The sequence below is a fragment of the Benincasa hispida genome, chromosome 7 (assembly GCF_027475165.1).
Source record: "Benincasa hispida cultivar pf3 chromosome 7, pf3_genome.v1.1, whole genome shotgun sequence".
Classification (NCBI taxonomy): Eukaryota; Viridiplantae; Streptophyta; class Magnoliopsida; order Cucurbitales; family Cucurbitaceae; genus Benincasa; species Benincasa hispida.
This window is the reverse complement of record NC_143484.1, coordinates 16,154,855-16,226,943: the sequence shown is the minus strand read 5'-3', so window position 1 is coordinate 16,226,943 and position 72,089 is coordinate 16,154,855.

Sequence of the window (72,089 nt, the reverse complement as noted above, 5' to 3'; positions counted from 1 at the left end):
TTTATCCTTTTTTGCATGATTTTCTTTTTCTCTCTACAAACAAATTTATCGTTGTTGCTCTATAGAAGAGGTTGAAATCAAATTTAAAGTTTAACCAAAAACATTTTACCTTCAACATTATTTTGAAAGGACCTATGAATGACATAGCTAGGTTGAGAGAGCTTGTGGTGTATTTTCACGGGTGCGGGTTGGGTGTAGGAAGAAAACAATATATACTTTTGAGGTAATAAAGCCACTCAAAATTCACATGTCACTATAACAATCTCTCTCTTTTATATATATATATACACTCACATTTAGGCAAAATAGCAAATTATACTCTAAATTTTTAGTTGTAATAACTAAAGTTTAGACTAATAATTGTATCAATTTAAATTTTAAATTTTTATAAATATATCAATTTACACTATTCATTACGTTCTATTGGAAAAACCTTTTGTGGGGCTTATAATCGTTTATTCATCAATTCTAGTCGTTCATGTTGCACATTATCTATATGAAAACATCTATGTGTGAGAATTTAGATGATTTTCAAAGGTAATAATAATGAAAGGTCTTATGGTTTTCTTATGATAATTTGAGAGTTTAATCAATACAAACTACAAGTTTTAGAATGATGTTTTGGAATGAAAATATGAATAAATGTGTAAATTGGTACACTTGAAACGTTTTGAAGTTTAGTGTTATTTCAATTATTAGTTAAGGGTTTTAATTGACAACCTCAAAATCCAACTGTATAAATTAATATTTTTCTTACCTATTTTATTTATATAGCTCATACCAATCTACTCTCTTTTTTTTATTGTTTTATTTTTTTTTATAATTTTATAAATTAAAAATCGAATCTTTGACTACAAAATCGCCTTAGGTCAGTTTTGCTATATATACTCAGTTTGGCACAATGATCTCCTTCTTAAACATAAAAGTTAAGTTTAGGTCATAAATATTCTAAAAAACCAAAACACATCAAAATTGAAAAGAAAAATTCCCTTTCAATTGTTTATTAAAAAATGGCATGCCAAGTTTCCAACATCCCCACATTCTCTTCAATATATGACAGCTTGTTATTATTTTTTTCAGATATATTGGTTTGAAGTTTGACAAGGAATCTTCTCTACTTTTGATGCAATGGATCATTGATTCATTTTATATTTCATGTTTTGTTAAGTTTCATGGTTTTGTATATGCATTGTATATATTAATAAGAAAAATATTAGGTAACAAAAGAGGGTCACATGAGATTCTTAATTTTGATTCTTTAATTTTCAACTGAAAAAAATAAACGTACAAAGTAACATAAAAAAAAAAGTATTTTTCTAAAGAAAAAGAAAACGAGCCAACTTACTTATACATATAGTAAAATTTCACTATCTATTTGTGATAGATTGTGATAGATTCTATTATTAAAATCTATTATAGTTTATCACTAATAGGCAATATCATTTGTTATACTTGAAAATATTTTCAATAGTTTTACTATTTAAAACAATTATCCTTAAAAAAAAAAAATACTATCATATTTTTAGCTTTTATGCAATAAATCTTTATTGTAGTTATTTTTTGGGTTGTTTTTAAATATAGAAAAAATTTTTAGAACTCTGAATAATAAATGCTGATAGACACTGATAGAAGTCTATTAGTGTCTATTAACGTCTATCATTGATAGTTCTAAAATTCTGCTGTATCTTGTAAATATTTTCAATAGTTTTATCATTTGAAATAATTTCTCTATTTTTTTTACATAAATAAATGATAATAATACACATGAATTCAAAAAAGCATCCAACTCCTTGATTTTTTCCCTCACCAACTTGAAGATATCTTAAATTGATTATAGGGTAATTGCAATTGATAGCATTTTTAGGAATAATAACCAAGTGTATAACATCATTTAAAAAAAATTGCAAATATAGACAAGTCTATCAACTATAGGCTTCTATCGTTGATAGATTCCCAAGTCTATCAGCGATAGACTTCTATCATAAATAGACTCTTACAAGTGATATGGTCTATCATAGATGGATTCCTATCAATAATATAGTCTATCACTGATAAACTATTTAAATTTGGTCATATTTGTAATATTTTTTTTACATTATGTTATATGTACTAATACTTTCATTCTAATGTCTATATTTGTAACAGTCCCTAAATTGATTATAAAACAATATATATCTATTTCAAAATTGGACAGATGTTTTGAATCCTTACATTTAAACCATTTAACTAAAACAGATATCCTAAAACTTCCATGGTCGAAGCTTTCTTGAAATGAGAGAAAAGAAAATAACATTGGAGACGAAGAAAAGGAAAGTCAGTAAAGCTTTATTGGCAAAAAGTATATTGAGGAATAAAATGAATAAACATGAATGGAACAAAATAATTATTGTAAAAATTAGAAAATATAAAAATATTTTCAATTATAAGCTTGGTCCCTTTATTTTTTGAATGATGTCCATGTGAAGAAAAAATTTAAAAAAATAAAAATAAAGAATTGTTTTAGGTTTAATAATTGAAAAATTAGAAAGAACATTTTTAAATAGAAAATAGGTGTCACATTAGTTTTTCATCAGTAATTAATGAAAAATTTGGTGGAATCACCTAGAATATTATCAATTACAAACCTTAGTTGTATAATTATGCTGTTTGAAATTGGAAGCACCCAAATACTATCTAAATCGAACCTCAAGGTCCAAAAGTGTAATTTTTTTAATCTCATTTTGTTAACCTGACCAACTTAAAACTTTTTCCAGAAATTGTCTAATTAGATGACATGAAATTAAAGATAAGATTAAATAGTACAGAGTTATGTTATTTATTTTTTTTTTTGAGGGATTGTAGTAAATCACAAAATCGGTGAAATTATTTCCAACTATAGAAAATAATTTAAACATTGGGAAAAAATGGCAAATTAATTATTTTTTTTTAGTTTTTTTTGATGTGTTGAAACTTCCAAAAGTGCGATTGTGACAGTTGGTATCAGAGCCAAGTCGGCCCACAAAGGGAAAAATCAATAATCATGTCCATGACAAAGAACTTGAACAAATCCCAAGCGAACATGTTGGTAGATATGGAAGAGCAAATGCTCTGCCTAAAAGAAGTCCCTAATAGTATTAGTTTCATGGGAACTCGATTGCAAGAACTTGCCAATAAACCGACAAAATTGATGTGGTAGTTGGCCACCTAGACGGGTTACCCGTTAGAGAATTGATGATGAGGGTTGAGACCCTAGAGGAGCGCATCCAATGTGGTAGTTTTGAGTTTAGGGATAGCTCAACGGGCTCTGTTTCCCATACAGAGGAGCGCATTCAAGAATTGGGCAGCTCATAGAAAGCAATAATTCAGATGGTAACTGATCTGTCCGAACATTTTCGATCGGCCCTCGACATTATCAGAGCCAAGATTACAACTGTGAGTGCAAGGGTGGATTTCACTATCCAAGCGGTAGGGAACCAAACCCCACATGGAGGAGCAATCTAAGTTAACAGGATAAATATCCCGAAACCAAAACCCTTCTGTGGGGAGCGAGATGTAAAGGCCTTGGAGAATTTTATCTTCGACCTTGAGCAATATTTCAAGGCGACGAACATCGTGATAGAGGAGTTAAGAGTCGCTAACAACAATACATCTAGCTGAAGATGCAAAATTGTGGTGGAGATAACGATTTATGGATATGCAAGAAGGGCATTGCATGATAGATATCTGGGATTAATTGAAATAAGAACTTCATTCACAGTTCTTTCCTCAGAATGTCAAGATTTTGGCCCGGTGGAAACTCTGAGAATTGAAACATACAGGCAACTTCCAAGATATGTAGAGGACCGCAAAAAGTAAGTGAATGCCTGAATCGAACGACCTTTAATTCCTTCCAAACCACCCTAGCCTCGGGCTTAGAAGAAAAGGCCAAAAAGGTCGAGCTTGTATACGAGCAGGCCGAAGAGAATTACAATCTCAGGATGGAAGCATTGAAGTTCTTGTCCTCTCTCCATAAGAAGATGGGAGAGACAAAGGAACCGCTGGAAAGAGGGCTCATATATGTGGATGTATTGGTCAACCAGAGATTGACAAAGATATTATGGTCGACTCTGGGGTAACCCACAACTTCATGACTAAAATAGAGGATCATCGTGTGAACCTACCCTGGGAAAAAGACATTGGAAAAATGAAAATCCTGAACTCTGCAGCCCTACCTATTATGGGGATAGCAAAGAGAATGTAAGTAAAATTAGGAGATTGTAAAGGCCATGTCGACTTCGTAATTGTTAAGGTGGATGATTTCGACATAGTGTTGGGGATGGAATTCTTACTTGAACACAAAGTTATATTGATGCCCCTCGCCAAGTACCTAGTAATTACTAGGTTTACGCCCACGTAGTTCAAGCGAACATCAAATAGTCGAATGGGATAAGAGTGATTCTAGCCCTTCAACTGAAAATAGGCCTTGCCCATGACAAACCCATGTTCATGGTCATTCCGATTGAATCAATAAAAAATATGGAAGAGAAGGTCTGATGCTTGAATTTTATGAAGTGGAAATTATGGATGATAAGTGTTGGTGGATTGCGTTATGCACTCAAGTTTCCCCAGAGGAATCTAAGTGTAAATTCCTCTGAGTTTCCTGGTAAGTCCAGGATCAAACACAGGGACTTGTGAAAATAGTTGCGTTGGAGATTTTTATGAAAACTTCAAGTAACCAGTTGAATAAATAAGTGTTGGGTTGTTGTTGCATTAATGAAAATAATAACGAATGCGGCAGGGTTCGAAAAGAGTTGGTAGACGGGAAATACGATGAGTATGCAGTGAACGGGTTGAGAAGGGTTTGGCTAACACTCCCTAGGATGCGTTCATGCCTTGCAATCATGCAACATGTACACAATAGTAAACCACCTCTCAGCATGAATGCCACGACTTCTAAGGCTAGAACGCATGCGATAAATATGCGATGAGTCTACAGGGCTTACACATAAACCTTTATCTCTATTTATGCGATGACAACATGACATTCATACAAATATACGACCACATAATTTCACTCTTATTCCTAGGATGCATGCGATGCAAGTTGACAAACAGAGCTTATCTCAGTCCCTATCTCTTGTTTATGCAAGCCTAATCTTGCCTTTTTGAATCCAGATTCTAACCTAGCTCTCTCGAGACATTAGGTTCCTTCTTTAGATTCTCTCTCGAGTAACACTAAAGGGGTATTTTGCACGACATTAAACAAGACAATCGCAAACAATGAACTTCCTAGATCATGTTAGCTTAGTTCCTCTCAACCCATTCAACTAGTTTAGCTACTCGTGCGTATTAAGAGAATGAGCAGATGTAGAAATAGAACTTCCATTGAATAGATATAAGATGAAGTACATAATAACAATGCAAGTATAGTAAAGAGCCAAGAGCAATTTTTTGCGGCCAGACACTGTTTCTGCTCGTGCTCTAAAGATATTCTCGCTTTCGCGAGAGTCAGCTTGCTCTCTGCTCTTACACCCCAAGGATCCCTCTCGAGCTACCTTGGACAATCTTTGGCGTCACCACTCTTCTCTAGCTCCGCCGTAAAAACGGAAAAGAAAACTATGAACAGAGATATGAACTTGTAATGGTGGTGAGGTAATCGACTGCTTAACCCCTTCTCTGAAGAATGCATTTGGTATTTATAGGGCATCAAAGGTGAAAGGCGCTTCTCTCTCTTGGTTGTGCGGATGGGACAGCTTTAATTCCTGATTGATGTGCCGGATAATTGTCACCGATAAAGCTGGATGTACTTTGTGACTGTTATCGACTGTCAACTTAATTTGGATCTGACTGCTGTCAGTTTTCTGTCCCATCGATCTTAATTGTCCGTTCGTCTAGATGTGTCCACCATGTTGTGGTGATTCTTCTTGGGTGAATGTTTGTGAGCACGATCAACGCAAAGTCTTGTGATGAAGTTGCACTCGACCAATGTATTCCTATGATCGCATTCTTTGCATTGTGTTAATGCATTATTTTGCTAAAAAATATAAAGATCAACTACTCTAATGCATTGAACGCATGCGACCGCAATATTATAGAATTTATGCTTAATGATTGCAATTTAACATATTTCATCAACGCAATCCGATATTATTTTAGGATTCAGCACTATGATAATGTTCATTTCTGCTCGTTATCACACCTCCAAATAACAATGCATAAGGGGACATATACAGGTGTTTTAAATGTGGTCTGGTATGCCTATAACGCATCATCAAGCTTCATTGCCCAATCCTTCTGCGAAAGTTTGACTACCTTTTCAAGTATCAATTTAATTTCCCGATTGGACACTTTAGTTGGCCGTTTGTTTGTGGATGTTATGAGGTGGCCACTTTGTGGAGGATATTGTACTTGCGCAGCAGCTCTTTTATATTATGGTTGACAAAGTGTGATTCTTCATCACTTATGATGGCATGGGGAGTGCCAAAACGCGAGAAAAAATGTTTCTTCAGGAACTGGGAGGCTACAGTCGTGTCACTTGCGGCACATGCAATTGCCTCTACCCACTTGGAGATATAGTCAATGGCTAATAGAATATAGTGCTTACCGTTTGAAGGAAGGAATGGTCCCATGAAATTAATCCCCCATATGTCAAATAGTTCCAGCTCCAAGATAGTATTCATTGGCATTGCGTTCTTCCATGAAATATTGTCGGTGCGTTGACACCGATCACATTTCATTGTGTAGTCAGCAGCATCCTGAAATAATGAAGGTCAGAAGAATCCACTTTGTAAAACTTTGGCTGCAATACATTGTCCTCCAAGGTGCCCTCCATATGGCGAATCATGGCACTGCAATAATATGCGTTGTTGAGCAGCATCTGTCATGCATAATTGAATGATTTGGTCTGCACCTCTTTTATACAGATTCGGCTCATCCCAATAATAGTATCTGCATTCATGCTTGAGCTTCTTCTGTTGATGGTAGGTGTAATCTTCAGGAAACTTTTCACAAACCAAATAATTAACGATGTCCGCATACTAAGAAAGTTCTTCTAGGCGAAACAGCTGCTCATCCGGGAACACGACACTCACTTTAGATTCATTGTAGTCAACCTCAGGATTTTCTAATCTGACAAGTGATCCACAACTTGATTCTCAATCCCCTTCCGATCAATTATTTCGATATCAAATTTGTGAAGGAGGAGACCATCTGATCAACCTCGAGTTTATGTCCTTTTTTGTCATCAAATATTTGATTGCCGAGTGATCAGTGTGAATGAGTACCTTGGTTCCCAATAGATATGCCCGAAATTTTTCCAACGCAAAAATCACAGCTAGGAGCTCTTGTTCAGTGGTGGTATAATTAAGTTGAGCAGGGTTCAGAGTTTTACTCCCATATGCGATAGGGTGCAAAATAGTTTTCTTCTTTTGCACTAATGAAACTCCCATTGTATACCCGTTTGCGTCGCACATGAGTTCGAATGGGAGTGTTCAATCCAACGCAATCAAGACGGGTGTGGTAATCAGCACATCTTTTAAAATTTTGAATGCGTTGAGGAAATTGTTGTCAAATTCAAACTTCATGTCTACCTCTAACAACGCACTCAGTGGTCTTGCTATTTTAGAAAAGTCCTTGACGAATCATCTATAGTATCCAGCATGTCCCAAGAAGCTTCGCACAACCTTCATGTTGGTTGGAGGTGGAAGCTTTTCAATTGCATCAATCTTTGCTTTGTCCACATTCAACCCTTCTCGAGAGACCCTGTGTCCCAACACTATTCGATTCTTCACCATGAAATGACATTTTTCCCAATTAAACACCAAGTTCGTCTCTTCACATCTTTTCAGAATTTTCTCCAAATTGGCTAGGCAGACTTCATAAGCGTTCCCATAAACGGAGAAGTCATCCACAAATATTTCTACTGAGTCCTCGAGATAATCTGAAAAGATCGCCATCATGCACCGCTGGAACGTCCTTGGCGCATTGTAGAGGCAGAACGGCATGCGGCAAAAAGCATATGTCCCATATGGGCAGGTGAATGTGGTCTTGTCTTGGTTTTCAGGCGCTATCATGATCTGATTATACCTGGCATATCCATCCAAGAAGCAATAAAAATTATTCCCTACTAATCTGTCTAGCATTTGACCGATGAATGGCAAAGGGAAGTGATATTTCTTTGTGGTCGCATTCAATTTGCGGTAGTCCATGTAGATATGCCATCCAGTGATGATCCTTTGCAGTATTAATTCATTGTTCTCATTTGGGACTACCGTCATTCCTCTCTTCTTCGACACACATTGCACGGGGCTGACCCACGTGCTATCTGCAATGGGTAGATAATGCCCGCATCCAGCCACTTGATAATCTCCTTTTTGACGACCTCCTTCATTGTGGGGTTAAGTCTGTGTTGATTTTTAATAGTTTCTTTGTGGTCGTCCTCAAGACGAATGTGGTGCATACAGTACGCGGGGCTAATTCCTCTGATGTCAGCGAGCGTCCAGCCAATTGCTCGCACATGTTTCTTGAGAATGCTCATCAACGCATTCTCTTGATTTGCGTTAACTGTGGTTTAAATTATCACTGGCAGCTTCTCATTCTGCCCTAGGAATGCGTACTTCAAATATGTTGGTTGGGTTTTCAATTCAAGTGTTGGTGGTTCCACGAGAGAAAGTTGCGTTATTTTTTTTTCTTTCTTCGGCTCTACTTCTTGCGTTGCGATTGATCCTTCTTTGTTTGTTCTTGCAACGATCGCATTGCAGGCAGCTATGAATGCGTTGGCATCCTCTTCTTTACACTCTTCATCAGACTTTTCTTCTTCAATCAAATTCAGGTCATCTTCAGAATCTGGCAGGTCTTCCTCATCAGGAAATTTCATGGCACGAATTATGTTAAATTTGAACTTCTGTCCGTTTATGCTTAAAGTGATTTCTCCCTTGTGTACATCAATTTGGGCACGACCCGTTGATAGGAAAAGTCGTACCAAAATGATGGGTACATATTTATCGACCTCATAATCCAGGATGATGAAGTCAGCTGGCAAAATAAATTTATCAATCGTGATCAGCACGTCATTCACCTTACCTTCTGGATGAACCATAGATCTGTCGGCCAGTTGGAGAGTCATGGATGTGAGCACAAGTTGCCCCACATTTAATTGTCGAAAGATTGACAGTGGCATCAAATTTATGTTGGCCCCTAAGTCACACAGGGCTTGCCCAATATAGTTTCCTCCTATGGAGCAAGGAATAGTGAAGCTCCTAGGATCGCTCATCTTCGGTGGGATAATAGATTTAGAACTTTGCGTTAGTGCCACCGTGAAAAATTTTCCAGCTTCTCTCTTCTTAGTTACCATGTTCTTCAAAAACTTGGCATAGGCAGGCATTTCCTCAATCATTTCACTGAAAGGAATATTAACATGTAATTGTTTTAGCGTAGACAGGAAGCGTTGATATTGTACCTCTTCATTTTTCTTCTTCCTTAGCCTCTGAGGGAAGGGTGGTAACTGAATTTTCACGGTTCCCATTTCATTTGACTTTCCTTTTCTTCTTTTACCGCTTCATTTTCCTTTTCTTCTTCTTGCATTGCCGTAGTCTCAGGCTCAGCTATGATGGAAGTTGTTCTACTCTGGTCCTTTCTTCCTCCCTCCATGGTCTTTCCAATACTTGATCCCCTTGGGTTGCATGGAAGCTCGGTTGAACTTGGCAACGCCCCTTGCGGTCTACTTTTGAGCTCATTCACAATTTGGCACATTTGCAATTCAAGGTTGCGGATGGATGTAACCTGACTTTGAAGCACTGTTTCGTTTTTCTCTATGTATTGCTTCAATAGGCTTTCTAGAGAAGAAGATTGCAGTGGTTGTTGTGAGCTACTTACTTGGTTGCTGATCATAATCGTTACTGCATTGAAAGAATCCTGGTTACCCTTCTTTTTGTGCCATAGATTGAAAATTTTGTTGTTGATTCTTCCAAGCAAAATTGGGGTGATTTTTCCACCCGGGATTGTAGATGTTTGAAAAGGGGTTGTTCTTTACAAAATATACAGACTATGGATTTTGCGGGCAATCTTCCATTGCATGCCCATCACCGCAAGTTGCACACCTTGCGGTGTTTTGACTTATTGCGTTAATCTGCCCACCTTGCGATGTTGGGCTACTGATCGTCATTCCTTGAATCAAATTCATCATTGCGGTCATTTGATTTTTCAATGAGACAATAGCACCGTTATTTGCGTCAGAATCCTTGAGTCTTAACCTCTGGTCACTCTCCGTCCAATCTTCATGATTCTTGGAGATGCGATCCAGGATATTCTTCCCTTCATCATAAGTCTTGTCAAGCAGACCACCAACTGCTGCCGCATTGGCATCGATCTGTGAAGTAGGATTCAAATCGTGATAGAAAATTTCCATTTGAAGGCAATTTGGTAGCCCAATATGTGGAAAACCTCGAACCAACCTTTTAAACCTCGCCCAAGCATCACTGAGCGATTCGTCCATATCTTGTTCAAAATTAGTAATAAGCTTTCTTCGTCTTGCGTTCTCGGTAGGTGGAAAATACTTTTTCATAAACTTCTCCACCACTTGCTCCCAAGAAGTAATCTCTCCTGGTTCAAGTGAATAAGCCCATTTCCTAGCCTGATCACAGAGAGAAAATGGGAACAACGTTAGTCGAACTTCTTTAGCAGAGATGTTTGGGAACACAAAAGTATTGTAGATTTCAATAAAACTTCGGAGATGGATGTGCGGATCCTCGCCATGCCTTCCTCCGAATTGACCTGCAGCTTGGATCATTTGCAGCATCACCGGTTTCATTTCAAATCTACTTCCGTCTAAAGTAGGCCTCATGATTCCCGAAGAGAAATCATAGAGGTTTGGCGATGCACAGTCCCTAATGGGTCTATTGCGATTGTTTGCCAACATAATTGGATTTTCCATGACATTGTTGTTTGGTGCTTCGTTCCTAGGCTTCTTCGCCATCTCTTCTTTATCGGATTGTGGTTGCTGTTGGCGGTCTCTTAGTCTCCTTCGAAATGTTCTCTCAATCTCCGGGTCATAGTTCGCCAAAGATTGAGAGTTCTGCAAAGATATCACAAAAATTACTGTTAACAACTATTTTGCTGAAGTCCTCGGCAACAGTGCCAAAAACTTGATGCTTGAATTTTATGAAATGGAAATTATGGATGATAAGTGTTGGTGGATTGCGTTGTGCACTCAAGTTTCCCCAGAGGAATCTAAGTGTAAATTCCTTTGAGTTTCCTGGTAAGTCCAAGATCGAGCACAGGGACTTGTGAAAATAGTTAGGTTGGAGATTTTTATGAAAACTTGTGTAACCAGTTGAATAAATAAGTGTTGGGTTGTTGTTGTGTTAATGAAAATAATAACGAATGCGGCAGAGTTCGAAAAAAGTTGGTAGACGGGAAATACGATGAGTATGAAGTGAACAGGTTGAGAAGGGTTCGGCTAACACTCCCTAGGATGCGTTCATACCTTGCGATCATGCAACATGCATACAATATTAAACCACCTCTCGACATGAATGCCACGGCTTCTAAGGCTAGAATGCATGCGATAAATATGTGATGAGTCTACAGGGTTTACACATAAACCTTTATCTCTATTTATGCGATGATAACATGACATTCATACAAATATGCGACCACATAATATTAATCCTATTCCTAGGATGCATACGATGCAAGTTGACAAACAAAGCGTATCTCTAAGTCCCTATCTCTTGTTTATGCAAGCCTAATCTTGCTCTTTCGAGTCCAGATTCTAACCTAACTCTCTCGAGACGTTAGGTTATTTCTTTAGATTCTGTCTCGAGTAACTCTAAAGGGCTATTTTGCACGACATTAAACAAGACAATCGCAAGCAATTAACTTCCTAGATCATGTTAGCTTAGTTCTTCTCAACCCATTCAACTAGTTTAGCTACTCATGCATATTAAGAGAGTGAGCAGATGTAGAAATAGAACTTCCATTGAATATATATAAGATGAAGTACAGAATAACGATGCAAGTATGTAAAGAGCCTGGAGCAATTTCTTGCTGCCAGGCGTTGCACTGTTTCTACTCGTGCTCTAAAGATATTCTTGCTTTCGCGAGAGTCAGCCCGCTATCTACTCTTATGCCCCAAGGATCCCTCTCGAGCTACCTTGGACAATCTTTGGCGTCACCACTCTTCTCTAGCTCCGCCATAAAAACGGAAAAGAAAACTATGAACAGAGGTATGAACTTGTAATGGTGGTGAGGTAATCGACTGCTTAACCCATTCTCTGAAGAATGCTCTTAGTATTTATAGGGCATCAAAAGTGAAAGGCGGCCTCTCTCTCCTGGTTGTACAGATGGGACAGTTTTAATTCCTGACTGATGCGCTGGATATTTTTCACAGATAAAGCTGGATGTACTTTGTGACCGTTATCGGCTGTCAACTTAATTTGGATTCGACTTCCATTAGCTTTCTGTCCCATCGATCTTAATTGTCCTTTCATCCGAATGCGTCCACCATGTTGTGGTGATTCTTCTTGGGTGAATGTTTGCGAGCACGATCAATACAAAGTCTTGCGGTGAAGTTGCACTCGACCAATGTATTCCTATGATCACATTCTTTACATTGCGTTAATGCATTATTCTGCACAAAAATATAAAGATCAACTGCTCTAATGCATTGGACGCATGTGACCGCAATATTATAGAATTTATGCTTAATGGACGCAATTTAACATATTTTTTCAATGATATCCGACATTGTTTAAGGATTCAGCACTATGATAACGTGCATTTTTGGCCATTATCAAAGTCCCTCAAGACGTTCTGTGTGTCTTGGAAAAGTATCATGATATCATGTTGAATAGTTTGCTCAAATCCTTACCTCCATGGAGGGGGATCGACCATGAGATTGAACTGCTACTAAGGGCAAAGACACCCACAAAGAACTCACATCTATGGCTCAACCAGAATTGGCCGAACTCCAAAAGCAATTAGACAAGTTATTAAGCGCAAGGTTTATTAGACTAGCGAAAGCTCCTTATGGGGCCGAGTGTTGTTCCAAAAGAAGAAAGACAAAAGCCTTCAGTTATGTATTGATTATCAAGCTTTAAACAAGCTCACTGTTCGTAAAAAGTACCCCCTACCCATCATCACAGACTTATTTGACCGTCTCCATGAGGCCAGATACTTCTCGAAATTTGACTTCTAGTCGAGGTACTACAAGGTTTGGATTGTCGAATGAGACCAATGAAAGATGACTTGTGTTACGAGGTATGGAGCCTTTGAATTTCTTGTGATGCTCTTTGGCTTCATCAACACCTTAGCAATTTTCTGTACACTGATGAATCAGGTATTTCACAAATATCTCAACAAATTTGTTGTAGTATAACTGGACGATATCATGGTCTATAGTGCATCAATGGAGGATCACCAATGCCATCTCCATCTAGTCTTTGAAAAGTTGAAGAGGAACCAACTATACGTAAAGAGAGAGAAGTGCTCATTTTCTTAGGAGCGTATAAGCTTCCTTGGCCACGTGATCGAGTGTGGTCGAATTGGCATGGAACAGGGCAAAGTGGTTTCTATACAAGATTGGAAGGTGCTGACATTTGTGACAGAGCTATGTTATTTCTTTGGACTAGCCAATTACTATAGGCGGTTCGTAGAAGGATTTTCTAGAAGGGTAGGACCTTTGATCGAGTTATTGAAGAAGGACAACCATTAGAGTTGAACTTCTAAATGTCAAGTCGCCTCTGAGGGCTTGAAGAAAGAGATGATTGAAGGGTCAACCATCAGAATTTTCGACGTGACCAAACCTTTCAAAGTTGAGACAAATGCTTTTTATTTTGCATTGTGTGGTGTTCTCCTTCAAGATAGACACCCCATCGCTTATGAGAGCACAAAATTGAATGATGTGGAAAGGAGATATACAGCCTCTGAAAAAGGAAACATTGGCAGTAGTATATTACCTAAGGGCCTGGAGACAATATCTATTAAGGATGAAATTCGTGGTCAAGATAGACAACAACTCCATTTGCCACTTTTTCAACTAGCCAAAATTGTCGGAAGATTGAACGTGTGGCCTTGTGCATATTTGCGCATTTGAAAGCAAGCACATTAAGTGTACAAAAATTTGGTAGGGTGTTGGTGAAGCTACTAGAAAAATGACACATTGGCTCAAGCCATTATGTAGTTAGCTAGAGAAGGGAAAACGCGCTAGTTTTTGGTTGAATACGATGTATTCTATGCTAAGGGTAATTGCCTTTACGTTCGCCGATCCGGTGAGCTACGAAGAGTACTAATGAAAGAGTGTCATGACACATTGTGAGCAGGACACAATGGTTGGAAAAGGACCTACGCACTGTTAAAACAAGGTTACTATTGGTCGAGACTCCGAGACGACATCATACAATTTACCGAGACGACGTCATGCAGTTTACTAAGACTTGCCTTGTCTGCCAGCAAGGTAAAGTCAAAAGGTCAAAATTAGTGGGTCTGCCATAGCCCCTACATGTGCCATCTAGACCGTGGGAGAGTGTATCCTTGACTTCATCACTCATCTATCTAAGGTTAGGGAGTTTGAATCAATCCTTGTTATTATAGATTGGTTCTCAAAATATGCCATGTTTATCCCAATGCAGAAGATGTGTATGGCCATGATGACTACCCAATTGTTGTTCAAGCACACCATGAAATTATGGGGTGTTCCCGCGAGCATTGTTAGTGATCACGACGGGAGATTCCTTGGAACCTTTTGGATGGAATTTTTTAAGATATTTGGATCTATGCTGAATATTTCTTTCAGTTATCATCTTGAAATGGTTTTCCGACCAAATGCTTTAACAACATGCTCGAAGAATATCTATGTTACTTTATCGCACCAGAAAAAAGAATTAGGTTTAGTTACTAGATGTTGCCCAATTAAGCTTTAACAGTTAGCAAAGCTCCTCAACTAGAAAGATGCCTTTCATGCTACACCTAGTGGACCACCCTTATGCGGGCAAGAGCCCTCAGGCGCATAACTTCACCAAAGAGTGGAGTCAAACCTCTGAGATAGCACACACCTACTTAGAGAAACCGTCCAAGAAAATCAAGAAGTGGGTTGATAGGAAGCGTAGGCCCCTCGAGTTCCAAGCTAGGGACAAGGTTCTAATCAAGCTGTGACTAGAACAATTCCATTTTCGACGAGACCAATGCCTCGTACAAAATTATGAAAGACCAGTTAAGGTGATTGAGAAAGTCAGAAAAACCTCATATAGGGTTAAGTTACCTTTGTGGATGAAGATCCATCCTATCATCCACGTGAATATACTAAAGCCTTATCACTCCGACCCCAATGATGAGCAGCGCAACATGCTGACGTGTCCACCCATCATGATGAAGAATCCAATGGAGAAGAAAGTCAAGAAAATTCTAGACAAACATACATGCCGTATTAGAAGACCAAAATGGGAGTTGACAGGATTCTTGGTGAAATGGAAAGGCTTTCCTGAAGAAGAAATCAGTTGGGAGTGTGGGGAAGATCTGAAGAATGCTGCTCCAACGATCGTTGAGTTCAAGCAGAGTTGGTGATGGGGACGTCAACCAATTAAGTGGCGTCATGCCCATCTTAACTTCTTTTTATCATGATTTCATCTTATGTATTTCATTTTATAAGTTAGTTTACTTTGTTAGTTCATCTTGTTGCAAATGACTGCTCACCCATGTTTATATGCAAGGATGAAAGTCACAAAATTTCTTAGAATGCACTATATGGGGATAAGACTAACTATCATATCTTCATACCTGGAACGATATGTTATAAAGTTGTTGTTGTTGTTTATTGCTTTCTAGCCTACTACAATCTTTCTTCTCTTAACTCATACTTTCAAATGCTTGCAAAAACCTTTTTCTCTAAACCCGTTTTCTCTAAAACGGGGGTAGAGGTTGCAAAAGGCACCCGATGTGTCCTTGGTGATCCAAATTCGAATTTACTGACTTGTTCGTGAGCAAGAACAAGTACCACACAATCGCTAAGTGAAGCTTCTTAAAGTATGATTGTGACATTATCTACTAAACAATAATTAAACAAAGCCAAATAGACTAGAAGAAACATAATGCAAAAGAATAAAGAAGAAAAAGCATAAGAAGTCAACTAAACATAATAGAGGAAGCATAAGAAGTCAACTAAACATAATAGACGAAACAATGTAATGATTTCCTAGTCGTTGTAAAAATATATTAGTGGTAGACTTTATCAATGATAAAAGTGTATCACTAATAGATTCATATTAGTGATAGTCTCCAATTAAAGTGAGGGAAATTTAGTAATTTTAGGATACAACTTTTATTAATTATAGATCTACTAATGAAACGTGATTTTTTTAGTACAATAGAGGGTGGAAAAATTCAAAACACATACCTCTTGATTGCTAACACAAAATGTATGCCAATTGAGCTACGTTTAGTTTAACACTCAAGGGTTATTCAAGCTATTTAAACATTTGTTTATTTCTTTCAAAATATTTTCTGCTTACAATTTCAAACATATAGATTATACCATTCTAGTTTTTTCTTTTTTCTTTTTTTTTTTTTTTTTTTTTTTTTATAAGTTTTGAGTTCATTCAATTCTAGATTTTATTATTCACACGACATAAACTAATGTTTTCTGAAATTGTTATGGATAATTTTTGACCTAAGAGACTAATCCAAAAATGAAAAGAAAAAATAGAGATAAAATCCAGGCAAAATGACATCCAAGTTAAAACAACGACATACACTCGAGCCTAAACATAACACCTAGGACCCAATTAGCTCTAAAGAAGAACAAAAATAGACAAAAGACTTGAAAACATAACTCGATCTCAGTTGGAGAGGTCGAGAAAGAGGTGAGTTTTTCACCTAAGGGGCACACGAGATCTAAAAGGCTCTTAGTTAGTCAGTTCAACCTCTTGGACCTTATTTGAGAGGGAAACAAAAACGACTAGGTCAACGTTGAACCTCATGTGATTATTGTTCATGCGAAACTATGAACAGGTAAAAAACACTTGACCTTCACATGACAACAACTAAATTTATAATTGTGAGAAGAGAAGATTTGCAAAACAAAACAAAAACGGCTCCGATGCAAAATTCAGAGATGGCAAACTCTAGAATGCATAAGAAGTTAGAAGTTCAAGTTCTAGCTTAAGATCTGATATCTCAAACCAAGTTAATGTTACCTCATTTGAAGATATAACAATAAATTTATGGGGAAAATGACGAGAATTCATATTTTCCATGTATAGAATAAGATGGATGTTTCAAATTCTGTATAAGTTGGGATTAGATTTGATTTGTTCAATAATTACTTAGTCCTTGCTAATATGGCATCAGGTCCGAATTCATCTAGAATATTAGACCACACTCCCAAGTAGAAATTTGTGGCCCAACTTTTGAAATGTTAGCTGGATTCTTGGGCTTGAACTTGGGAGTACTATTTTATATAACACACAATTTTGCAAAGAAGGCAAAAGACTATTACAAAATAACTATGTTATGCATAATTTAGTTATTAATTAATAGCATGAGACTTAAACAAACTCACTCTCGATTTTCAATGTAACATTAGAAAATTTCGAGTTTAAATGGAAACTTTTTTTGAATTCCACAATTTGGTAAAAACCTTCAAGGTTGAAAGATGCTTTTCTTCTTCTAATTTAAGTCAAATGTTTTGCATGCCTTCATGATCTTGTTCGTTTTTGCCTTAAGAATGTATCTTTTCATTGGCTTTTGACTATGGGATAAAATTCTCCAATGTCTTTTACCATAAGAGACTTTTTTTGACTAGAGTTTGTCTTTCTTTGGTCCATTTCTATGGACATGAAATTTCCAATGTCTTTTATCACAAGACTTTTTCCTTTGACTAGATTATGAACAAATCTTGATTTTCTTAATTTTGGAATATAAAGGTAGAGTACTCTCTTCCCCACGATGACATCAACTATTGATGCCCAAATCTAGTCAGTAAAATTCACTTGATCTTCATGTGCCACCGATGGTAAATTTATAGTTTGGAGTGCAGAACAAGCAAAATAATACACTTGTGTGGTGCTTGCCACAGGCACTCTGATACTTAAGTTAGATATAATCACAAAGGTTAGAGCAAGTTTTTTATGGAAGAAGTGAACTTACCTCATATAGAATCATCATGCTATATATATAGTGTAGTCAAATATGTGATTTTTCCCAGGAGGGGTAGGTTGGCATTGGCTTTGGCCTCCTTGGTTGAGGCTGGTCAATTGGTGCGAAAAAGTCATATTTCTTTCCTCACTGTTATAGAGAACTCTTTTTGGCTTGTCCTTGCTAATTTTAGGTTTTTTTGGGGTGTGGTAATTCGCCTAATCTTACTTTCAACATTTTTCTCTCTTTATTTGGCATCTTCATAAGTTCAAAATTACTCATAACAACCATGTTATTTTGACTGTATGGAGGTAACTTCTTCCTCGTTATTAACCCTCCCTCTATGCAGTCCTTATATTTTACAGGTCACCTCTTTCTTTTAAACAATAACATGTATAAACCATTTTTCTTGTGCAATTTGTGAATACAAAAATCATAAGCCAAACATCTTTTAATAGGTTGATAACACTATGATATAATCACAAATTTATCTTTAAAACATTAAAGAAATCTGTTTTCAATAAATAAAAAAGTACATGAAATTCTTTCTTATTGACTGACTAGAGAAGTTACATTTACCAAAATGGCCATAGGAGATTATTTTCAAATGCAAAATTAGCCCTACCATTAACTCAACTTCATTTCAGTCTTCATTTCAATAATGGTTATCCTCTTCAATTCTCTCTTTTCATATAAGATCAGAGGACAGAGGAAAATAATATAATAATTTTCTTATTAAAAATATTCAAAGTTGTACCATAAGAAAATGGATGAAACTGACTGAATTAAATAAATAAACAAAAGTTGCTTTAGTCAATTTAGCCATAAAAGCATGTAAAAATAACCTTTTAAAAAAAATAAAGATATAAAAATTAAGGCTCGGTTTGTAGCTATTCGATTTTTTGTTTTTTCAAAATTAAGCCCTATAGATACTATTTCCACCTCCAAATTTCTTCATTTTGTTATCTACTTTTTATCAATCATTTTACAAAGCCAAGCTAAAATTTTGAAAACTAAAAGAATAGCTTTTAAATTTTTTTTTTTTTTTTTTTGGAATTTAACTAGGAATTCAACTATTATACTTAAGGGCGACCATAGTAAGAAATAGGAAGGAAATAGACTTATTTTTCAAAAACTAAAAACCAAAAAACAAAATGGTTACCAAATGGGACCTAAATTATCAATATAGTTTCTAAAATTTTATTTAAAAATTATTTAGTAAGTCTCTCAATTTCAATTTCGTAAGAGATTTATGAATTTTTATATTTAATATAACTGCAAACTTTTAATTTTATGTCTGGTAGATCTGTTAAATTTTAAAAAAATATTGAATATGTCAAAGACATACTAAACAAAAATGTGATTTTTCTTAACTCATTGTAGTTTAGTATGTAACAATTTAGTCTTGATATTTTGAAATCTGTAACAATTTAATCCTCGTTGAATAAAAATGTAAACAAAATTAAATGTCAATTTTTATTACTTTGGTTATAAACACTACTATGTCCTATAAATGTTTTTTTTTTTAATTTTGTTATTCACCGTTCACTAATATTGTTAAAACCAAGTCAAATTAGAAAAAAAAAATAGTTTTCACAAAGTAGATTTTGTTTTTATAAGTTAATTCAGAATTCAAGTGTTTATAAAGAAAATAATAATAATAAAAAAAAGAGAATGAGAACCGTAGTATGAAATTTACAAGGAAACAAACATGAATTTTAAAAACAAACCACTTAAAAGAAAATAGTTACCAAACATAATCTTAATTATTTAGAGTTTGTAACTTTTATCAACATATTGAGCCTAATTAATTTATTAAACTACCAAGTAAAAATTTAAAATAAGTTTTAATAATAATTTTGAAGATAAATATTAAATCTTTTCAGATTTTAAAGTACTAATTAAATTATTACAAGATTAAATTAATACAAAAATGAAAGTGCACGAATTAAATCTCGTTTCAAAATTATTGTGGGACTAGATTGTTACACCATGTTAGTTTAGGGAGATTCATAACTTTTGATGTTATCTATAGGATCATTTATCTTTTCTTTTTTAATTTTAAAAGAAAAAATTATAATAAATCATCTCACTATCCTACTTTCTTTTTATTTATTTAAATTAACTAAAGGGTCGTTCGGTTTAAGGTTTTGTACATTCAGAGAATAAAAGAGGTCTAAAAAACAAAGATGATTGTGTTTGATTGTGTATGTTATCAGAATTTTATAAACAAAATTTATGTTTGTATTTAATCTATGAAATTAAGTATAACATTCTTATATAATTGTAATATATTAATTAATTAAAAACTAAATATAATTTCAATTTAAGTTAATTAATTATGAATCAATAATAATTTTAATTATAAATATTTGAAAATTAAGTAATTTATAATTAAAATTATTATTGATTCTTAATTAATTAATATATTAAATGAACGTCTGATTAATTATAATCTAATATTTAATCATTTTTATAATTAATTAAGTTCAGGATTAGTAATCTTATTTTTAATTAAATAATATATGAAAATATATTTTAGTAAACAATAGATTACATAAAAAAAAAAAAGTAAAAAATGAGATAAGAATATGATATATTAATAAAGAATATTAATAAAGAATACTAATTTTTTTTTTTTTTTATATATTTATAATAGAAGTTCAAATGAAAATTAATCTCAATAAATAATTGTTTGATTATTAAAAAAAATCAATTATTATTATTGAAAATAAATTTTTGTACTAACTAAATTCAGCTAATCCTAGTTATTAATTAAATATATTTAAGATATTGTTAGCTAATTAATTAATTATGTAAAGGAAGTAATTGCATTGACCTAATAATTTTTTGTTGTAAATATTTTAATAGATTATCATTGAGCGATTAAAATATATATTTATATTAATTTTGTTAAATTAATATTATTTAATTAAGTAATTAACTATATTCCAAATGAAATTATATAAAAGAATTAAAAACAGATAGGGGAAGGAAAAAGAGTTAACCAACAGTTTTGGAAGTGAATAAAAACCCTTGTCTGTGAGAAACGGGAATGTTTGAGAATAGCTAATTATCAGATAAAGTGTCAAAATCTGTGAAACAAACATCGATTTTGTATGTCTATATCAATTTTCATGTAGAAAATTCTCTAATTAAACGATCCGTCAATGGAACCAATTAAAAATTGTTTTGAGAAACAAAGTGCATAAAACAGAGGGGACAACTTTTTTGTAAGTGCATAAATTACTTTTTGGTTTGGAAAACTTCTACACTTATCCTTTCTTTTTTTTGTTCAACTACAAACATACAAACCATACATTTCATTCTGTTCCATAAACATTTGATGACATCAAAATTTTTAAAATTAAGCTGATAAATATTCAATTTATCAATTTATTTTTTTTTTGTTAAATTTATAAATTAGATTCCTATGACTCGAAGAAAATTAAAATTTTATCTATATAATTTAAAAGTTATAATTTTATCCCTATGACTTGATGAAACTTCATAAATAGTTCATAAGGTTTGATAAAAGCTTCAATAGATTGTCCATCAGACTACTTATGTTAATCAAACTATAGGGATTAAATTATAATTTTTTTTTCTCTAAACAATAGGGACTAAATTTGCAATTTAACCTCTGTTGTTTTAAAATTTTTAGAAATGTTTTCAAAATTCAAGCCAAATTTTAGAAATAAATAAATAGTTCTTTTCTGGAATAATTAAAATGTTTCGATCAAAAAAATATAGGCCCAACTTTCAAAAATTAAAAATTAAAAACCAAACAGTCATTTCAAAAATTAAAAATTAAAAAATTATTTATTTTGGTCAATAGATTTTATTTTCAATTTTTGTGTTCATAGTTTTAACTAGAACTACGCCCATTTATAAATAGGTACCTAACCTACTACATATCATTTGAAACATTTATATAGACAAATAGATTTAAATACGTAAATTGATATGTTGAAATAATATAGATTTCTTAAAATGTATATTTAGGACAAGTGTACTAATATGACAAAACAATTGTAAGAACAAAAGTTGTTAACTTTTGAAAGTGAAAATACTTAAAATAGGTATATCAATAGAAAATTTGTTTTAAATATAAAATTACTGAAAATAATTTTAAATATGACAAAATGTCATCGTTTATTAGTGATAGACATTGACAGACATCTATCAGTATCTATCAATGATATATGATAGTAGTCTATTAGTGTCTATCACTGATAGACAATGATATTTTGCTATATTTGTAAATATTTTAGTTCATTTTTTATATTTGAAAATAACCCTATATCAATATTGAAATTATTTCTTCAAAAAGAAAGTCAAAATAATTTTTTTATTATAAAAAAAATTAACATGCTAAAATAGACATTCATAAGTTTTATGATCAAAATAATAGATCCATAAGTTCAACAAATAAAAGTGAAGTTTAGGCCATTACTTTTTCATCTAAACTAAAATACAAGGGATTTCTAGAACATTTTAGTTAAAAGGTTTACCAATCAAATTAAAACCAAAAAATTGTTTCTTTTTGACTAAAAGCAGAAAAAAAAGGTATTATGGTCCAAAAGCATTAAGAGAAGTTTTTTTCTTTTCTTTCTATCTTTCTTTTTTTGTATTATTATTTAGCACTATGTTGGGTGAAGGGATGGGCTTCACAATGTCAACCATATATTATGTTGGAGGGAGAAAGGGTTGGATAAAGCAAAATGTTAGAAAAAGAGAGTGGTTTTGTTTGGTTTAGATCACTTGAAAGGATACATCCACTATGCATGCCTTTTGCATAAGAAACAATAACATACAACTTGGAGATGGGATTGTGTTTTGTTTTAAGTCTCGATTTCAGAACCATCGTGGATTGACCTAATGATAAATCAAAGGTATAATCTTGATAAAGTGCTAAGAGATCATGGATTCGATTCATTGAGACCACCTGATTAGGATTTAATATCCTATAAAATTTTCTTGAGTTGGAGGAGTTGTCTCGAGAGTTAATTAGTAAAGGTGTATATAAGTTGGTCTAGATATTCACAAATATTGAAAAAAAAGGTCTCAATTTTAGTATCTTCATGGAATACATAGTTTGTGAGCTATCTATTCAAAATTTGAGACCCGCTCCACTAAGATTAGATTAGTGGAATCTTTCCTCATCATGTGATGATGGCCCTACCCTAACTCCATCAACATGTTGAATAATTTGAATTAGTGAAAACATCAATTAAGATCTTAAAAGTTAATGGGTTTAATCCTTCACCTTTGCATTTTGCAAATAGTTGAACTTGAGAAAAAAAAAATAGCTTCATGATATTGGCATTATTTAATATACAAAATATCCTTGAACTTTGAGGCTGATTTCAGTAATGCTGGAAATGAAACGTATCGTTTTTAAAGTAGAGATTTTTTTTTTTGTTAAAATAGGATGAAAATTATCTTCATGACTACTGTGTACAAATTGAAATTGTTATGTGACGGTAATTACAATATTATTCATTGAAATTCACGTGGCAAGTTGTGTATAAGCTTTGATTGTGTAAATGGTTTCTAATGATATATTTCATGGTTAAATAAATAATAACAATGATCTTAATCTTCTAGATAGTTGTAAACAATATCTCATATGCTAATTAATTTTTACAAATATCAAATTTCTATCATTTATTTCCACAAAATATTTTCTTGAAACAATTTCTAAGTTCAAGTGTTTTTTTTTTTTTTTTTTTTTTTTTTGAAGAAATAAAACTTTCAATGTTTAAAAGTAAAAGATGAAAAATTTCCAAACAAAAACATGTCCCAAAGTTGACAAATATCTTGTATAGGGTTAAATTACAAATTAAATCGTTGAACTTTTAAATATATCTAATAAGTCTTTAACCTTTCAACTTTGTGTCCAAAAAATCTTTTTTATATCTAATAAATCCATGAAAATTATAAAATGTTTTAAAAGTATTTAATCTATTAGATATAAAACTAAATTTTATGTTTAATGAAATTTTCAGTGATTTATTACTAGATCTGTTAATTTTTAAAAGTATTGAAGTTTAGGACTACATTTTTAATTTTGAAAGTTTAATGATCAAATCGACATATATTTTAAAGTTCAAGGACTAGATTTATAATTTTACCTTTGGTATATGTTTGCCCATGGTTTCAGTAAATAAATCTAATTTTTGTTGTGAACTTATTTTGTATTGATTTATGTGTGAGTATTGTACCATCCCTAATGTAGCATCTGTTTAATCTTTCTCTTGGATGCATTAAGAGTTGGAATGTCTGTTTTCAAGATTGAATCTTTAACTTATCTTGGAGGTCCTTATGCTTCAAAGGCCTTATGACCTATGGTTTTTTTTAATCTACAAAGTATCTCTGGTCTTTAAAGAGTTTTGATCTTCAAATGTTTTAAAGAGTCTTGAGAACGGGATTGAGATAATGAAAAAATCGCACTATCGAGGAGGGAAACGCTCCCAGCCACAGAACGTAAGAAATTTTGCACCACGCCCGTCCGGATGGTGGCGGCGTGCATGTGAGACATTCACCAAACCCGCATTGGTCTATTTCCTCACTCTTTAACAAAACATGAGTATCCCTTGAGACCCAAACCCATAGTCCAAGATTGGAGTACAAAAAGGAGACATTCCCCTTTTAAAGTTTATGAATGTGGGATTCTCAACCAAAAATTGGTTCCCTTTTATTTTTCTTTTTAAAAACAGAATTAAATTTTCATCCAACAGTCTACTATTTTGAGTAACTCGATAGAGTTTTTGATTTTCTAAAAGTCTCTTCTTAGTGTTCTTAGATGACTTTGGGTTCTCAACTTTCTTAACCTTGAAAATAGAGGCAAGTTCATCTCTAAGGAGCTTCCATGGCATACTGTGGGCTTGGATTTAAATGGCTTATGGGCCTAACTACTTTGGTATTGGACTTTGGATTTTAATGGCTGCTAAATTAAAATACTCTTTAAAATGGAAAATTATTTCAAAATAATAAATTAGTAGAAAATATTTACAAGATATAACAAAATTTTAGAACTATCAATGATAGACGTTGATAGACACCTCAGTGTCACTAATGGTTACCGATAGATCTATCATTGATAATTCTAAAATTTTGTTATATTTTATAAATATTTTGATTCATTTTTCTATATTTGAAAATAACAATTTTTAAATCGGGAAGGCATTTTGAAAAATGTCTATTTTCAATTTTCCTAAAAAATGTCTAAACTTTTTGAAAAATGGGTGTGGCCGTTACTCTAGGTGTTTTGTGTTATGCCGAAATTGCCCGTTAACTATCGCATATTTACACGCTCGTCTTTTGGTGGTTCAGAATCCTATTTCCATGGGATTATTGTTTTTTCAATTTATTTCTAGAAGATCTTTAAGATTTTATATTTTTAATTATTTAAATAAATTTAGATAAATTTATTTCCTCCAATTCATATGCACTTCCTCGCTCATCTTGTGCTATAATAATTACAATAGAGTTTTTTAAATGTCGATGGAGATGAAACTCTTCAAGCCTTAATTAATCTGCATACAAGATATTTGTGCAACTTGTACGATTTTTTGGGGTTTTAGTTTTTTGAAACTGTTTATTATTGAAAAAATAATAATTTAATTCATTTTTTTCCACCGTGTATAATGTTTTTGAATTACTCAACACTATTTAGAGAAGTTGAAGCAAGATCAAGATATTTACTCGGTCAAATAGTTATGGATACGAGGGGTATGCAAATAAATTTATGGGAGAAAACTATCCTACCAAGTAAGGATGTATATGAGCTGGGTTGGATTGAGGGTATTTTTCGGACCAATCCGAAACTTCGGATTGGTTTGATTGACAATCCAAATGATCCAAATAAATTTTCCAACCTAACCAGCCCTTAAAATTCGGGTTGGCTTGGGTTGGGTTGGGTTGTCGGATTATAAATTATTTTTTTATTTTTAATGAAAATATGTAAATTCATATACAACACATGACTAATAACTAAAATCTCATAAAATTAAAATACTAAATACCAAATATCTATGATATCTATTGTAAACTTTAAACAAAGACAAATATCATAACAATTTTAAAAGAAAAATATTCAAAATTAAAAAAGTTAATCAATACAAAGAAATTAAACTTTTAAACAAAGAGGAATATATATATATATAATTCAGGTTGGGTTGAGTTAACCCAATTTTTTTTTAAACCAAAACACAACCCAACCCAACCCAATAAAAATAGAAAAATTCAATCCAACACAAGAACAAAACTAACCAACCCAACCCTTACATTTTGGATTGTATAGTCCGAATTATTCAAGTTGTCGGGTCATTTGATCACTCTGCTACCAAGTATTTGTGCTACAAACTTTCACTTTAAAAGTTTTTTTTAGAGAAACAATGCAATCTTGTAGAACACTTAAGAACAGAGGTAACGGGCAATCCTTGCATTTGTTGCTATATTATGATATGTAATTATTTGTATTAATATATAGTTTTCTAAATGAAGTTGGTTTTGTTTTTTTTTTTTTTTCCATATTGATTTTACTTATATTTTTCGTAGACTTTGTATTTGTACTTATACGGAATTTAGACAGGGACTTTTTTTTACTTTTATACGGTATTTATTATTTTTTTTGGGTATAATTTAATGATTTTACGTAACTAGTTGCTTCAATTGATTTTTTTCATTAAATCTTTCTTTATTTTCGGTTATTTTGAATTATTAGATTATATTTTATTCTTTTATTTATGACAAATTCGAATTTTTATATTAGTTTTTATATTTAAATATTGTGTAATTTTGTTGATTGCCAGGAAGGGAATATATGTCCATAATTTCGAATAATTGTTGTGTATTTTAGTTTAATATTTTACATATAGGTAGTTTTAAGATAGAAATTGTTTTTTTTAAAACATTTTTCAAATTTTCATTTTAAAATTAGACCTTTGTTAAATTGCCCCAACTCTTTGTTCATGGAAAATTCAATAGACATGGTGAATTCAATCATGTGATAGTACCTATAAAATATGATATTTTATGTTCTTCATTCACGTGAGTTTTGTTAATCTCATGTGCTTAATTGTCTATTTTATAGAGATTAAACAACTTAAAGCTGCTTTAAGCATTTTGAAAGATTCGGATGAAAAGAAAGTTAATTTGACCTATTGTTATGGGTGATTTTGGATCGAATAGTGTAATTAACATTTAGAAACAACAAGGTCAAGAAGAAGTGTGATATGAAGTCAAAAGTGGACATTGAGGACCAAAAGGGACCAAGGAAAAGAGAACTAAGCCAGCGTGCTCGACCTCAGTCGAGCCTTGCCAAATGCCTAAAGGAGCATGCATTATGCATGCCTCGGCCTAAGAGAGCTTTTTGGGCCCAAGATATGGCCCAAACAAGATGCTTAATCGAGACCAACCCTAACCAAACATAAAATCAGGCTCACCTCTTGACCCAGTAGGTCGTCAAATTATCCTAAGGTGATTCCAAAACCTTAGGGAATAACCTAAGTCAACTTTTCTTATAGATATACTCCTATGTCTCCATATGAAGTAACTTAAACTTCTGACTTCTTCTCCATTTCATAATTTTCGTACTGACTTAGACATCAGAGTCCTTTGTCTTTGTTTTACAGATTTCCTCTTCCCTAAATTATATATTTACCGTTGTTGTCATGTGGAGGTCAAGTGCACTTTCTATTAGCCAAAATTTGGTATCAATAGTTGGCTTCGTCTATGGGAAAGAAAGTGTTACACTAATAATCTGCATACCCTTACAAAGCACGAGTAAGAGAGACAAAAGCAGGATCAATGGACCAAAATTAGTGGTGCAAACTGTGTCGAGGAGTTCGACTCGAAGTGAAGATGACCTTGGTTGAGGCCGAGGCCAAGAAAACCAAGCTGAAGTGAAGAGCGAAGGTCGAGGTTACCAAGGCTAAGACTGAGGAGACCAAGTTGAAGTAAATAAAAGTGTCGAGGTAACCAATATTAAGGCCAAGGAGACCAAGTTATGAGCCTTTTATATATATAAAAAAAAAATTATGAGAACGATGTAAAATGAACTTAGGTTGAAAATGTTTCTATTCTAAGTCCTTTAAAGTCTTAGAAACGGATTATCCATCTTGGATTTTCGTTGTCACCTCCAAAGGTCCCCTATTGGTTTGGGAGCAACTTTTAGTGCCTAAGAGTAAGACTAGATAGTGAGAAAATAGCAACATTGCGTGTGAAGAAAAAAAAAAGAGAAAAGAGAATTATACTCGTTGTTTTTCTCTTGAAAAAAAGAATAGAAAAAAAATGCATATAGAATGAGTCATAATCAGTGTGCCTGCAAAAAAAAAAAAAAAAAAATAGTGTGTGTGTGCATGGATAGAGCTGAAAAGTGCTACCTTCGCTGTATCCAGTTAGGACACGTGAGAAAAGAGTGATAGGTTCCCGATGGTTGAGTGTGAAAGCTAGCCCTCTAGGTAACATCGATGCCTTTTTCGTTTTGTGTGCGTGAGTTTTGGGCACTTCTAGATAGTATTACTCTTTCATATGCAATAATAGTATGTCTTGTGCTGATGACTGAGCCAGAGTAGAGGGAAGATGAATTGAAAGTAGGATAAATCTTTTCTGGGTACTTTTCGATTTACGAAAAAGTTTCGAATCTTGGTGTTTCATTCATACATGGTTTTGATTGAAGAAAAATAGCCTTTTATAAAAAGTCTCAATTGAGTAATTGTTTTATTTTTATATGTTATGCGATCCTTAAGATTGTTGAGAGTAGAGAAAGGATTTGATGAATAGAGTGAATGAACGCTTTATCAATTTTATGATCGAGTGTTATGATCTTGCTCTGGACGATCAAGTCTTATGTTGGGGGTGTTTGTTAGTTCTAAAAAAGAGCTATTATTCCTAGCTTAATTTTGGCTCGTTATCGGATTTTACATGTTTATTTTCCTATTTTGTAGATACTGGGCAATCATGACGTGGAATTGGTGCTTTGGAGCCAAACGAGGTTAAATTGAAGCAACTAAGAGATAATTTAAGCATCCGGGCTTCAAAGGAATTGAGACAGCTGATGACAGGCAAAAATGCATGTCATTATAAGCATTTTATTTAGAATTATGAGAACTGTTAAGTAGAATAGGCGGCAGTTATATTAAGAATTCATGAAAAAACGAGCTTGTGTCGATCGACATTAAGAATCTCAGCTAACCCACTATTATGAGTTATTATGCGTTCAATTGTTTATTTTTGTAGCAAACGCAGGAATCGATCGCATGTGGTGAATCTCGCCATCGTAGAGGCATCGCATACGCGATCACATACGCTCAATGCATGGGTGTTGCGGTCATTAACCGCATGCGCCCATTGCATAGAGGTTGCGGCTACAGAGTATGACCATAATAAAGGGATGACCGCAAGGGTGGTGGAATGCGTTGATACTCTGGAAACCAAGCATGAATGCATACCTCAGGAGTATCAAAAGGTGATGTTGACATTTCACCTACCACACCGTTAGCAGCAAAGATTCAGAGCAGGTCCATCACGTCCATCACGCCGTTAGCTGCAGAATTTTAGAGAAGGACCATTAATGCTTTCGACGATCAAGCTCTATAAATAGAAGCCGTTGAGTAGAACTTCAGATTATCCAAGTTTCTATCCTTGGGTGGATCCTTGTGATCCAGATGAAAGTGTGAGGATATATTCTTGAGAGTTCTTCATCCCTTCAACCATTCCAAGTGACAATCGGAGCCTTCACCAGAGTTAGAGCTCGAGAGATATTCCAACGCCCATCCATGGCACCACCGATAGTCTTGACACACATCTGATGGAAGCAAGACCTTGCTTCCATCTGGCTTTCCATTTCTCTTCTATCTTTGTATTGTATTACATTGTGGCTTAAGTGATTAATACATTTTGTGATCATTTCTATATTTTCCTTTGATTCCATCTCCATCTTCATTTACTTATCATCCTTTACTATCATTGCATCACTAAGTAAGATTGCTAGAGTATCGCATACTTAATCATGTGGCATAGACATATGAAGCACGTAGCAAACCATCAGGAGGTGTGCGTTGCACGAGTGTTGTGAGAAAATCCAATTTGCTTAGTGTGAAGCTGTAACAACGCTTGTCTATAAGCGGATGCAATGCTTGTCTATGAGTAGAATCAACAGCAACCAACTATCCAAGAGGGTAAGTAGTTGATCGCATTAAGCAATGTAAGCAAGTGTTCACTAGAGATAGGAATAATCTTACACAACCATGTTTATATGATTACCTTGTCTTATTAGTGCATCATTCATCATTCAGGCTTACTTGGGAGAGTAGTCTGAAAACCAAATCTAGACTCGGGAGAGCGGATATAAGCAAGAATAGGGAACTTAGGAATAAGCTCTGTTTGCTACTACACAGCGTATGCACTGTTTAAGTAGGATATGGTGGTATGCGATCATCTTTCTTATGTGTGAGAGCACGTGAGCGGGAATAGAGACTTAGAAATAAGGCCTCTCGACACTATCACATATACATCGCATGCGTCTTCGTCAAGTGTGTATAGTATGATCGCATAGCTTTCGTTGGCTGGGGTTACTCTTGTGGTCAAGCTTAGTGAAGCAGTGAAGGCATCCTCACCTTTTTATCTATTTTTCCCATACATCTTACTACGCATTAACAGTTGCCGTGTCTCTACCTCTTAGTCATACTTGCACTACTTTATCTGTTAGTTAGGAGTAGGAGTAATGCATAGCTCATAATCCTCAACATTCTTTTATTCTTCGCTGCAAACACACTACCGCATAAAATTTAGCTACAAGTCCCTGAGTTCGACCTTGGATCACCTGAGAAACATGCGATCTTGATATACTTGGCCAGAATGCAAGAAAACTTGTGACAGGAACGCATGACCACCGATGCATGAGAACAAGCGCATAGCCTAAGACATGCATCATAATATGCCTTACCAAATTTTCATCACCAACAACCAAATTACCATCGAGTATAGATAACCATCAAGTTCTATTTGGTTAAATTCCACCAAGAAAACAAGCATTGAGCACCGAGGAAACGAGTAGCGAGTATCGAGTATTTGGCAAAACACTCAGCGTCGCAATGCTCTTATCAAGCCTTGGTCTAATGCTCATTCATGCTAGAAGGTAGTAGCATCAAATGAAGAGCAGCGTTGCAATGCTCCCCCAAGCATCATGACGATCCGGAGTTAAATCATTGCCAGCGGTGCAACGCGCCTCGATGATGTAAGGCAGTGTGCTCAGTGTTCCAACGCCCCCTTCAAGTGTTATGATGCTACGACAGTTGACAGAAAATTGATGATCGTGTGGCACAAGCAAGTGTTGCAACGCTATTTCGCAGTGTTGCGATACCGCGAGCAACCTATAAATAAAGCGTTCATGTTCAGTGTTATGCTAAAAATGTATCTTATGTTATGTAACGCGTATTCACACTACTCATGGATGAAGTAATGCAAGTTCATGTCTCCGGCAACGGCGCCATAAACATGTAGACTCGTAGATTGATTCTCTAAGCATATATGGATATGGACAATGATGAATGTGAATCATACAAGCTCATGTTGCCATAAACTTGATGACTTGGAAAGATGGAGATGGAGTGTGGATGCTGTGTTTTGCTCATTTACACTTTATGCGATACTACTTCTAGATATATGCATTATTAATGAAATGCCTGTAGTATGCCATGCGTAGTCATAAGTTTCCTTGTGGTGAAACCAAGTATAATTCAAATGCAAGTTTCTAAGAGCAATTTTAGGTCGAACAAAGAGATTGTTGTCATTAATGTGTTACATTTGTGATATATGCGACCGATTTTTACAATTAATAAATATTGTGTGTTTGTACAGGAAAATAAATTGCAGTAAAGTAAAATTGTGCAGATTACTAAAGTTTCATTAATAAAATAAATTTCGATGAAAATAAACCTGAGCTAATGTGATGCAAGATACAAGATACATGATATGCATGATACTGAGTTCGAGACTAACTGTGAAGTTTATACAAAGGATTGTGGTATGCGACAACAAGTCTTTATGGATGAATCAGAAGGGGAAAGAATAATTAGTACAAACGTCGTAAGTTTGTTAATTGCATTAAAGATGTAACTAAGGTTCCACTTTCCCTTGGAGTACACCTCTCAGTGATCGACCGCATTCCCATATCTCTATGTTGAAATAGAAATGAACGTGGTGAACGCAAGGTTGCTTCCATCTCTAGAAGTACTTCTTGCTTTAGTTAACGCATTCTTCCAACCCTCTCTCGATAGGTGGAATGGCATCTTCACTTCTGCTCTCACAGGTGAAGATGTCGTCTAGCATGCCTTAACTAAACTTAATTATTTACATAACCCAATTAATTTACTTGCTTAATTCTTGCTAATTAGCCATGGGATTAAGAAAACGTCATGGAGAAAATGGATTGTGGGTGAACGGAAATAGACATAGAAATGATAATGGAAATGATCATAACATTCAATACTAAGATTAAGCATCTGATACATGGTGTGAATTATAGACTAAGAAGATGAATATAAGTGATGATGAAGAGATAGAAATAAATACAGAAGAGTGTCAACGTCTTGACATAGATCTGAACGGTGGTTTTACTTGCTGGCATGTGGAATGGATGAACAGAAGAGCTTCCCTCTTAGGCTTGCTCATCTGTAGAGGTGACCTTCGTACAGAGCTTCAACGGCGGGGATCGGAAGGATTCTTTGCCCGGAGACTCACCTCTCGGCCTTTTCTTTTAATTCTTCCCAGATCTACTTTGATTAGTTGCTCAACCAGTCTCTCCTTCAGATCAATATATACACTTTTCTCTGTATTCAAGCATATTTTTTTTAGTGGAATGGCCGGAGCTATTTATAGGCTAAACTTTTGACTCTCTGACTTGTGGTCCCCACTGTATTGTTAAGGTAGTTCCATAAATGGTGGAGTGAATATTCCTTCTATTATGCAATCAATCCCGTCAGAAATGCACAACGGTCAGCTGTACACACGTCCGAATCCTCCATAATTGCGTTGCTCTTTACATCTTTGATCATTTGCCCGCATGCAGTGTTTTTTTTTATTACCTCATGTGGTTGATATTGCATTGATCGCTTAGCTCTTGATCGATTGTCGCATGCGTCATCATTGTGTTGATCGTTTATTCATTCTTGAACGATGGGCACAATGCGACGTAGATGCGTTGTTCTTTTTATCTTGAGCCTTGAATGCATGCGGTGACTTGATTTCCTGCAAAATAGACTTGAAATATTCTTTTCTACCATCACAATGGTGTCATTGGGTGTATTGTCGACAATTTATAATTCTCGTATTTCTTAACTAATTTTTATACAATTGACGCAACTTTCCTTGCTTTTGGCCGCAATATCTAAATAAAATAGTATAAATCACTTGTATTTCTATAAGTTATCATTCAGCAATGGAGACACGTAAAAAATAAGAGAGTTACAGTTGCCAAACATTTTTGTCTTCCAAATAAAGCGAATTCAGAGAGTTTAGTTTAGTTCTAAGGACCATTGAAGCCAAATCCCCGATCGATCTTCATCAAAGTTAGCCTCGACTCATTCATCTGATCATTGTAATATGCCTTTTAGAGGCTAGGTAATTTTCTTCGGATAGTTTGTATGTCTTAATTCTTGAAGTTTTTTTTTTTAATTTATTCAATTCTTGTGAACCCTTTTGGTGGATTGTATTTATTAATAATAGAAATTTGATAAATTTTTCTGACAAACTAATTTATTAAATTTCTTGCATGCAAAATCATTCTAGCCTGTGCATAATTGAGTGATTAAGTTGCACGTATTAGGATTGCATGTTTAGGGTCTAGACTTTTTCTGGCCAAATTCATATATGCCCTAGTATAACCTTCCCAAATAAATCACACTATAAGATGTGAATGTCCGACTTGTAGTATGTCTCAACAATTGAACCCTTTACTTAATGATTTTCAGTTTTAACTCGTATGTTGCTAAGAAGGAAAAGTTTAAAACTGATTTAGGGCTGATTTAGATTGTTATCAAAATTCGCTAATTGGGCTATTAGAATTTGTAATAGGTGGAGGGGTTAACATAATTGGAGGAATTAACTAGTAACTAATGATAGCAAATAAAAATATGCAAACTAATCCCAAGATTTTCCATTATTTTGATTCAATCATCTTTTCTGCGTTATTTCTTATTTATTCTTCTTGTTTTGTTTTGGTTTTTAATTTATTTTATAAACAAAATCAAGAATCACCAAACCCCTTTTTTACTTGGAATTCATTAATTGATCTAAGTTAATTCAACAGTCTCCCTGTGGATTCAACCCAGGTCTTATCACTTTGCTACATTTGTGGCTTAAGTCTTGGATCGGTGAAAATAAATTATCTTTGCTCGGGCCGGGGGCGCTCATGACTCGCTAGTCTCGGAGACTGAACAAGTATTCTCAACACAACCAATGTCAATTCTACCTACATGCATGTGGTAATAACAAAGTACCATCATAACTTAGTTACTACTGCCCAGATACCTTCCTATTGTCCTTCAGTATTAATTTCTAGTAATCATCATAAAACTCATACTTTGAAGTAAATCATACTTTGAAAGCATAGCATCATAAATCATATGCTTAAACATTCTTGCTATAAGGCATCAACTTCTAACACATGCTTCTTGTAAAATAAGTATAGAAATAATTAAGTCCTGCTTATAAACTTCTTTTAATTAGTATGTGTTATTGTCTTCATGAAACATAGTTTGCTTGGAAATCATTTTAAACATTCTTTTAACATAAGCAAGCATGAGTCTAAACATTTAAGTAAAGCATGCGTTACTAAAACATTTGGAAAACATCAACTTTGTCACTCTCAGCCTTGGGTGTTCCTCCTAGGGTTGATAAGCCCTTCCTATTGGCGTTAACCCTGTGGAAATGAATAACATTTTTAGCTAGTGCCTTTAATCTTCTTGTGAGACTAACTCACTGATGACATGCAGAAATGCATGTCATCTTAGGCCTTTTACTTAGAATTATGAAGCTGTTAGGCAGAATATGCGGTAATCATGCTAGAACTTCACGAGAAAATGAGCTTGCGTCAATCAGCATGTTGAATCTTAGTCAATCATTGTGAGACTAACTCAATGTTCTATTTTTTGTAGCTAAAATAGGAAATGAACGCAAACGCGAAAACTGAACCATCGCATAGACGACCGCATGCAGAGAAACTCTCCATCGCAAAGGCAAACGCATCAATCAACGCATGGATGTTGCGGTAATCAGCTGTATACGTCCATCGCATGGGAGTTGCGCTCGCCTCGCGATTGCGGTCATCGTGTAGAGTTGCGGTATTAGGAAAATGCGGTCATTAAATGATTGCGGCTACGCGACAATGCATACTAATGGGATCAATGCAAGATTGGTGGAATAAATGCATCAACGCATCTACCTCGAGAAAAACCAAAAGATGATGTTGACATTACACCTACCACGCCGTTAGTGGCAAAGGTTCAGAAAGGACTAACGAGCCGAATGTTAGACTTAGAGCAGTCCAATTAATGCTGTCGGCGACCCAAGCTCTATAAATAGAAGCCGATGAATAGAAATTCAAGTTATTCGGGGCTTTTCCCCGCGATCCAGACAAAATGCGTGAGAAGATGCTAAGAGTTCTTCACCTCTTTCATCCATTCCGAGTGATGACCAGAGCCTTCGATCGGAGCTAGATCTCGAGAGAGTCAGCTCCTCCACCCATCCATGGCACCACTGACAGCCTTGAGGCTCATCCACTGGAAGTAAGTCTTTGCTTCCAGCCGGTCATTTCATTTCCCTTTCTTTTCTCATATTGTATTGTATGACATTTTGTGATTAAGGAATTAATGCAATTTGTTTTTCAACCCATCGAGAGGTGTGCGTTGTGTGAGTGTGTGATTCTTATTTACTTAGTATGAAGTTGCGGTAACGCTTGTGTATAGACTAACGCAGTGTTGGTCTATGAGTAAATTCAGCAACAACCAACTGCCCGGGAGGGTAAGTGGTTGGTCGCATTAAGTAATGTATGCATTGTTCACTAGGGATAGGAACAATCTTAGGTCAGCAAAGTTCATGCGATTACCTTGTCCTATGAGCACTTCATTCATCATTTAGGCATACTTGGGAGAGTAGTCTAAAACACAAATCTAAGACTCAAGAGAGCGGATTGGAATGCATAGGCAAGAATGGGGATCTTAGAGATAAGCTCTGTTTTCTTTCACACAGCGTATGCACCCTACAGATTGGATATTGCATGTGTCCAGGAAGTAGAATAAGGGATTATGCGGCGGGAGCTAGTGAGCTGGTTATTGAGGTCTAGGCAGGCATAGGCTTCTCGGCAATATCGCAGATACACCGCATACATCCTAGAGTTAGGTTCACATGTGTGTAGCATGATTGCATGGTTTTCGTTGACCAAGGTCGCCCTTGCCGTCACTCTTAACGGTTGCAATGAAATCATCTCCGCATTTTATCTATTTTCCATACATTTATTTCATGTCAAGTGTTGTTGTGTCTCTACCTCTCATGCATATTCTCATTGCGTTGTCTATTAGATAGGAGTAAGAGTGTAGGGTTAACTTAGAAACCTCCCTTCCATTCTTTTATTTAAACCATCGCATGCACAATACCACATACATATAGCTACAAGTCCCTGTGTTCGACCTTAGATTACTTGAGATACTCGCGTTATACTTGGCGTGAGTGCAAGAAAACTTGTGGCAGGACGCATGGTCATCGCATACATTCGTTAACGCATTATAATTCCAATGCATGACCATCGCATACATACATGATTACCAACGCATATCTTAAGAACATACATCGCATACTGCGTCCAAGTGATTTTAGTGTGAGTAAAATTGACTTCTAATTTCCCGTCACCACTCACCTAAATGTGATTAACATTTAGCTTTAAACATCAACTTCCCTTTCAATGCATACCTTCTTATGCATCCAACTCTTAGGAAAATTTTTAGTAACTAAGCCTTAGGCATGCAGCCAACATAGAAATTCATGTGCCCATTGCATGCCCTATGCACTTATCCAGTGAGTGCCAACGCACGCTCCAGTACCATCCTGCGCCCAGTGCTTCATGTGTTTGTCCGCACAGCTCAGTGCCCACTCAGTGCTCCCTTATGCTTACAACTTTAGTACATGCCCGCACAACATAATGTACCCCTCACGCATAACTCATTGCATGCCTTGTGCTCAACAAACTTCTCGTCTGCGCCTACAGCCTGCCTGGGTTGAGTAGTTTGCTTGCTCAACGGTTGTAGCTGCCAGCTTGTTCAACTAAAACCTAGTTTCAAACTTGAGCACGAATAACATATTTTCCAGACTTTATCTTACGTACCTTAAATTTTAAGCTCTTAATTCCTCATGGTTTGTCCATAAACCTCAAATCTCCATCACTGGCAGTGATTCATAGAAAAGCTTGACCTTCTTGCAATCTCCTTCAGATTTCAACCTAAATTCCTTCGAGATTCCTTTTAGCAGCCCTAGCGCTTCAACTACACTCAACAAGCTTTCGAATGGCTCTGAAATCACCTCATTAGCACGAGTAAAAAGCTTAAACTAAGCCTTTGAACTGAAGCTTCCCTCTTATACTAAACATTGCATGTCCTCAATGCACTCTTAAGCTGTCAACTCACCCACTAAGTGGGATTAATTCCCTTAATTTTGACAGCTGGTCAACTAAAATGGGTGACTAAGCTATTAATCACCATTTGATCAATGCAAGGCTTCACCATCAACTCATCATTGCATGGCACAATCAACGCATTTCCCTTGGCCCACGTATGACCTTAATGCTTCTAGCCAATTGCTTAATCTAGTGCCAACGCCTGACTTCCTTTGCTGTGACCTTTGCTTTGAACAATGCATAGACTCAACCATCGCTTTCGCCATCGCATGCCAACACCTCAACATATAGCTCACTAGCCAGTGCCATCGCATAACTAGCAGTTGGTGCATGCCTTGGTGCTTCCTGCGCCCAACACCTTGCCTAAGCCATCGCATAGACTTACATGCCCACACAACCCATCTGGCTATCGCATGCACACCCAATGTAAACCCCGAACCCTACTTTTCCTACTTAAATATGTTAATTAAATGTTGAGTAGGCTTAAATATGATTTAATGTTATATTGTAGGGAAAATTTGAACAATAAGAAAATGAAGAAAAGAAATTTCTAAGTGTTGATGTGTATGTCCTCGGTAGCTTTGTGTTTGGCCTAGCAAGTGGAAATTTTGGCTAAGTATGGGACTAGGCATGGGTGCCATGAGGTGTTGGTGTGAGGACTTGGTAGGCGATGTCCTTGTCATTTGGATGTTGGGCAAGCGCATAGAGGAGCTAGTTTTGTTGGCTAAGTGTAAAAGTCAAGTGTGGCCATGCGATGAAGCTTGTGAAACATGGGCGCATGAAGCATGGTGTGTGTGGCAACGAAGGATTGTAGAGATTATATGAGGCTAAGTGTTGGCCAAGCGCTAGTAATAGGCATGCATTGATAAAGGCCTTAAGAGGATATTTGTGCAAAGTGGTGCATGTGGCAAGGCAAGTGCATTAGGCGATGAACATGATGATGCGTTGGCTAAGCTTGAGTTGCAAGCAAGGAAGGCCTCAAGACAGGCATTGGACGCAAGGTATGCGATGGCCAAGAGGGGCATGTGGCCAAAGGAGCTATGCGATGGATTGGCAAGGGAGCTAGGCGATAGGGTGAGCCATGCGTTAGTTAAACCTATGTGTTGTTCAAGTTGAGGCCACGACAAAAGGAAGCAGAGGTTTGGCATTAGACCAAGTAAGGGGCTAGTTTCGTTGAAGCCATGCATGGACCGAGGAGTAGCATGCGGTGGCCATGGTTGTGAGCCTTGTGTTTATGGGTGCTGATAGCAAGGAACCTTGTGTTGATGGCCAAGGGAAGGTAATCAGCTTAATCACAGTTTAAGGTGCCCAACTGTAGTGATCAAATGAGTTAATCTCACTAATCTCACTTAGAGGATGAGGTAATAGTTTAAGATTTAAAGAGGAAGCATGCAGTTTGTAGTATAAAAGGGAAGACCAACTTCAGAGGCTTGATTTAGACAATCCACTTGTGCTATTAAGGTGAATACAGAGCCATTTAAAAACCTTGTGAGTCTAGTAGATGTACTAGGACTACTGGAAGAAATTTCCATAGGATTTGAGTTGGAATCTGGAGAGATTGCTAGAAGATCAAGCTTTCGGAGAAATTTTAGCCAGAGGTGATGATTTGAAATTTCTGGCCAAACCATGAGGAATTATGAGCTCAAATTTTGAGCTAAGCTAGTTAAGACTGAAGGAGTAAACTAACATGCAACAGAGAAAATCAGAATCAATAAGCACTCGAATTACACTTAATTTGAGTTTAAAACATGCTTTAGAAAAACAATTTCACAAGAGGGTTTACTGAACACAATACCTTTGATGAATCTTCTTCAAAACTAGCTGAGCTCTACGAAAAGATGCTTCAATCTTCAAGTAGACCACCATAAAGATCTTCTCTACTATTCTCTTGCAGAGATTGTAAGGTGGAAACACTAAATTGAGCTGGTTTTGATAGAACTAAAGAGGGTTTTCTGAGGGTTTCAAATTATGCAAATTTTTTTCGTAGAAATCATGAATGCATGACTAATCATTTAGCTAATACTCCAATTTATAAATCTTTCATCATGCAATGTCAAAGCTTACATGAAGGCCAACTTCTTCATGAATTTAATGGAGATTGAGTGAAATTGGATGAATAAGGTGCTTGTACCTTTAGTGGAGATTTCCAACTTTTGGAATCTTCATTTTGTTTTTCAAAAAGAAATTTCAAAATTTGATTTCTAAAATCAACTTAATAAATAAACTAATTTATTCGTTTATTAGTTTTATAAAAATTAATTCAATTAATCAATTTTAGATAAAACTAATTAATTAAACATTTTAATTAATTTTGTTAATTTAATATCTAATATTAAATAAAACACCAATTTTACTATAATGAATTTAATTTCATATAATTAATATTTAAATCACAATTTAAACATTAATCAATTATGATATTTTGTTTAATTTTGATAAAATTAAACATTTCAATTGTATCGAATATAATTAATAGAAACCCTAATTGAATTGAACATTTCAAATTCTAAACCCTAATTTCAAATCTCGTCAAGATTACTCAATTTACTAATCCAAATTACGAGCCAGTAGATGGACTTATGGACCTACAGATCATGAACTCCAACGATTTGCAATTAATTGGTTAAACTCTTTAAACTGAATTAATCACTATTCATTAACTACCAAGACATTTCACTATAGCTCGATAGTTGTACTCTTCTCACTGTAGATATATTTATGTCTATTTAACCATAATCGGTAAGTTAATCCTTCACAGGTTGTTTGTAGTTACAGCTGGGTCGAAGATTACAGTTTTACTCATGTAAATACATCTTACTCCTTAAGCTCCCACTGATCCCCATTGAACAATTGATTCATAGTCCAACTTATAAACCATAACCCTCTCTTTCATTAGAGGGTGGGGCCCCGTTATTCAAGACTAGGCATCAACACTTAAGAGAACAACCTATCTGCAAACCCTATGTCGGATAGGAATGAATTCCATATTACAAAGCTATGTCCCAGCTATCTATCCAGTCTTATCCTCAAAATGGGAGGCTTATTGAGCAGTGCTGTTAGACTACTCTCACCTATGCAAATCAAAGGATAATCCTTGATAAATAGGAGTTCATAGTTAGCTCAGGATTAAGATTGAGTTACCCTGGGTCATTGAGTTTGAAATAGTCAGTTTTAACAGTAAACAGTTGTTATAAAGAAAAGTGACTATTTCGAGATCCGGTCTTATGCAAACTTATTGCATAGGATGCCCCAACTCACATGTCTCCACATGAATGATTTTTGGATCACATCATTTATATTAATATACAAAATGGATTGCATCTGATAGTGTCACCAGGATAAGGTACCCAATCTCATCCATATACTTATAGACAATTTTTGGCCACATAATGTTAAAGTATTCATGTTATAGCCATGGATTTGTTTATTGGATTTTCATAAAAGAATGTAATATCAATAATAATTTATTGAATAAAATACTCAACAATATTTTTATTGATAAATAGAATATGTTAACAACATTTACGAACCGCAAGTTGGACATTTCCAACAATGACAATCTTAAACAAGTTTGTAGAAAGAAATTTTCTGAGATTAGGCATAGATAATATGTTATTTGAACTTGAAACTGAATTTGGAAAATTTGAACAAGCAGGTAGCTCCTTGGATTGAACAGGTAGATAGCTCACTAGGCTGAGGTGCGGGTAAGGACAAAGTGGAGCACCAGCATGCATTGAGCTATGCGTTGGGCTGTGAGAGCATGTGCTGAGGACTTGGACGCAGAGGGGGTAGTGTGGGCGTTCATGTGTGGCTGAAGGGGCGCATAGGACATATGATTGGCGCATGGGTGTGTGTGATGGTTAGGTGTGTTGGCCGCATAACAAAGACTTAAATTTCAAGAAAATTACCAAGTGTTGAACGCATAGCAAGGTATGTGTTCATATGATAACCTTTTATGGTAGGCTGATTGTATGCTCATTTAGAAAAGTTAACCTAACAAGAAGACCATTGCTAGTAGCTAAAGCATGTTGTTATGTCTACAGGATTGACACCAATAGAAGAAGCTTATCAACCATAGTTGAATTGCCCAAAGCCGATAATGACTATGAATGTTTTCTAAATGTTTTAGTAAATACATGTTTACTTGAAAGATATTCTCATGCTAGCTTATTTCAAAGTAAGTTTTCCAAGCAAATGAAGTTTAGAAAATACATGTTTTCACGCTAATTCTCTAAAAAGGAAGTTATTAACGCATGATTAAAGCATTGAAGTACTTAGTTACATAAAGCATGTGACATAAGTTATTTTAAATGATCATGATTATTTTAGCCTTATTCATAATATTATGTTTTCAAACATACATGTTTCAGTAAATAAGTTTAATGTTGATTAAGTTAAGGTCGATACTGAAGGATTTGAGAAAGTATCTGAGTAGTAGTACCTAAGATCTATCGGTACTTAGCTATTACCACATGCACGTAGGTAGATTCGACGTTGGTTGTGTTGAGATCACTCCACCCCAACTAAGACTTGACGTTGAGGGATTGAGCAAAAGGGTTCTCTCTCAACTAAGGATCAACTTAGTTATGTTTTCATATATGATATGAATAAAAGTTTTATTTATGTGTTGCCTTGGAAAGTTTCAGAATTCAGTATTTAGTTTTCCAGTTTCAAAATTTAAGCATGAGAACTATGTTTCTATTAAGTCACTCATTAGGCTTGTAGCTCACTCTATTTTTAAATGTCTTTCCTTCCTAAGTAGCTGTTAACTCCTGAGAAGGTAACTTTGCTGCTACTCTGCCACTCAAAGACTCTAACTTGGAAAAGATTAGGTGTTTGTTTTGAATATTCATACACATGTTTTGTTCATAAAGGTGAAGGAACCCATTTTACAGAGAACCTTTGAGTGAAAGCGGATCGTCCAAATTTTATTTCGATTGAACACAAACATTTACAGTAAAAAAACAGATTATGCAATAAAACATAAATTACAACATGCTTTCGAATAATAAACTAGTTTAGAGATTATACCTTTGAAGAACTATTATTCAAGTGAAGCCCTCGAACTAACTCGTTCACGAATGCATCGAACAAGTCACGAACATTCCAAACGAAGAACAACAAACATCAACGCAACTCGAACCAAAGAAGGACACTACCACTTAGTGACCTTGGTATTCTCGGTGTGAGAATCCAAGAGTGGTGGGCTCTCGATATTTTGGTTAGGAGGGTGTTTGAGAGTTGGAGGAGAAAGACAACCGAGGAAGACAATTCTATCGCATAGATAAGTCTCTTGATCGTTTAGAGAACTAAGTCTATCACATAGGCTCTGGTTTCATCATGTAGAGGATTTCACAAATCGTGTAACTCAACCACTTGGAACAATAAAATCATATTTTATTTATCCCAATTTGCCACAAAACTTCTTAACTTCCCACTAAAGGTGGTTTGAGAGAAAAATGGAATAATTATCCAATAATTAATAATTATAAATAAATATGATAACCAACTTATCATATTATATTTATAACCTATAGTTTTAATATTGTATCATATATAATATATAAACCATAGTTTTGTAGGATTGCATCAATTGCAGTAGAAGAACAAGGATCATCTAAGCATTCAAATTCACTAATCTTGGCATAATATAAAGCATGTTTCTGCAGAAAAATAGGTTTCAAGACATACCTCTCGAAGAACTTCTTCAAAGCTCCATTTTCAGCTGCTATCTTCTCCATATCTTATTGTAGACCACCTCAAGATCTTCCACACTATTCTCTTAGTGCTCTAGATTGATTTGTGGGACTCAAAACAAGCTTGAATCAAGGAATGAAGGAGAAAAGCTCATTGCTGCAACAGGGTTGAAGAACCTTTCTTCAAACAAGTTTTTCTCTCACAAACCTTTTTATTGCATGCCCAATTTTTACTCCAATCTTCTCATTATATTGTAGATTAAAATGCAAACAGAAGAGCTGCATGAGTTGCAGCTCATGCTTGGAGAAGACAAGGCAAAATGGTTGCTTCATATGTGAGCTAGTTAAGTGATGGATAATGGATAAACCCATTTTTCCATTTGTGTTATACTTTTCTTTTCTTTTTTCAATTTTATCCAAAAATAAAATTTGGATTTAAAAATCTATTTGATTTTAAAAATGAAAAATTAATTAATTTCATAAATTAATTATTAAATAAAATTTAATTAATTTAATATTAAATATTAAATTAATTTTAACACATATCCATCTTTATATATTTAAATCATATTTAAATATATAAATTCTCCTATTTTGTTTAATTCTAAAACATATAATTATATCTCATATAATTACAAATTCCCTTAATTCTAATTTGAACGTTTCATATTAACTTATCACGCTATTCTAGAGCTAGTCCATTACGAGCTAGTAGGGGGACCTCGCGGACCTACAGATCATGGGCTCTAACGATCCGAGATTAATAGTCTAAACTCATTAGACCAAATTAATCCCCATTCGTTAACTAATGGGTCATTCCACTAAAGCCCATAGTTGCACTCCCGTCACTGTAGATATATTTTGTCCACATGATTTAACCATAATCAGCAAGTCGATGCTTCACAGGTTGTTCGTAATAACGGTTGGGTCAAATATCTGTTTGACCCCCGAGATTACGTATTATTCCTCAAGTCCCTACTAATCCTCTAATGAACAACTGGTTTGTGATCCAATCACCAAACCAAACTCTCTCAGCCTAGTGAGAGGGTTGGGCCCCTTGTTCAAGACCTGGATTCAGTACTTGAGGGAACAACCTTTCTCCTATCCTCAAATTGGGTAGGCGTGAACTCCGTCTTGCACCCTATGTCGTCAGCTATCTATCCGGTATTACCCCTGAAATGGGAGTCTTATTGAGCCGGCGCTGTTGAGCAAACCCTCAACTATGAAAATCTAAGGGCAATCCCGAATGAACAGGAGTTCACAGTTAGCTCAGTATTAAGATCAAATTACCTAGGTCATCTAGGTGAAATAGTCATTCTTAAACAGTAAACAACGTTATAAAGTAAGAGTGACTTATTTCTTGGTCCGGATCTTATGAAAACTCATTGCGTACGACGCCCCCACTCCTCATGTCATAACATGTACGAATTAGGATCACATCGTATGTAGCACTTTTCAACTCCTTGTAACAACTACAAAGTAGGCCGCATCCAATAGTGTTACCAGAATAAGGTACCCAATCTCAATCATGTACCATAGATCATTTTGACTATTTACTCGAACCCGATCCACTCTTATGTCTCCATATAAAGTTCAACTACTCATACAATAGTCATGGGTCTTAGTTTATTGGATTTAGACTTTCATACAATTTATGAGATCAATAACAAGTATATTGATAATAGAAAATGTTTATCATTTTACAAACTGCGAGTTTTTAGGACATAAAACCCAACAATACTCCCACTTGGACTAAAACTTCAATGGATCAATGTGAAACCCGAATTTCCATTTTCCCTGATTAAACAGAGTAAGGAAATTAACTAGGTGGAAGTTAAATTCTATGTTGAAGTGAAGGAAATTTCTGTGTTTAAATAAGATTGTTGAGTAGCTTTGAGATAAGCCATACTAGTGAAAATTTGGATAAGTGTAACCATGCATTGGAAGCCAAGAAAAAAAAAAGGCTAAGTATTTGCCAATGCTTTGGAGTGGTGCCATGCATTGCTATGAACATTTTAGAGGTTATTTGTGCATTGAAGAAAGCCAAAGTGTAGCCAAGAGAAACGCATGTGGCAGCCAATGTCTTGAAAGGTTAGAAAAATGCATGCGATAGCCTCAAGTTGCACATCCAAGGCCACTGGACGTTGGACGCGATGATATGCGTGTATGCGGCTGAGGGTATACAGTCGAGGGCATGCGGTGATGTAGCGCGAGGGCATGCGGCGATAGAGGCATGCAGCGATAGAGGCACGCGACGATGGAGGCATACGGCGATGGATGCAACAGTGCTACACAATGGCATGTGGCGATGCTACACGATGGATGTGATGGTATGTGGTGATGGATGCGATGGATGCAGCAGTGCTACACGATGGTATGCGACAACACTATGCGTTGGTGATGTGCTATGCGTTGGACATTTGCTATGCGTTGGATATTCGAAGGCATGTGGGTGCATAGGACAAGCTAGTAGTATGCGTTCAAAGAGTGTTGGTCATTATCCTAGTTGAGCGCATAGGGAAAAGGTAAGCCATGCAAAAGGAAAGGATATGCGGCCAAAGATGAGCTTTGCGAGCATCTAGCATATGTGACCAAGTTGCGTCAATTAGATGCACAAGGAAAGATTGACTAGATGCATGTGGCGATTGATGGTGTCCAGACATAGAAAGGTTGTGGCATTTTGATGGACCCATTTATGGTTAGATGACCGCATATGAGATTGGATAGACGCATGCAAGGACGTCATCCAGACATGTGGCTTGTTAGGAAGAAATCTTAAGCCTTAAACAAATGAGGTGGATGCATAAGAAGACATGCAAATTTGAGGGCTATGCGTTGATAAAAGGGGAGCAAGACACCTTGGATTGCGATGATGTAAGATTGCGTTAATAGTGTAAGGAAACGAAACTTGGACATGCGGCCAAGTAGGAGGTGTCGGCCTTAGAGAGATTTTGGCGCCTATAAATAGGGCCAAGGACTTCAAACCATAACTCAAATCCTCTTCAAAGGATATTAAGAAGAGTATATGAGGACTAATTGGGAGGAGACTATGCGTTGATGGAAGAACGCATGCATTGGTAGCAAGACCATGCGTCGGTCAAGAAGTTCCAAGAGGAGGAGATGCTGTCGGACAGGAAGGTCTAGAAGTAGCATCAACTTGGGACGAGGACTTCTCCAAGAATACTAGTGCATTTGGGGTAATCCAAAGCCACCTAAAAGCTCTGAGAGTATAGTTTTCAAGGTAGGGCTGCCGAAGAAGAATATCCAAGGAATCGGGCTGAAGAATGAAGAAAATACAAGAGGGTCGAGTTGTCGGGTAAGCTTGGGCCAGGCATGATGTTTTGATAATTCCGGTGAAACCACGATGATTTTTGAGCTAATATTTTACGGTAAACTTCCTAAGACATTTTAGAGCATGTTTACAAAAGGAAGTATCTTAAGTTAAGGCTTAGAACTATGAGTAATCTAAGCTGATAATTGAATTTGGAATTTAGGGTGCAAAAGGGAACCAAGGAAACCTAAGAAACTTCGGAGAGGAAAGTTCCTAACCAACCAAGGTGAGTGGTTATTGTGTTATTATATTGTTGATGTGATTTATATATATATATAGGTAAATATATATATAGGGGATAATGTAAATTGGCATGATCAGAGATGTTTTTTTATCTTGTTACTATGCTTGTATGTTTGTGTTGGAAACTGGAATTGTACTTGGGATATATAGTTAGCATGCTTGAAAAGGTACTTGGCGGGAAAAGGTAGTCGGATTCGGTCGGCAGGAAATTATAGTTGGTGATGATCGGCAGGAAATATAGTCAAGTTACCTAAGCATAGCTAGCGAGAAAATAATCAATGTGCACATTGGCAGGATAATAGAGTACAGGGAAAGTTTCCACAGGAATTGTTGATACATTGTTTAAGTATACGTGTGAAAGTGTTGGGGAAAAGGTATGATCATGCTAGGGATAACTAGTGGTAAAGCTGGGGATGTTTATATTATGTGATAACCAGCGGTCAAGCTGGGATTGATTGTTTTAACCAGCGGTTGAGTTGAGGATAATCCAGCGGTTTGGCTGGAAAAATAATATTGAACTTGTGGTAATGTTTTTGTTGACTATGAATTGATTTCCAAAAAGTATATTTCTGAAATCAAAGATATTTGTTTATCTAAAGGCACCATTCACTGGGCTTTATAGCTCATAGTTTCCAAATTTTTTTCTTTCCCCCTCAGGTAGCGAAAGGTGAGGAGTTCCAGGGTGCTGGTAAGGTCAAGGTCTGCCACATGCCACAATTACACTTCTTGAGGGTTTTACAGTTGTTGTTGTAAACTTTGTAGTTAAGTCTTGGAGTTGTATAAACGTTACGTTGTTGTAATAAAATGGGCCTACTTAATCAGTTGCTGTTATCCCCTTGACTTAAAGTTTACTGATGTTGTAAAGAGGTTCAGTTGGACAGTAGGTATCACAAAAAGGTAGTATCTGCAGTACCTCACGCCTCTCCTCGGGCTCAGAAGTGCGGGCTCGAGGCGGGGTGTTACAATCAATATATATAAATATATACAATGTTGAGTTTACATGGAGAGAATAAAATGTACAAATACAATAAACTAAGGCATTACAATACCCATCAATTCTCCCACTTGCCTTAGTGATACAAAACTCGTAGACCTAGTCCTACTAGGTGACCCTCGAACACTTTAGCCGAGAGGGCCTTCATAAATTGATCAGCTATATTTATTTTGCTGATTTGCTTACCGAAACATACTCAGCTTCCATTGTGGAGTCCGTAGTACAACTCTGCTTAATGCTCCTCCACATAACTGGTCCTCCGTTCAAAGTGAATACTGACCTCGAAGTTAATTTCCTCGAATCAATATCTGTCTAAAAGTTAGAATCAATATATTCAGTAAGGATCAGATCCTTAGGACCATACACAAGCATATAATCTCTCGTTCTCGGAAGATACTTGAGAATGTTTTTAACAGCAGTCCAATGGTCATGACCAGGATTGGATTGAAATCTATTGACAATTCCTACGACATAGCATATGTCGGGACGAGTACACAACATTGCATATATCAAACTCCCAACTTAGATTCATATGGAATTCGATTCATCTCCTCAACCTCTAGAGTTGTCTTAGGACTCTGTTCCTTAGACAAGTGAATTCCATTCCTGAAAGGTAAAGATCCTTTCTTGGAATTTTTCATTTTATACATAGACAACATCTTGTCTATATAAGATGCTTGAGATAATGCTAATGTTCTGTTCTTGCGATTCCAAGAACATATTATACTTCTCCCAAATCTTTTATTTGGAATTGTGAAGCTAGCCATCTCTTAACGTCAGCTAGATATTCTACCTCATTCCCAATGAGTAGAATATCATCAATATACAACACCAGAAAAGCGACAGTTGTGTTGACGATTTTCTTGTAGAGACATGGTTCGTCAACATTTTATTCAACGCCATAAGATTTGATCGCAGCGTCAAATCTCATATTCTAGGATCTAGAAGCTTGTTTTAATCCATAAATGGATTGATTAAGCTTGCAAACTTTTTGCTCTTAACCCTACTGTATAAACCCTTCTAGTTGAGACATATAGATACTCTCTTCAAGATAGCCACTCAGAAAAGCTGTCTTGACATCTATTTTCCAAATTTCACAATCATAAAATGTGGCTAAGGACAAGAGTATTCTAATAAACTTTATCATAGAAACTGGAGAGAAGGTTTCTTCAAAATCTAACCCCTCTCTTTAGATAAACCCTTTTGCCCCAAGTTTAGCTTTGTAGGTATGTACCTTACCAGCTTGGTCTCGTTTTCTCTTGTAGATCCACTTGAAACCGATGGGTTTTACCCCTTCCAGTTGATCAACAAGATCCTAGACAGAATTGAAATACATAGATTCCATTTCAAGATCCATGGCTTTAATCCATTGGTCTTTGTCCACATCATTCATTGCTTGATTAAAAGACAATGGATCCTCTAAACCATCATTTGGTATGATGACTTGAGTTTCAGTTAAACCCATGTACCGGTCAGGCTATTGCACATCCCTCCCACTATGACGAGGCATTCTCAACTCCTGAGAAGGATGTGAAGTATCAGTTTCATCAATAACTCTTGTTGTTCGACTTGCTCTATCAACAACTCTTGTTGAAGGACCTGCTCGATCAACAACTCTTGTTGATACATTTGTCCTTTCTCTGGACATTTCTTCTATTACTAGCTTACTGCGAGGTTGATGGTTCTTTATATAATCTTTCTCCAGGAAGGTTGCATTTGCCGATACAAATATTTTATCTTCCTGAGGATCATAAAAGAGACCACATTTTGTTTCTTTTGGGTAGCCTACTAATAAACATACTTTTGAACGGTGTTCCAGCTTTTAAGATTCTGCACCAACACATGTGCTAGACAACCACAAATCCTGAAGTGATGTAAATTTCCTTTACATCCCATCTAGAGCTCGTAAGGCATTTCAGAAACACTTTTCGAGGGAACTATGTTCAAAATATACACCGTAGTCTCAACTGCGTGTCCCCAAAAAGAATTTGGTAACTGAGTGTAACTCATCATGGAACGAACCATGTCCAACAAGGTTTTGTTTCTCCTCTCTGCCACACAATTCTGCTGGGGTGTGCCAGGAGCATTGAGTTGTGACTGAATTCCATATTCTATCAAATAGTTTTGGAATTCTGTGTTCATATACTCATCACCTCGGTCTGATCGAAGTGTTTTAATCTTTTTACCTAATTAGTTTTGAACCTCAGCCTTATACTCTTTGAACTTTTCAAAAGTTTCAGACTTTTGGTGCATTAGGTAAATATGCCCATACCAGGAATAATCATCTATAAAACAGATGAAATATTCAAACCTTCCTCTTGCTCTAAGATTTAGAGGCCCACAAAGGTCTGAGTGAATCATCTCTAGGGGTTCCTTGGCTCTAAGACCTTTTCTAGAAAAATATCTTTTTGTCATTTTTACCCTCAAGACAAGATTCACATAGTGGTAATGAACTGTCTTCTAACTTGTTTAAAAGACTCTTCTTAACCAAACTCTCAAACCTGTTGAGATTTATGTGACCTTGTCTCAAGTGCCAAAGATAGGCATTTGGAGAAATCTTCCTCTTCTTATGAGTCCCAGTAGTTTTAAACATCTCTATGTTCAAAACAGTTTTGACCTCAGTTGGTTTTAACATGTACAAGTTATTTTCTAATTTTGTAGAGCAAATCTGTTTATTCCCATTTTGATGAACACTTCACCATTTCCGAAATAACTTTATAATTTTGTTCTAGCAAACAGGAGTCATATATTATATTCCTTTTCATAGAAGAAATATAATATACATTGTTCAAATAAATGTACTTATCTCCTATAAATAACTTCATATCTCCCACTGCTTTGGCTAAAACAATCTCCCCGGTCCCTACCTTAAAGATTGTTTCATCTTCTGTCAACTGTCTCCAAGAACTTGTTTCCTGTTAGATAGTACAGACATGATTAGCGACACCTAAATCAATTATCCAGATTTTATCGTTTTCCACTAAACATGCTTCATAATAAGTAAATCATATTTATCTTGTTGTTCGAATTCAACATTCTCATCTACATAATTCATAATTTCAGATGAGTTGGGAGATATCTGTTAAAACCCTTTTGGTATAATCAACTGCTAGTAATTTGTTTGTTGATTTGACTTTACTGTGATGTACATCGGAAGGAGTATTCTAGAATTCGACGTGCTGATAAAATTCAAAAAAAATCTAATTAGCAAATTGTAACTAAATCCAAAGTCAAGTTTTAGTAAAAAGTAATAATGTACCCATAACATTATTTATTTGTAACGATATTTTAGTGAGTCAGAATATGTGCTACCGTGGGGTAGTAAGATACTCCTTCACTAAAACAAACAATTTTGACCAAACATTATCCCTGGAATACCTGTTATTCCTATAGTCTCCAGATAACTCTTATTCCTATAATCGTTTAGTTATCGTTTTCAGTCAAGATCTTTACTAACAACTTAGTATTTCTTGTAAGTGTGACCCGCCATTTTCAGATCCTATAGGACGGTATGAATTTGCCTCTGAAATAGAAGACAACATGCAAGATGGAACTATAAGACCCTATTCATTTTACTGAAGCTTGGGTTGTTCCGAATCCTATTTTACAACCCTCCGTGGGGATAGCTGTCGTTAAACGACTAGCAAAGGGCCGCTTAAAGCTAACAAGCAGGTGCAACATAGGAATCTCACGGTTTAGACTAATGGAGGAGACTGCTGGATATATTGACACATATCCTTCACCCACTTACTATGAACTACTTCCTCCGTTTACCTTGATATTGACTCATACAAAACACTTTCCGTAGGGATGTCACTCCTAGGTTGACACGAAGTGTCATATGAATCTCACGATGTAAACTATATGGAGACGTGGTAGTTGAAATCTATTTATCGTATAATAGACTTATATTTGAACAACTTCCTCTTATTCACCAAAATCTAGATTTAAGCTAAAAAATACTCTCCATAGGGAGGTCACTCCCAGGGTGATACGAAGTACCCCTTAAAGCTAGATTGTGAACTCTTAGACACGTGAGAGCTAAAAATAACGTATCGTATATGTTATTAATCTCGCACTAAAGTTTTCTAATAAATCTATCATATAGAAGTTATTAAACTACCATTGAAGTGTTTTATTTTGGGTAGATTTATACTTAGGTTCTTTTCGGCTAATAAAACAACCCTAAATCTATGTGGTTTATCCAAGTATAACTCTTATAATTGGATTTTAACCTATGATGTCTAGGTGATAAAACATTTTATTACCTCACATCAGTCACATATGCTCATAAAACCAGTTACCAACGCTCAATAATTCGGCCATAATCCCCAGGTAGGAGGTGTTCCGTAAACCGTCAACTTAAGTACCCCCAGCCTTAGATAGGATTATATACTGGTTGAGTTTGTAACCTAGGTTTTATAAGTTTTAACAATTAAATAGGTGGTCAACCTACGTGAGCATGCAGTTGTTGTTTATGAATTTTAAATGTCTATCCCAATTTTATAACAACTTAAAACTTTAGACATGTTAAACATCCACAACATACATGAGGCATTCAAATTTAATATAACATTTATATTAAATACAAGAAACTCTAACATGCATACTATATATTATAACAATTATAACATACTTTCAATGCATGTTACATGCTTCCTATGGTGGGATTTTAAATCTAAATGGCATACTATATGCACATACAAGATTTATTTAATTATGACATACATCAAATGCATTAATAATTAAACACAGACTGATATGGTTTTGGTTTTGGCAAAAAATAAGCAAACAAAACCTAATTATTACAAAACAGCTTCCAGACCAGTCCCGGATCGCTCGGACCATTCTAAAACAAACTCAAGTAGCTTGACCAGACCAGCCAAGTCTGAACAGAACCAGCCAAGAACCATTCGATGCTGAACCGAACCAGACCACAAGAGAATAGGTCGAATCGGCATTGCACATGTTCAACATCTCGCTAAGTCTCATCGTTTTGCAATGACGACCATCGTCTAGCATTTTGCCAAACCATTTAGTAAATGCTTGATCATTAGCGCGTGAAAAGGTAAACGATCGTCTAATGCCATCGCATAACATTCAACCCATCGCCCAGTTGCCGCACAAAGGTATGCGATCGCGTAGTGCTATCGTATAGCAACTCAACGCATCGGTTAGCTGCCATATAGAGGTAAACGAATACATAGTGCTATCGCATAGCAACTCAACGCATCGTTTAGATCCCGATCAAATATAACGATCGAAGTAATTTATCGCTCAGGGCTATCGTATAGCTCTTTATGACTATCGCTTAGTTCTATCATATAGAACCAAACGATCGTTTAACACCATCGTTTAGCGCTGCATGTCATCATTCAGTACACGCCGTGTAGCTAAACGGTTGCTTAGTTCCATCGTATAGAACATCATCGCGTCGTTCAGCATCGTAGGTAAGCGATTTGTTTAGTTCCATCTCATAAGTACTTCAATGCATTGTTTAGCACTTCGTCTACATGATCATTTAGCTCCGCATCTAAACGATTGCTCAGTGCAATCGCGTAGCACTTCATTGCATCACTTAGAGCGCATCGTTGCTAAACGATCGTATAGTACCATCGTATAGTACCATCGTATAGTAAATTCAACGTATTGTTTAGTTCCCACACCAAAGCTAAACGATCGCTTAATGCTATCGTATAGCAAATTGAACGCATCGTTTAGCTCCCGCAGGTACACGATCGTCTAGCGTTCAAAATCACAACGACCAGTGCCCATTGCTATACGATCGTCTAGCTTTTCTTCACATCATGTAGCTTTTGGAGCTAGACGATCGTTTAGTAACTGGAACCATAGCGACGATAAGAACAGAGGCTGATTTTCTTTGGAATTGCAACTCGGCCGCTTCGCTTGTTTCTTCAATTTACAGCTTAATTTCTACTCTAATGACTCAAAATAAATTATAGACTCTTGTGGACACATTAAAGCTCATCAAGCAAGAGCCAATTACAAATTTAAATGAGAAATTGAAGAGAATTAAACATCCAAATCTCAGAAAACTATATCAGTGCATTAGCTTCATATTTCTCATATAAAACACCCACCAAATCAAAATGAAACCGAATTGAATGCTTATTTGATGCTCTGATACCAATTGTAGGATTGCATCAATTGCAGTGGAAGAACAAGGATCATTTAAGCATTCAAATTCACTAATTTTGGCATAATATAAATCATGCTTCTGCAGAAAAATGGGTTTCAAGACATACCTCTTGAAGAACTTCTTCAAAGCTCCATCTCCAGCTGCTATCTTTTCCATATCTTGTTGTAGACTGATGACATGCAGAAATGCATGTCATCTTAGGCCTTTTACTTAGAATTATGAAGGTTGTTAGGCAGAATATGCGTCGATCATGATAAGAATTCACGAGAATATGAGCTTGCGTCGATCAACATGTCGAATCTCAGCTAACCTCTTATTTTGCGCTAATTGTGCGTTCAATGTTCTATCTTTGTAGCTAATGCAAGAAATGAATGCAAATGCAGAAACTTGAGCACTGCATAGACGATTGCATGCAAAAAAGCTCTCCATCGCAAGACAAACGCATTAGATTAACACAAAGGTGTTGCAGGGATCAAGCCACATGCGTCCATCGCATGGGAAATAGGCTCGTCAGGGGATTGCGGTCATCTTGTAGAGTTACGGTATTAAGCGAATACGGCCATGAATGATTGCGGCTACGCGACAATGCAAGGTAGGTGAAATGAACGCATCAACGCATCTACCTCGAGAAAATCCAAAGCTGATGTCGACATTTCACCTATCACGCCGTTAGTGGCAAAGATTTAGAAAAGGACTAATGCACTGAACGTTAGACTTAGAGTAGTCCAATTAATGCTGTCGACGATCCAAGCTCACTAAATAGAGGCCGAAGAGTTGAAATTCAATCATCGGGAGATTATCCCTCAACCGGGGATTTTCCTTGCGATCCAGACAAAATGCGTGAGAAGACGCCTAAGAGTTCTTCACCTCCTTCATCCATTCCGAGTGACGACTGGAGCCTTTGATGGGAGTTAGATCTTGAGACAGTCAACTCCTCTACCCATCCATGGAACCACCGGTAGCCTTGACGTACATCCGTTGGAAGCAAAACTTTTGCTTCTAGCCGGTCATTTCTTTTCCTTTCTTTTTCTATATTGTATTGTATGACATTTGGAATTAAGGGATTAATACAATTGTTTTCAATGCATTTTTCTGTTCCTTCAACTCCATCTCCATCTTCTTGCTTAGAATCTTTACGTTCATTGCAACACTTAGTGGGATTGCTTGGGTATTGCATACTTAGTCATGTGGATTAGGGATATGAAGCATGCAACAAACCATCGAGAGGTATGCGTTGCGTGAGTGTGTGAGAAAACCTTACTTGCTTAGTGTGAAGCTGCTTTAATGCCTGTCTATAGGCTAACGTATTGCTTGTCTATGAGTGAAGTCAGCAACAATCAACTGCCCGGGAGGGTAAGTGGTTGGACGCATTAAGTAAGGTAGGCGTTGTTCACTAGGGATAGTAGATAGTAATAATCTTGCGTCAACCAAGTTCATGCGTTTGTCTTGTCCTATGTTGTTCCCAACACCCCTTTAGAGCTACTCGAGAGAGAGTCGAAAGAAAGAACCTAATGACTCTAGAGAGCTAGGCTAGAATCTAGACTCGAGAGAGCAAGATTAGATCGGCATAAGAAGGAGTTAGGGACTTAGAGATAAGCTCTATTTGTCAACACTGCATCGCATGCACCCTAGGAATAGGAATGATGATATGTGGTCGCCTTGTTTGTGTATCATCGCATAGATATGAATTAAAGGCATATGTGTAGGCCTTATAGACACCTCTTCACAAATATCGCATTCGTTCTAGCATTAGAAGCCGTAGCATTCGCACCAAGAGGTGGTTTACAATTGTATGAGTTTTGCATGATCGCATTAGTTTGCGTCAACTAGGGTTGCCCTTGTGGTCACTCTTAAGGGTTGCAATGAAAACATCTCCACATTTTATCTATTTCCCATACATTTATTTGATGTCGAGGTTTGTCGCATCGCTACCTTTCACGCAATTCTCATTGCGTTGTTTGTTAGATAGAAGTAGGAGTAGGATTAACATAGCAATATCCCCTCCATTCTTTTATTCAATTGCCGCATGCACAATCACCGCAAACATATAGTTACAAATCCCTGTGTTCGACTTCGGATTACTCGAGAAACTTGCATCCTTGTTATACTTGGCATGAACGCAAGAAAACTTGTGGTAGGATGCATGGTCATCGCATACATTTATTAACAAATATTCATTCCAACGCATGACCATCGACGCATGACTATCAACGCATATCTTAGGAACATGCATCGCATTCTGCGTCAAAGGGAAGTTGGTTGTCGAGTAAAATTGACTTCCAATTTCCCTTAGATGCAGTATACGGTGGCCCGGTTTTCGTTTTTCTCTAAAAAAATCTTTTTATTGCATGCCCGATTTTTACTCTAGATTGAGTTGTGGGACTCAAAACAAGCTTGAATCAAGGGATGAAGGAGAAAAGCTCAATGTTGCAACAAGGTTGAAGAACCTTTCTTCAAAGTAGTTTTTCTCTCAAAAACCTTTTTATTGCATGCCTAATTTTTACTCCAATCTTCTCGTTATATTGCAGACCAACATGTAATGAGAAGAGCTGCATGAGTTGTAGCTCATTCTTGGAGAAGACAAGGCAAACTGGTTGCTTCATGTGTGAGCTAGTTAAGTGATGGATAATGGAAAAACCCATTTTCCCATTTGTGTTTTAGTTTTCTTTTCTTTTTTCAATTTTATCCAAAAATCAAAATTTGATTTTAAAAATGAAAAATTAATTAATTTCATAAATTAATTATTAAATAAAACTTAATAAATTTAATATCAAATATTAAATTAATTTTAACACATATCCATCTTTATATATTTAAATCATATTTAAATATATAAATTCTCCTATTCCATTTAATTCTAAAATTAAACATATAATTATATCTCATATAATTACAAATTCGCTTAATTCTAATTTGAACATTTCAAATTAACTTATCATGCTATTCTAAAGCTAGTCCGTTACGAGCTAGTAGGGGGACCTCGTGGACCTACAGATCATGGGTTCCAACGATTTGAGATTAATTGACTAAACTCATTAGACCAAATTAATCCCCATTCGTTAACTAATGGGTCATTCCACTAAAGCCCATAGTTGTACTCCCCTCACTGTAGATATATTATGTCCACATGATTTAACCATAATCAGCAAGTCGACCCTTCACAAGTTGTTCGTAATAACGGCTGGGTCAAATATCTGTTTTACCCCCGAGATTACGTCTTATTCCTCAAGTCCCTACTAATCCTCTAATGATCATCTGGTTTGTGATCCAATCACCAAACCAAACTCTCTCAGCCTTGTGAGAGGGTGGGGCCCCTTGTTTAAGACCTGGATTCAGTACTTGAGAGAACAACCTTTCTCCTATCCCTAAATCGGGTAGGTGTGAACTTCGTCTTGCACCCTATGTCCCGAGCTATCTATCCGGTCTTACTCCTGAAATGGGAGTCTTATTGAGCCGGCACTGTTGAGCCAACCCTCAACTATGAAAATCTAAGGGCAATCTCGAATAAAAAGGAGTTCATAGTTAGCTCAGGATTAAAATCGAGTTACCTAGGTCATCTAGGTGAAATAGTCAGTTTTAAACAGTAAACAACATTATAAAGTAAGAGTGACTTATTTCTTGGTCCGGATCTTTTGCAAACTCATTGCATAGGATGCCCCCACTCCTCATGTCATAACATGTACGAATTAGGATCACATCGTATGTAGCATATTACAACTCTTTGTAACACCTACAAAGTAGGCCGCATTCAATGGTGTTACCAGAATAAGGTACCCAACCTCATTCATGTACCATAGATCATTTTGACTTTTTACTCGAACTCGATCCACTCTTATGTCTCAACATAAAGTTCAAGTACTCATACAATAGTCATGGGTCTTAGTTTATTGGATTTAGACTTTCATAAAATTTATGAGATCAATAACAAGTATATTGATAATAGAAAATGTTTATCATTTTACAAACTGCGAGTTTTTAGGACATAAAACCCAACAAGTTCTTTTTCTCTATTTTATGGCATTTAATATAAATCATATTTATATTAAATTTAACAACTCTGAATCTTATGCATAGAAAATATATTTGAGTCATATTCAAATATTTATTCCTCCAAATAAACTATAATTCAATCTATTTCATTATATCATATATAACTAAAATCTCTCATATTATTTTGAACATTTCAAATTAACCCAAAAATAGATTCTCAACTTAAATCTTTTGAGCTACGAAGGGGACCTTATGGACATGTAGCTTAAGCTCCAACAATACGTGAATAACTGATGAAACTCTTTAATCACGTTATCCACCATCCGTTAACTTTCAAGTAGCCCACTAAATATCGACAACTGTACTCTTCTCACTATAGATATATTTCTGTGTCCATTTGATATAACCAATCAACAATTTGATGACCCTTCACAAATTTCTCGTAAGTATAGTAGAGCTAAATTATCGTTTTTCCCCTATAGTTACATCTATCTTCTTAAGTACTACTGATTTCTCTAATGAATAATATACCATATTCTCACTATGACTAACACCTCTCTGGCGAAGTGAAGGTGTGGCACCACATTGTTCAAGACCCAGAATCAGCCCTTAAGGGAGCAATTTATCTAATTACCCCTGCTTCGGGGAAGGAGTGAATTCCATCTTGTGTAGCTGAGTTCCTAGCTCTCCAATCAGACGAATCCTCAAAATGGTAGGCTTGTTGAGTTGGCGATCTAGCTACGCTCACCCATGCAAATCAAAAGACTACCCTTATAAGTAGGAATTCACAATGCACTCAGGATTAAGGTCTTGTTAACTATTGTCATCCTAGTGAAATGAAAGTCTCTCTTATGAACGACATTAAATAACGAACTAAATATTTCGTAGTCCAGTCTTATACAAACTCTTTTGTATAAAGTATCCCCGCTCGCATGTCTAATACATGAATGATCAGGATCAGATCATTTGTAGCACTTTACAACATTTGGAACATCTACAAAGCGGGTCATACTCATAGTGTCACCAGAATAAGGTACCCAGTCTTATCCATATATGACAGACTATTTAGGTTATCACTTAAACATGATCCACCTGTATGTCTCCACATACATGTTTAAGTTACAACGAAAACCTTGGATGTTAGTTTATTCGTTCGTGGTTAATGCAACTAAAATATCATATATTTCATTGAAAAGGTTGATAAAATATCATATATTATTAATCACAGAAATATTTGTTCATACAATGTTTACAAACTATAAGACCCTATGAGATTTAGGGCATTAACTCCAACAATAGGTTAACAAGTTAGGTGTGAACCCTGAATCCTAATTTCCCTACTTGAGTATGTTCCCTACTAAAAATGGTGTGATGAGTAGGTGGATGTGGAAACTAGTGTGGAATGGTAGAGGAAAAGTGGAGATTTGAAAAAAAGAGGAAATTTGGAAGTTTAACTTTTGGGAAAAATTTGGAAATTTGGCTAAGTATAGAATTTTGTGTGTTGATGCGTTGGAAGAGTGGTTGGTGAAGGCATGCAGCTGAAGAAGGAAAAAGGAGATGATGCGTTGGAAGGCACACGAGTAGACAAGGCATGCTTGGAAAGGCAGTGCATGCGTTGAGCAGCCTTGGTCAGCGCCCATGCCATGCGTCGAGCAGCCTCGGCCAGTGCCCATACCATTCATCGAGCAGCCTCGACCAGACGCCCTGCCCATGCATCGAGCAGCCTCTACCGGACGCCCTGCCAATGCGTCGAGTGGGCATGCCCATGCGTTGAGCGCCCTGCCGAGCAGCCATGCCGTGCGTCGAGGTGCCCTGCCATGCAGTCAAGCGCGCAGCCCATGCGGCCGAGCGAGTGAGGGATGGCTAGCATACGCCGCACGCCCATGCATCGAAGAAGCACGCCTATGCGCCGAAGCACCAGGCCAAGCATCAAGGCATCGCGCGCAGCCCAGGTGGACAAGCACGCCCAATGCGTCGAGCGGCTAGTGCATCCATGTGTCGAGCGACCAGCCTATGCAGCGCGCCTATGCGTTGGTGGCAAGCACCATATGCCCATGCCAAGCAAGCCGTGCGGTGCTACCTAGTGAGCCATGCGTCAAGGATGGACGGTCACCCTATGCTTTAGTGATGGTTAGCTTCTTACGATGGTTAAGTTGAATTGTAATGAGAGTGAATTGGCTTGCTATGCATTGATGGTAGGCTATGCATTGAGTATGGATTATGTGTTGAACATCCAAGAGTTGGATGCATACAAAGGATGAGATCAGCAGGAGAACATCATCAAAACCATGTGTCTTCTTGGGAGAAAAGTCTTAAGATTAAGGATTTGAGGTGGTGGCATCGGATTAGAGGCTCATGCATTGGCAACGTGGGAGGTAGACACTTAGCTTGCGATGATCACAACATTGCGTTGATGGGGTGAGAAGGAGACACTTGGCCATGCAGCGAAGTAGGTGATGTCAACTCTGGAGAAGGTTTGGATGCCTATAAATAGGGCCAAAAGACTTCATTTTTAGATCACAATTCATAAATACCATAAAGAGAGTGGGAGAGTTGAGCAAACCTTGTGTTGGAGCCAAATCGATGCGTTAGTCATAGAGGACGCATTGGAAAGTAAAGTCTGAAGAGGACGCATCAACTTGGGACGAGAAGTTCTCCCAATTTACTCGTGCGTTTGGAGTGATTCTAAAGCCACCTAAAATCTATGAAAGTCTAGTTTGGTAGGGCTTCTAGAGGAAAAGCTTGAAGGGATCGGGCTGGAAACTGAGAAGAAGACAGAAGGGTCAGGCTGTCAGATCAGCTCAGGCCAGTCTTGAAGATTCTGTTATTTCATCCAAACCACGAGAAGTTCTAAGCTAAAATTTTAGGCTAAGCTTCTTAAGACATTTTAGAATATGTTTGTAGAAGGAAGTATCTCAAAATAAGGTCTAGAACTACGAGTAATCTAAGCTGTAAATTGAATCTCGATTCTACGGGTGGAAAGGGAGCCTGAGGTAGAAAAGGGAGCTACTAGAGTGAAAAGCTCCTAAGCAATCAAGGTGAGTGGCTAAAACGTTTTGACTAAAACATTTGATTAAAATGTTTGATTACAACGTGTTATAGAAAGCATGTTTTAAAGAAGATTATTCTCATGCCAGCTAGTTTTACAAAGTGATTCCAAGCAAACCATGAGTTATGTTTTAAACGCATGCATGTGTGAGAAATTGTTGAAAAACGATTTATATGTGTTAAATATACTCAGCATGCGTTAGTACCTTTCAAGCCATGTTTTTATATGTGTTATACTTTACATGCTTTAAAGAAAGAAAGTCATTTATGACTAGTTTTACTTAAAACGCGATACTGAAGGACGTTTGAGAAGGTATCCGCCCAACTAGATACCGAAGGACTTGGAGAAGGTATCTATTGGTACTGAAGGACGTTTGAGAAGGTACCAAACAAACCAGATACTGAAGGACGTTTGAGAAGTTATCTTAACAGAAGTACCTAAGGTATGACGGTACTTAGTATGGTCACGTGCATGTAGGTATTTAGAGTCAAAGATCGAGCAAAAGGGTTCTCTCTTGACTAGCAGTTGGTGTTGGGATTGTTTTTACCCACCATGGGGTTGTTCTCGACTGAGAAATAGTTTTACTGTTTTATGATTAAAATAGCTTTATATGTTTCATGCTTGGAAAATGTTTATACTGCAGTACAAGTATTGTAGAAGCTTATATTTCAGTTAATCTCTTTATTGAGATTTTGCATGAGAATCAATTATCTTACTTAAGTCACTCACTGGGTGCAAGCTCACCCCGTTTTCAAATGTTTTCTTCCTCCCTCAACCCCCCCTCCACAGGTAGCAGTCAAATCCTTTGAAGATAGCTCTGCATCTGCTCTGCCACTAAGGAATAAGAGATTTGTAACCCATTAGTTTAGGTGGTTACTGTTATTATTGTACACATGTTACTGTTGTTTATATAGGGACTAGGGTTTTTGGGTTTTGGGATGTGAATCTAGTGTTGTAATGACTCCAAATATGTTATGTTTCTGAATTAATAAATTTTTACCTAAAGACATTCCGCTGTATATAGTTTATATTTTGGTATCAGAGTTATTCCGCAAGAATTATTAAGCAGTAAGTGTCAGCCAAAGGGTTGATAACTGCTACAGTCATGCCCTTTCCTAGGCTAAGAGGGTGGTCTGGGGCGGGGTGTGACAGCTTGGTATCAAAGCAAAGGTATACGTAAACTTGGGAAAGGTTTGAGCTAGTTTAGTATTAAAGCATAAGGTATTAGGTGAAAGAGAGAGTTCATGCATTAGATTAAGTCCCATAGATAAGTCCCTAACATGTGTACCTAATAATTAGGCAAAGATGCTAAGAAGAAATGGCAAGTGGAGCAAGAAAATTGAGGAGAGGAATGTTGACCCTTGCGGAGGTTCTAAAGTTAGACGGGACCCAGATCCGAAGGGGAAGAGAGTTAGAGACTCAGTAGAGCAGGAAGCAACTTCTGCAAACGAGTCGAGTACAACAAGAGTAAGTGTAGAACCCCAGATTGAGGATCGAGTATTTGATAGAATCACTCAAAGAACCTCTCTAAAGCATGGTTGTTGCAAACCTTGGAAACACATCGAAGCTTCCAACACAACACTACTATACTAAACTAAAATTTTCCTTACAAAATGCCTCATTGTCTTTCTATCTGAGGCCATAATGTTCAACACTTAGAACATTTTTCCTTATTTTCCCTCTTCGAGCTTTTCCCTACAAACATATTAATAACTTATACTTAATCTTCATTAACATGTTAATTAACTTACTTATGTAGGGAAAATAGGGTCGGGGTTTACATTCTCTCTTCCCTGAATTACAGGTTTACCATTGTTGTCACATGAAGGTCAAGTGCACTTTCCCCTAGCCAAAATTTGGCATCAACATTTGATGTTGTACTTGGAGGAGAAAGTATTCTACCAATAATCTGAATACCCTTACAAAGCATGAGTAAGAGAAACGAAAACAGGATCAATGCACAAAAATTAGTGACGCAAACTGTGCCAAGGAGTCTGACCCAAAGCCAAGATGACCTTGGTTGAGGTCGAGGCCAAGAAGACCAAGTTGAAGCGAAGAGCAAAAGCCGAGACTTCCAAGGATGAGGCTGAGGAGACCAAGTTACAAAATTGAAGCAAAGAGAAAAGGCTAAGGCAGAGATTCTAAGGCTAAGGAGAACAATTTATAGTGAATAGGAGAGGCCGAGGGTACCGAGACCGAGGCTGAGAAGGCTAAGTTGAAGCAAAGACCAAGATTGAGGCTTAGGCTCAAAATGTTTTATGGAACGTGAATTTGCTATCAAAATTTCATAAGGGCTGATCGAGGTCGACCCTAAGTGCATCAAGATAAAACATTTTCTCCATTAATATGCATTCAAGTACACCATATGCACTGTGGAAATTAGTTGAGGCTGACCCTAAGCACATTAGGGTCAAAGATCTATATCAGCCTTATCCAAATGTCTAGAAGGTTGTGAGACCCTTAGGCTGAGGTTAAGGCTCAACCTTACAAATGGAAAGCTTAGTTACTTAAGATCTAGAGGTAGTCCAAGGTTGAGGTTGGGGCCGAGGCCTAGAAACATCTCCGGAGACTAAACATCAATTAGAACCTCGAAAGATGAAGGGATAACCAAAAGACAAACATGTGAAGCTAGATTAGAAAAAATCCACCACACAAGGTTGACCAACCTAGGTCGAGGTCGAGCTGACCAACCAAGCTTCAGGCCAACTTCATATGAGGAGGAATTTTCTTCTTCGAGATATTAAAATTTCATACTCAATCAAACATTTTCTTTAAGTAAAATGTTTCTTGAGTAGGGGGTTGCACAGGGGATATGCTTCTCTATTAAACAAAAAGCAGATTTATAGGGTATATGCTTTCCTATCAAACAAAAAGTATAAGTTACATGGGATATGTTTCCCTATCAAACAAAAAACAAGAATTACATGGAATATGCTTCCCTATTCAATAAGATGTCAAAGGTAAGCATCAAATTAATTTCATAAGATGAATTCAAATCGAACAAAAAGTTGAGGGCTTCCAAAGAAAATAAGCAAAAGTCAATGTCATCCAAAGAATGGTACACATAAGTAATGACAAGCCACTCGACTAGTATACGGATAGCTGAGGTCGAGCTGAGTCGAGGTTGTACACTAGATAACCGAGGTCGAGCCTAAGATAGTTAAGGATGAGGTAAAGATTGATTCATCCTCTTTTAGGAGTTACACATGCATCATGAATTCAAGTGTTTTGGCTACAATATGAAAGCTCATTATCGACAAAGAATAGCAAATTATTAGACAGATATTGAACTGAGGCCTAGGTACAAAGGCTGAGGTTGAATTTTGCTTAGATTCTTTTATTGCTAGCATGCACCGACACATTTTCCAGAATTACATAGTTACTATGCATTCTCTTATTCATGATCAATATGCCTTCGTCAGCCATAGTCCAACAACTATTCGAGAGTATTCAAAAAAGTTACACAAATTATCAAATAGTTACAACTAGAGAAAACCCAAAGCATCAATATTAGAAGATCTCTACAAAAATTTTAAACAAAAGACAAGTTAGTAATAACACAAAAAATATGCTATCTCCCTCTTCTTAATTTAGGGTTGTTAGTTTATCTAATGAGTTTAATTGATGGTTTATAGGTCTGAGGTGCATAAGAGGTTGAGTGAGGTGTTCGGTGCAAAAAGATGATAAAACAACCAAGTTTTAAGCAAAAAGGCCGAGAAATTACGAAGCTGGCCCTAGGAAAAGCTTAGCCACTCTCTATGGAGTGTAATGTTATGCTCAAAGGGAGTAGCCTTTACTTTTTGGAGAAACAAAGGAACGTAGGTAGACTAGATGGTGTTTAGCGTTACACTTAAAGGCGGTAGTATCGCTTTCGGGACAACCACTAGAGCGTTCCGATTCTCCATGGAGCATATCTACTCCATGAACACTACAGAGATGCATCGCATGCTCATGCAAGAGCGAAAGGCCTCAGCATTGCTACGCTGAAGTCCTACAATACGATAGTTGGAAAACCACCGTAGCTACGCTATGAGACTGCTATAAAGTGATTTTTTACATCCAATTTGAGATTTATCACAATGTTTTGCTATTTTCTGCAATTGTATTATTCTTCTCTTGACTGTAAATGTTAGTTCCATTCTATTTTTGCCAATATTAAACTTTAGCAACTTGATTTGGAGGATGATTAAGTGCTATGAAGTAAGAACTCAGCTTGAGTCTTTTATTTTATTTTCATTCCTTTAGAGTTTTTGAGACACTGGTTTGTAAACTTGTTAAGATTTGCTGAAATTACGAGAATTCGTCTTGCATTTACTCTTCAATCTTTATTTCACAAGTATATCTAAAAAATTGGCCATGTTGATTTGATTGATCCTATCGATTAGCAAGGAATAAGTATGGTTGTGAAGTTAATTATGGGTTCCAATTAATAAGCATTCTCTTTCTAATCTAGATGAATCTCACCTCGAATAATCAATTAGACGGTGGAAATTGATCATTCGGCTTAGCATGCCCTCACGCTTAATGCTTGTTATTTTACCCTTAAGGAAAAGATTCCTATTTAAACTCTAAATTAATTTGATCTGATGGACTACTATTTAGCTCTAAGTGAGTTGGCTAAGTTGTAATTGGAAATTTTTGTGCTCACTTTATGGTTAAGTCTATGATAGAATAATAAGGAATGGGAAAAACTCAACCGACCCAAGCTAAATATTTGTTTAATTGATAAATTCACACAATTCACTAAACTCACACTCGTGCATTCAATTTACTCCTTGTCATTTTCTTTCGTGCTATTTACTTCCTATAACCTTTGAGGTTTAGAAATCTTAATGGCTCTCTCTAGATGGACTTTGTACTTTCCTTTGCTATATTTAGTAGAGTAAGGCACGAATCATTATTTGGTTCGAAATGTTTGGTTTTACGATGCCCTATTGGCATAGACCAAATTTTCTGGTTTCAGCATCCATGGTTGAATTCTTAGCCCAAAACTTCAATTTATAAATTCTTTCACCATGCAATAAGATTGCTTGCATGAAAGTCAGTTCCTTCTTCATTAATTTGAATGGAATTTGGAGCGGAATGGTGATTAAGGTGCTAACCCTTAGCGGGTTTTTTCAACATTTGGAATTTTCCTTTATTTTTAAATTCTATTTGAAAAATGATTTCAAAATATGTTTTAATTATTAATAAATAAACTGATATTTTATTAATTTCATAAAATTAATTAAATTAATTATTTTTTATATAAAATTAATAAATATTAATTAATTTAATATCAAATATTAAATTAATCAAACACCAATCTCACTACAATGAATTTTAATTCATGTGATTAATATTTAAATCACATATTGAATATTAATCAACTTTATAATTTTGTTAATTATATCGAATATAATTAACCAAACCCTAAACTCTATTTGAACACTTCAAATTCAAAATTCCAATTTCGATTTGAATATTTCAAATCGACTCAATTGAGTAATCCAACATTTAATTTACAAGCTAGTAGAGGGATCTTATGGACCTGCAGATCATGAGCTCCAATGATTTGAGATTAATTGGCTAAACTCTTTAGACTAGATCAACCAATATTCGTTAACTACCGAGACATACCACTATAGTTCGATAGTTGCACTCTCCCCACTGCAGATATATTTCTATCCACTATAACCATAGTTAGTAAGTTGATCCTTCATAGGTCGTTCGTATTTACAACTAGGTCAAATTTACCGTTTTATCAATGTAAATACATCTTGCTCTTTAAGCTCCCACTGAACCTCCACTAATCAATTGGTTTACAGTCCGACTCATAAACCATGACCCTTTTGATCAAGAGAGGGTGGAACCCTTTTGTTCAAGACCAGGATTCAACATTTAAGAGAACAACCTACTCATAAACCATGACCCTCTTGATCAAGAGAGAGTGGGGCTCCTTTGTTCAAGACCAGGATTCAACACTTAAGAGAACAACCTATCTGCTCACCCTAAGTCGGGTAGGAGTGAGTTCCATCTTGTAGAGCTATGCCCTAGCTATCTATTCTGTCTTACCCTCAAAATGGGAGGCTTGTTGAGCAGTGCTGATGGACTACTCTCACCTATGCAGATCAAAGGATAATCCTAAATAAATAGGAGTTCATAGTTAGCTCGGGATTAAGATCGAGTTACCTTAGGTAATTGAATTTTGAAATAAGTAGTTTTAATAGTAAATGGTCGTTATAACGAAAAGTGACTATTTCGAGGTCCAGTCTTATGCAAACTCATTGCATAGAATGTCCCACTCACATGTCTCCACATGAATGATTTTGGGACTAGATCATTTGTATCAGTATACAAAATAGGCCGCATCTAATAGTGTCATCAAGATGAAATACCCAATTTCATCCATATACTTATAGATCATTTTGGCTATATACTAAAAGTTGATCCTTTTTTATGTCGCCACATAAAGTTAAAGTATTCATATTGTAGCCATGGATTCATTTAGTGGATTTTCATAATAGAATGCAATATCAATAACAATTTATTGAATAAAATACTCAATAATACTTTTATTGATAAATAGAATATGTTTAACAATTTTTACGAACTATGAGTTTAGGACATTCCCAACACTTACTCGCTAACTACTCTTCTCTTTTGATGCATGACTAGAACTCTAAAGAGTCTACACTGTTATATTTTGCAGACATAAATTGGGAAGAAAGAAGAATTAGAAGAGAAAAGAGAAAACAAACTGTATGAGAAGATAATATCAGTGTTTAAGACACCATACATGAAAAGTCCAAAGAAGAGAGCACTTCTAGAAATAAAGAAACACCACCACTCATGGCTGTGCGAGAGAAGACATTGATAGAGCTTGCTGCTCCTAGCACAATGCAATAACCACTGTGCATCACATACCCTGATGTGACCAATACATTTGAATTGAAGTCTATGTTAATTCAGTCACTTTCATCTTTTTCTGGCCTTGCAGGTGAGAACCCACACAAACATCTAAAAGAGTTCCATCTTTTTCTAGCCAAGGATTGGCTATATATTCTCCCAACTGATAGCATATCATCCTAGGAAGAGATACAACAACATATTCTGGAGAAAATTTTTCCAGCTTCACGTGCTACGAGCATTTGAAAGGAAATTTACAACATCTTGCAGTTCGATCAGGAAATTCTACCTGAGTATTGGGAACATTTGAAAATGATATCCTCGAAATTCCCGCATTACAAGATCTCGGACCAACTGCTGATACAATACTTCTACAAGGGGTTTTCGCAAAGTGATAAGAACAACATTGATGCCGTCGTGGGAGTAGCTTTGGTTAACAAGACATCAACTGAGCCAATTAAGCTAATAGCGATCATGGGTGCCAATTCCTAACAATTTGGAATAAGAGCTTTAGATAGTGTAAAAATGACCTCTGAGGTAAGTGATCTTCGAAAAGAAATTTCTAACCATGTTTTTACCATGAAACAGATGGCTAAAGAGAAGAACCAACCCACTGTAGTTTCTCAAGTATGCATGGTGACCGAGTACATAGCTGATTCATGCTCGTAGCTTCAACAAGGAACAATGTTGAAGGTGAATGCCATTGGAGGGTACAATTTTAATGGACAAAACAGGAAAATAGATCCGTATAGTGAGACATATAATCTTGGGTAGCAGACTACCTTAATTTCAAGTAGGGTAGACAAAATGAGCAGGCCCAACCTAGCAAAAGGGCTTCATCTGGCTCAGTTATGTCTATAGAACAAGATCTATTTTGTATCATATCTAAGGGATTCATGGTTTCGGGCCAAAGAAGCAATGTCACTCGATCATTATCAATTCGATGGAATAATTTCTTAGATGTATTGCCACATCGCTAAGGATTAGGACCACTTTTTACAGGTCAGTGGAATCTTTATGCTCAAAACCCCGATTCAAATAATCATTTATTTGGTACTTTCGAAGGGGCAGTTGCATTTAATTGAAGTCTCATTCATCTTATTATTATTGATGTGAAATATATATATATATATATATATATATATATATAAAGACAATTAGAGATTTAGTGAGATTATCAAATTTTTAACATACTTATTTTGGGCGTGCAGAAATTCCGTTTTGAAGCACAGGCGATGGCATTGAAATGAGGGGGCCCAAATAACTAAATTTTCTCCCATGAACTATTTGTGTCAATGGATGGGTGTAATCCGAAAAAAGATTCAAACGTGGTTGTTAATGGAGTTGAAGTTACCAAATTTTGAGGAGTCGAAGTAAAAGCACTAGGGAGAGGGCCGAATCGTATTTGTCCAAACGTTCTCACTATAATTTTTTCTAGAAGTTTAATTTATAATTGAGAATGAAAAAACAAAATGGATTCGTCTGTGGTAAGGGCTGCAAATATGGATTATTGAAAATCAGACATGTATTTGGCTCCACGGAATTTGATTCGTAATTTTTCAAAAGGGAATTCTTCGAAGAGAAAATGGATTATGGGAGTGTGTGACTTGAACTATTGATTAGGCCATGTAGATATATATATGTCTTTTTATCTGCCACATTGGGATTCACAACCAAATGTGTCTTTATTCCAACCACCGTGAAAGCTCCATACAGAGGGGTAGGCTGGTTCGCTTGAAGAGAATCTTTTCTATGATCAGACTTGACCATGTCGTGCATGACCAGGCTCTATAAGATCCAGTAGAATAGGTGATATATATGGCATAATATAGATTATGTTTTATCTATTTCACTTAGCAAGCACTAGCTCCCAGTGCGACTTCATAAAAAGCAAGAAAATGGTTGACAACTCTTTGAAATTTCATTAGCAGACCAAAAGCACCCTTGAGACTTTAGGGACTCTGGTTCCTTAGCTTGCCATATCAATGAGCAAGTTAGAGAGGCAGTCAATAAAACATTTTTTGGAGCCTGAATGAAACCCACGAGAAAATGTAAGTGTAGTCACATTCCAGAGTGGCAAAGAGTTGGAGTCACCTCCCGAGACAGTTAAGCCCGAGAGTAAAGAGAAAGAAAACACTTCTTCAAACTCAGTGACTAAACCACCCCAAGACAAGAAAAAGGGAGTACTTCTAACCCTCTTCCTTCTTTAAATGCTTATGTGCGTAAAGCTCCTTTCCCTTCTAGGCTTTCTAGACTGAATGAGCTTAAGGGCGACAAAGATAGGGAGTTGTTGGATACTTTTAGGAAGGTTGAGATCAATATCCTTCTTCTTGATGCTTTTAAACAAATTCCCAGGTATGTAAAGATCCTTAAGGAATTGTGCACAAGGGAGAGGAAAGAAAAAGAGAGAGAGGGGGGGTGGTGGTAAGTTAATCGATCTCTACGATCCTTCAGAAAAATTTTCCTAAAAAACAAAAGGGTCCAAGTATGTTTTCCCTCCCTTGTGTGATAGGGAATAAGAAGATTGGAAGAGTGATGCTAGATCTTGGTGCATCTATAAATGTTATGCCATATTCTATCTACCAAGATCTAAAATTAAATGACCTAACTGAAATTAGAGCAGTAATTCAATGAGCTAACAGATCATTTATCCACCCTTAGGAATCATGGTAGATATCCTTGTCCAGGTTAATGAACTTATTTTTCCTTCTGATTTTTATATTCTTAAGATGGAAGAATCCATGTCTATTTCATTTGCTTTGATTTTTCTCGGTCAAACCTTCAGGACGACAACTAAGACCAAAATCGATGTGAATGAAGGTACATTGTTTGTAGAATTTAATGGGAAGTAGTTAAGTTTAATATTTTTGATGTGATGAAGTCCCTTACTATTCAACATGCTCATTCTTTGTGCCAGATTGATGTGTTTGATTCTCTTGAGTAGGAAGTCATATGAGACACCTATGATGATGATGATGATGACTCATGATTTGATCCCCTTTGAAGCACTTTCCACTTTATCCATGAGAAAGACGGTAAGTATGCCCTCTTATTCTGTTAATGATTTAGCTAAGAAGGTGCTACCTTCTATCATGCAGACACCTAAAGTGCAATTAAAAAAGCTCCCTAGCCATATGAAGTACACCTATTTTGGAGAAGCTGAAATGTTGCTTGTGATAACCCCAAACGATCTGACCGATGAACAAGAAGGATAGTTGGTTGAAGTTTGGCAAAGGGATAAGCTTGCTTTCAGATGGAAATTGGCTGATATCAAGGGAACTAGCCTAGTTGTGTGTATGTGTAGAATTTCACTTGAAGAAGGTGCTAAGCCATGTCACCAGACTCAACGACATTACAACCCCATACTAAAGAAGGTAGTAATGAAGAAGGTCCTCAAACTCCTTGATGTGGGTATTATCTACCCTATTGTTGAAAGTGAATGGGTCAATCCCATAAATGTTATGCCTAAGAAAACGAGTGTTACTATGGTAAGAAAATGATGATGGTAATTTAATTCATTCGAGAATTCAAAATGGATGGCTAATGTGTATAACTTTTAGAAGATTAAATGTTGTGACTAGGAAAGATCACTTCCCCATTCCATTTATAGATCAAATGCTTGAAAGGTTGGTTGGAAAGCCTGTCTTCAATTTTCTTGATGGCTTTCAGGATTCTATTAGATCCAAATTCATCGGAAATATCAACAGAAGAAAATCTTCATGTCCCCTTCAGTACCTTTTTGTTTAAACGTATGTTGTTTGGATAATGCAACACCCCAGGTACTCTGAGACACTATATGATGAGTATTTTCTCTAAAGTTATTGAGAATTGCATAGAGGTATTTATAGATAACTTTACGGTGTATGGTGACTCTTTCCATGATTGTTTGTCAAATTTTTTTGGAGTCCTTGAAAGATGCATCTAATCTAACCTGGTTTTGAATTTTGAGAAATGTCATTTCATGGCTTTGTATGTAATT